The sequence below is a fragment of the Tenrec ecaudatus genome, chromosome 5 (assembly GCF_050624435.1).
Source record: "Tenrec ecaudatus isolate mTenEca1 chromosome 5, mTenEca1.hap1, whole genome shotgun sequence".
Classification (NCBI taxonomy): domain Eukaryota; kingdom Metazoa; phylum Chordata; class Mammalia; order Afrosoricida; family Tenrecidae; genus Tenrec; species Tenrec ecaudatus.
The window spans coordinates 11,231,966-11,304,054 of record NC_134534.1 but is presented as its reverse complement, the minus strand read 5'-3'; positions in this window follow the sequence as shown (position 1 = coordinate 11,304,054).

Here is a 72,089-nt window from a genome sequence, read left to right as displayed (position 1 = left end):
CCACAGGGATTGTTCTACTGTGTCCGGTAGGGCTGTCCTTGGATTTGGGTTAGCATATTGGTGGTGTGGTGGGCTGTGGTGGGCGTCTCACTACAGCAGCGCAAAACTACCAAATGCTCTGCAGGCCACAGACGAGGCTTTCTCCTCCTGAAACGATGTATAGTCTCAGAAACAGGCAGGAGCCATTCTTCCCTGCCCAGCAGGGGTCGCTGTGAGTTGAAATCGACCCAATGACAGCGAGTTTGATTTATAGTCTTCTGAACTGCCTTGGGTTTTTAATCTCACATAGAGCTTTATAAAGGTGATTTTTTTAGAAAACTCAATTTTTACAAGAACTGGCAGCATTTAGGAGCTAGGAGAAAATAATATGCAAAAAGGAAAATCCCAGAACCCCATGTAACATTTGTGTGCATCTATATACAACTATTATTGATCAGGAAATACGAGGTAAGAATTCAAGTTTTAGTTCATTAGCTTGATTGCATCTCTCTCCTTTTTGTGCTTAAAAAGGTGTGATTTCCCTTTAATACTGTAACTCGTCAGATGATATTGAATGGGGAAGAATTACCTCTCTGACAAATACAGTTTTTATTCTCTCATATTCCTTTCCAGCTTGGGTCCAGTTAAATCTGGGCATTTATTTATTTTACGAGGGAAATCATGCTCTTTACACAATGTCATGTAGTATTTTTTCATTGTACTTACTGCTTTACAGTGCTCATATTTCATAACAGTATAATACACTGATAAACTAATATAGCTAGACAGGCTCTTATTGGATATTTGGGGTTTGGGGGAAGTTCTTTATTATCGCTGTCAAACCGATTCCAACTCATGGTGACTCTGGATGTCCTAGAGTAGAACTGCTCCGTAGGATTTTCTTGGCATAATTTTTATGGAAGCAGACCTTTAGATCTTTCTTCCAAGTTACTCGCTCTCAGTTCCTGCCATCAAGTCAGTGCTGACTCATAACACGGTGACCCCTGTGTGTTTCCCAAACTGTAGCTGTTAACAGGTCTTACTCGCAAAGAGCTGCTCTTGGTTTTGAAAGCCAACCATGCAGATTGCAGCTTGGCACAGAAAAACTGCACTGCCAACTTGCTAGTTGGGTTCAAAGTGTCAGCTTTTAAGTTAGTAGTTAGTACCCGTGTGCACTAGCTAGGAGTCATAGCCATTGGGGATCATATTTTGGTTGCTGTAAATAACATTGTATCGAAAATTTCTTATTGCAGGTCATTTAAGAAGCCCTCATTTAAGTAGGCACCTCATTGAACAGCTATCCACAAGGTCAATGGTTCATATCCACAGGAGAAAATGAGATTGTCAGAAACCCAAGGGGCAATGTTCCTATAAGGTTTCTGTGAGTTGTCATTGATGGTAGTGGGTTTGCACTGTTTCATGTTATATAACTTGTCCTTGCTATCATTGATGGGTACAAGCGAGTCTGTTCAGAGTCATTTCAAGCCTGGTCCTGCATCATCCTCACCATTGGTTCATGCTGGAGACCACTGTTCCAGCCACTGTCAATCCACCTCGTCCAGGGCTTTCCTCCTTTCCCCCGATCCTCTACTTTACCGAGTATGATGTTCTTTTCCAGGGACTGTTTTTTCCTGAGAACATGTCCAAAGCGTATGAGACAAAGTCTTATCCTCCTGGCTTCTAAACAGCATTCTGGTTGTTCTTCTTTTGAGACAGATTTGTTTGTGCTTTGGACAGTCCATGTTACTTTCAATAATCACTAGGTTCTGCTGTTTTCTGTAAGAGAAATTCCCTTCCTAAGATTGCAATCTTTGTCATGACTAAACTTTGCATATAGAGCGCATGAAGTTTTAGATATACAGTTGGTGTTCATTGGGATTGGGGGAGAAGACGCCATAGATTCATGATGATTGGGTCAAATGGTATGAATGGGCTTTTAGATTTTGGTACCCATTGCCCTATTGGTCATTTAAAGGTTTCTACAGCTTCAGTGCTATAAGGATGGATAAGATGGATACAACTCATGACAAATAGGGCAGTACTGACTCCTACAACGTGTGAAAATGTGCTGCTGCTGCTACTGAAATACACTTGTTTAATTTAGTTTGATTTCAAATGAATCAATTGTTTACTTACAACGTTAATTTTCCTCCTCTAATTTTTAATTCCTCTTTCTCGACGACAAGCTCCTTAAAATAAACACTGATCTGTACAGACATTGTAGAAAGAAAAAGAAGAGGAGGAGAAAGAGGAGCTTACAGGAAAACCCCTCCACTCCCAGAGCCAGGTGTTCATTGCATCCCATTTAGGACTCCCATCTTAACTCGTCCCAACAGCATAAACATGAAAAGAATATCAAGTTTACCTTTTCAAAGGAGATGCTGCTCAATGAAGTTAGGATATTCATGTATATTCAGAACTTCTGAACATCGCTCCCCATATCAAATGGCAAAATACATTCTAGACAGCACATAAACATCTTTGTTCTGTGGAAAATGATCCTGCTCAGGTCAGGACATCTCTGTGGCCTATTTCTTGCTCAGGAAATTACTCAAGGGGTTATAGTGGACTCTCCCTTCTGAAGTTTCAGAGACGTGAATTTGCAGTAAGATTTTTCAAAATGCAAGTTCCCTTTGTTTATAGAGACTCCCAATTTTAAATTTTACTCTAGTGTCTTATAAGGTACCGTGGATGTAGTATTTAGACAACGAGGTTCTTTCAATGTACAGAGGAGCGCCATTAACATCTCGTGAGCATGGTTCTTGTATTAAACATGAGACACTTCCATTTTGATGTAATCCTCCCAACATTTGGGTTAATATTGCTGTTACTCAGAAAGAGCAAATAAACCACTCAAGGTCATATAACAAATTCACACAGTCGTGGAGTTGGTCTGATTCCTAGTGACCCTGAACTGCCCGTGACTGTAACCCTAATGGGAGTGGAAAGCCCCATCGTTCTACAACCACCATGCCACCAGAGGGCTAGAATTCAACCTTTCAACCCAGTTGTTTCAACTCCATGGGTTATGTTAGACAGATATAAATTTAGTTTGCAATGCAAAAATCTTCTAAAAATTTCAAGAATGATGAGTAGAAAACATTGGGCTGAGATTTGGCCTAGAATGGACTACGGCATTTCTCTCTTTGTCTACAGTGTGAACTTGCATCCTGTCCAAGGAAATTCTATTCCATTCCAACCTTAGGATGCACCTCTGTAATTTGCTTGCTCAGCTTTATGGCAACAGTTTCTTAAGAATCCAATAGCATTGACTGAATGGGAAGGACTTTTATACAGTCATGATGCCAACTTCTTTACTTTTGAAATTGAAAACTCACGGTTTCTAAATTCAGTCACAGTTTTCACGTTCTTGTGATAATTGAATCTGAGACAGGGCAGGATCAGTAGCAACATTGTAGTGGTGTAGTTTAACGACAGATGAAGCTCAGAAATTGTTTTTCTGATGAGCGAATGAATAAATGGAACAACGCTCCCACCTCCCTCCATTCAGATTTGCAATTTTTAGCCAAATGAATATATGGCCATGCCTTATGGTGGGGGCTAAGAGGAGGGTGTGTAGTTGTTTCAAGCAATAGGCCTTGCCCAGTATATTACTTTCGAAGAAATGAACTTTTTGGTATCCTCTTACTGTCTTGAGAGACTACTATAATAGATGGTGTAATATCCTTATTCTATGAAATATAGAGGCATTCTTGGAGCAGCGAACTCAAGTGCACTGTCACCTCATTGACGTCTGGTGGGTGACATTTCTCTCAAGTACTCATCTTGAATACTGTGCTTTTCTGGGGCCCTTAATGACTTTTTTCTGGTAAGGGCCTAATTGACTTTTTTTGCTCCGATCCTATTTGCATTTTTATATTGACTGCTAGAAAACTCAGCCTGAGATACATCCTTTTCTAAAATACTTGGAATTGTATAGCACATATTTTGGAGTTAACTTGGATGTCTGATTATAGGATTTATTGTTTCTGTTTCTATGATCAATTCCTTTGTTCTTCCCTAGGAAGTCTTATATTTATTTACTGATTTGAAGATGAATCCAGTTGTTTCCAGTTTATTGTGACTCATGATACCCCCATGTGTCTGAGAGTACAGCTATGCTCTATCAGGGTTTCAAAGACACACCCCCCCTCCCTGACCCCAGAAATAGCTCACTGGGCCTCTCATCCTTCCAAGGCTTCAATCACTGGTATTATGGTTCAACTCCCTGCCACTGAGTCAATTCTGACTCACAGTGACTGAGACTCTAAATATTTATGAGACTAGAAAGTTTTATCCTTCTGCAGAATGACTGGTGGTTTTGAAATGTGAACTTGGGGTAAGCACGCCAGTATTGTAACCCACTCCACCATCAGGCTTGGTGTTGTGTTAGAGTTTAAATTCTGCGCACCATTTTTGAACTCAACATCCTTTTGAAGGTCCCCATGGGGATTAAGCCTCCACTGAATCTCTTCTGATCATTAACTGGAGATGAGAAAAATCTTGAGCATTAGCAGAGTACATTGGAAAGTGGATTACTTACACCCCTCCCCAGCCAGCCCAAAGAATGCAGCCTCCTGGAGAGGCTTATCTGGGTGAGTCCTTGTAGTCAATCATTGTACTGGGCGGGGGGGGGGGGGGGGGGGGGGCGGCAGAGATCGCATAGCCATGAGTTATGCCCTATAAGTCATGCCCTGGATGTCTTGGTTCAAAAGTATTGGACCAATCTTGTTAGCTCTTCTGTCTAGTATTAATCGAACCTCAACCATGGTTCTGTTCTTGCTTCTATAGTCCCAACTGTAACTGCCTCTGATGGTGAACTCATGACAGCTTCTTTCATTTTCCATGCCTTATTTAAGTAGCCATGTGGCTGTAACTCCTTAGATGTCATTATGACCCCATGCTAATGGTCTCCATCATCAGATGATGTCTCTGTCTTTGACCTATTTAAGGCTTTATAAATGTTCTCTTTAATTTATATTTGAAATTTTGATGCCTATTTTGTATCCTAAGGCAGAACCATCAAGTAGCTTCTGATTCATATTGACTACATGCACTACAGAACAAAGCACTGCCTGGTCCTGTGTCCTCCTCTCAATTGTTATGTTGGAGTCCATGGTCTCAGCCACTGTATCAATCCATCTATGAGTGACTCTGTGTTTCTTTTTTGAATGAGCTTCTACTTTACCAAGCATGATGTCCTTCTACAGGGACTGGTCTTTCCTCCTGATAACTTCTTCAACATACATAAGAGGAAATCTCCCATTGTCATCTCAGGAGCATATTGGCTGTTCTTCTTAGACAGATTTGTTTATTCTTTTGGGAGTCCACAGTATTTTCAATAGTATTCACCAACACCATATTTCAAATGTACCAGATATTCTGCCTTCCTCATTCATTGTCCAATTTCCACATGCATGAGGCAATCAATGTTTAGGAAACAAAGCTTGAGTCAGACACACCTTTGTCTTCAAGGTGTTACCCTTGCTTCTTCAACAAAGAGATTTTGTGCAGCCAATTTACCCAATGCAATGAGTCATTTGATTTATTGACTAGTGTGTCCACAGCATGGACTGTGGATCCAAGCACAACAAAATCCTTGATAACTTCAGTCTTTCCCTCATTTATCACGATGTTGTCTATTGATTCAGTGGCGGAAGGATCCCTAGATGGACTCAAACCTCTAACACTTGGTTAGCACCCAAGTGCATTAATCATGTGTACCACCCAGTGTTCATTACTCATTTATTTTTAATACCACGCTTCTACAGACATTCTGCCTCAAATCCATTTGAAACAAGTTGAGGTTTAAATTAATAATTAATCCGAATCAAGATGAAAAAAATGTTCACGGATAACGGAGAGGTGAGACTCTCTGAAGATATAGGACTTCAGTATTACGTGTGTGTGCTCTCAAAAGTAAAATAAAATTGGTGAGCACAATTAAATGCACACACACACACACACACACACACACACACACACACACACCTCCAACCCCTGTGAGGCCAGAACCTTTCTACTCTTCAGGGTGTAATTTCAGGCCTGCTGTCAAGAGACTAATCTTACTTTATCTTCCATTTAGGGGAAATAATTGTTCCATTCTGAATTGCCACTGCCTAAGAAAGACTACTTTGGGGAGTTAGTTGTAAAGACTCGAATCCATGCAGCTTTATTTTGTTGGGCTAATGATTTGGGAGCCCAATCTGGCACCCGGCAGTGTTTCTTTCTTCTGGGCCTTGGGAGGGACTGACTAGGTCTGCAGGAGGGTATGGGCAGCAACAATGCTGCTTGGGGGGGCTTCTATCAGAGGACAGAGGTCATGAGCACCAAGCATTAGCGGAGCCTGTTTCCTTGTTTGCATCTTGGATGGAAAGACGGTAAAGATGGGACTAGCAATGACATGAAAGGCTTCTCTCCAAAGCCCATTAAACTGTGAGGAAATCACGAGGGTGGAGAATTGTTTCATACTGTGGATGGATGGCTGCTGGGGGCACGGGAAATCATACACGCCCTCAGACTAAGATTATCCAGCCAGATTTGAGGTTTCTTGTAACGGCCAAATAAGCAGAACACTAGTCCCAAAACTGCACTTATCTACGCTTCCTCCCGGTGTTCTTGTGCAGAGAGTCAGCAAGGGGCTTGGAAACTGTACTGATTTGATCAAATACATGTTCTGCACACTCTGTGTGTTTCAGAGATCCGTGTCTGCTTCGTTGCTTTACTTCTTGTGCTTTCCTTATTTTATTCAAATATAAAATACCGTTATACACACAGTCGATCCACATACATGCTACATGGATATAAGTATTACACACAGAGGCACACTTTGCAGTCACGTTGAACTCAATTGTGGCGCCTAGTGTGTGAAATCGGCACAGTACTTCATGGGATTTTCAATAGCAGATCTGTTCCAGAAGTCGGACACCAGACCTTACTTCCAAGATGACTCTACCTAGGTGAGCAGTCAAGTACTGTGTGCACCTCTAGGAGCTCCATCTACATTGTTGACTGCTGTCAAGTCAATCTCAACTCCTAAGGATCCTGTGTTACAGAATAAAACTACTACATAGGGTTGTCTTGCCTACAACCATAATGAGGCTTTCCAGTGCTATGAACCAGTTACATACAGTCTTGGAGACCCACAGAGGCAGTGCTACAGGATAGGTGCCTATAGGATCCTGATGAGCTGGAATCAACTTGAAGGAAATGAGTAAGATATTTTGGTTTGAGGATAGGTGGGAGCCACCAACCATCAGATTAGTGGGATCATGTCTAAAATGTTGGCACCACTGAGACCCAAACCAAATCCATTGCCATTGAGTCAATTTGACTCAGGTATTCCTATAGGGCAGAGTAGAAATGTTCTCTAAGGTTTCCGAAACTCACTCTCACTCTCTCTCTTTCTTTCTCTCTCTTTCTCTCTCTCTCTCTCTCTCTCTCTCTCTCTCTCTCTCTCTCTCTCTCTCTCTCTCTCTGTAGAGTTTGTTTGTTTTATTTTTGAAACTGTATCTTTTTATGGGAGTCGAGAGCATCAATTTTTCTCCAGAGAAATGAATGACTGGTGGGGTCAAAGTGCTGACCTTGTGGTTGGCAGCCCAATAAGTAAGTAGCTACAAGACCAGGGGTAGTGTAATCTGGAGGGTTAAGCACAGTCTGGAGTATTTCATATGTGCACGGCATACAGTCCAAATGGATAACCAAGTCAGTCTTGCCTTCCCTACGGAGCTCTCACTGTGCCAACATAGAAACACAAAGCCAGGAGCCCGATCACACTGTTGTATGGGGAGGTGTGCGTGAGAATGGAAGATTTTAAAGATTAGGAAACATTTCATCAAGCATCCAAGAATGGACAGAAATATGAATCGGTTTTCCAGTTTTAAAAAGAAGGTAGATAAAAAATAAAATTAAATTAAAAATAAAAAGAAGGTGGAAGGTAGATTGGTTTGTAGTTATTAGGCGCTATTGAGTCAGTTCTGCCCTGCCGTGACCTCATGTCCAATAGAACATGCTCTGTTGGCCCCACACCATCCTCACAATTGCTACACTTCAGTGCATTGTTGCAGCCACGGTGTCAATCTACCTCACTGAGAGTCTTCCTCTTCTTCACGAACCCACCACTCTGCCCTACAGGGTCTCCACGAGACAGAACTGACTCGATGGCAGTGGCTCGATTTCGTTTGTCTACTTAAACATTCATGATGTCCTTCTTGGGGGACAAGTGTCCCAGGATCACAGCCCAAGTATGTGAGATACAACCTCTTCCTCTCCACTTAATAAGGAACATTCGGGCTGCGCTTCCTCCAAGAGAGACTTAGTACTCATTCTTGTACAAGGTCACGATATTGTTGATAGTATTCTCCACCGCTACAATCCAAATGCATCAATTCTTTTCCCATCTTCCTTGTGTGTAGCCCTCTATTGCTTTGATAGGAGACCACTGAAAATTGCTTAGCTTGATTTAGCTTTTGCTATGGATTACATCTCAACCAAAAGAAAGTTAAAAACCTCACAACTGGCCCAATAAGTAAGATACATGGAGAAAACTTTGAAGTTGTAAAGGGTTTAATTTCACATGGATCCACAATCAATGTTCATGGAAGCAGCAGCAAAGAAATCAAACCACAGTTCTTTGGGTAGATCTGCAGCCAAAGACCATGCAGAAGTTTTAAAGAGCAAAAAGGTTCCATTGAGTACTAAAGAATGTCTGAGTTTTAATCACCTCATATGCATACACAACTAGATGACTATGATTAAGGAGACTGAAGCAGAATTGATACAAAGAGCATGGACTATACCATGTGCTGTCAGAGGAAAAAACAAATCTATCTTGGAAGCAGTACAATAAGGAGATAGTTTAGAAGTGATGATGAGACTTCATCTCCTGTATTTTGGGCATGATTTTAGGGAGACCAGTCCTAAAGAAGGACATCATACTTGGTAAAGCATACAAAATGAAGACCCTGATCAAGAGAGATAGACCTCATGGCTGCAACACTGGGTACAAATATAGGGGAAATGGTAAGGATGGTGCATGTCAGAGCAGAACATCATTATATTATTCACAGGGCTGTTATGAGTCTGAGGCAACTTGATGGCACCTAATAACCACAATACAATGCTATGAGAAAGGGCTTGGCCAGGCTTTGTTTGCTTGCTTTTCATTGAAAAGGTTTATTTGTTGGAGAAGATCTAAAACAGAATTTTCTAGGCAAAAACACGTGGGTTTGTGCCTGAAACCTAAAAATGGTGTGGTTATTTTTATTTGTCTAAGACAAAGATAAAAATGAAGATGAGAAAAAGATAAAAATAAGATAAAGTATTATTCTGTTTTTAAAAAATAAAGATAAAGTACCATGAACTGACAAAGAACAAACAAACCCATTTTGGAAGTACAATGAGACAGCTCCTTAAAAGCAAAGACGGTGAGGCTTTGTTGCCTCACATACTTCGTACAAGGTGTAGGTAGAGACCAGCCCCATTGAGAAGGTCATCACATTTGGTAAAGTGGAAGGAAGGGCAGACCAGAAGAGGAAGGTCTTCAACCAGATGCATGGACATGGTAGCTATAGGAATGGCTGGGACATGACAATTGTGAGAATGGAACCAGACTGAGCAGTGTTTTTGCTCTGTTGTATATAGGATCACTATGAGTCAGAACGGACTTGGTGGCACCTAAAAACAATGAGAACAACAGGATAAAGCTTACATAAATGAACTATGTCTTGAAGCAGAATGATAAACTATTTTCCAAAAGTGCTGTAATAATTTACAGTGTGAGAGTTCTACTTGCACTGGAGACTGGGGTATCTTTATGGGCACTCTTACTATTGTGGTTATTCTGTTATGAAAAGATGTGACTACTGTGGTAGTTATATAATTGTCAATTTAAGGATTAAGCGTGTAGGGGTGGAGTCGAGCCTGTCAATCAGGTCATAGCCAATGAGTCTTCTGTGAGGGCATAGCCTTCCCCTAAGGATTCTGGCACTTCCTCCTTGGAGGCGAGAGACTCTGCTCACACCCTGGGAGACACAGCAGCTGACAAGACACATGGACCTACCCTGATGCAGCCCTGGGTGCTGGAAAAGCCATGCAGAGACCACTGCCAGCGATGAGGTGTTTCCAATGATACTGGATCCAAAAACTTTCTACCCACTGGCCTGTGGTCTTCTACATTTGGCATCATTGTATGTGTTTTGTGAATCTTAACAGGGCTTTATAGATTGGTATTGGACATATGGGCTAATATCGGAGTTATGAACTTGCTCTCGACTGGGCTGGGATGTTTTCTCAATGTTCAATTGCTCTTGTATATAAATCAATTGTACACATATGTGTGTCCATGGATTTGTTTCTCTACTCTACCCAGACTAACACAAATGCTATTTATATGGAATTTCTTTCAGTGTCAAGATAACCAACTGAAGACAGATATCCCATCAACAAATATTTCACGAGGACTTCTGCGCCAGGCCAGGCTCCAAAGCCTGTCCTCAGTTCGACAGCCTGGATATCATTGAAAACCACATCCAGTTCAGAACGTGTGCATTTGATGTATTCATCCCCGCCGTCAACAGGACCTTACCAGAAGTTTTGCAAGTAACACGAATTGTGTCAAGAACCAGGGTTAAGAAGCTGTTCCATTTGGATTCAGTACGATTCATAGTTTGAAACTATTTCCTTTTTAGGTCTCCTGCTTGGTTTCTTTTTTCTTTTCCAATCATTTTAAATGTAAAAATAGTTAAACCTAGGTGGGCCTTTCTCCACACGTTTCCGTATTTAATTGATTACAATGGATAAACGGCCGGCACGGCAGCATAATTAGCACACAGTTTGGAGCCAAAGCACCCATTTCCTCTTTCACCTGTGTTGCCGTTGACCTTAGGAAGGCACTGCCCTCTCCGCTCAGCTTGTGCATCTAAAGTACGGGACGTGCACATCTGCCTCTGAAGGCGCAGAGAAAATAGCACGCCGGGTGTTACAATCCCTTCCAACGTGGAAAGCTCCTGAGGAAGCCACTATCACGATTCTGACTGTTTGTGTATATGTTTGTGATAGATGGTCAGATGATGTTTCCATCCTAACGCAGGACAGATTTCACGTCTGTGAAACTGGTACTCAGGTTTCCAATTCCAGTATGAAGCAACTTCTGTTCTGAATCCCAGACTGACCTAAGGCCTGGCCTCTACTAATTGCAAGGTGGTTTTGGGGGTCACTGACTTGGTAAAGTCAAAGGATAAAGTCCCTCTGATAACATCAACATTAGTGTACTTGGTTGTGGCTAAACATTTTGTTTTGTTTTATTTTTGAGTTATCGAGTAGGTGGGTACTTTGGTCACATGACACAACGTAGATTAATTATAATCTTGTTCCTAGAAGAGGAATGGCTGGCATGCACATATTTCTGTGTTTAGTTAACAGCTGCAGCATCACAAAGCACCGCAGCCAGAGCTTTGCAGACCAGGCATCCTGGATGGAGCAGCTAGATTCTCTGATTGGGTCTCGCAAGGCTGCAATCAATGTGTCATCAGTCGGCTGTATGAGCATCTGAATCCTGGAGTCCTCTTACAATCACATTCCTGATCCGGGAAGAATTCAATTCCTTGGGTTGCAGGTTTGAACTTCTTGTTTCTTTGTTGGACACTCTGAGCTCCTTGTACCATTCTCTGGTCCTTGTGCATGGTCATAACATGCAGAATCCTTCTCTGCTTTTAATGTGTCTGAGTTCCCCTTCTGCCACAAGAGAAAACTAGGGCTCTCATAATTGGGTCGGGACCATTCATATACTCTCCATATCTTATGCTCAATTGGTTTGAGGCTGGAAAGGCATCTACTGTATCTCTCTACTAGAGAGACGAAATCAATGCTTGACTAAATCATCCAGGGGATGAGCATCTTGAGGACACCATTTTTAGAACTCTGTCTGCCATAGCCAGACCTGGTAATGCATTGGTTACCTGCACCACTCAATTGGGTTCTCACACAATGCTCCCCCAAATTATACCAGATGTTGGAGTTGTTATTCTTGCATTTAGATAAAGCAACCTTGGGGAAGAATTGTTGAATAAATTGTCATAGTCACATAGCTTGCACCTTGCAGGGAAGGGATGCACAAGGGATGGTTCTCAGGCTCCAAAGTCCTGTCTACATTGCATTGTCTTTTATCCCAAAGTAGGGAAACAGAGTGAAGAAAAACAAAATAAGTGAAGTTTATAAACGTGATACTTCCATAAAGATCAATGCCCAGAGATAGTGAGGCTTATTCAGATCTGTACAGCAGAAACCCTAGAGAAACATCCAGAATTATCTTTCACAACCAGTAAAGGTAGTAAACATCTACTACAGAGTAATGGGCAGGTTTGCTTATGATCTGGTGAAATTCCTTCTCCCTCCAGGACAAAGTCTGACTGAGAGGGTTTGTTTACAGTCCTTCGGGTATAATGTGTGTTCTCTAACCTCAGGAGTCTCCTTAGCTGCAATGCACAAGCCCTGCACAAACAATATGCAGCCAAGTCTGCCGACACTGCCCCTGTGGGACTGAGAACAAGGGGAACCACATGGAACCAATGAAGCTCAGACCATATGATGTGCCAGGTATGGAAAAAATTAATTTTTCTGCCCCGGAGAGGAGAGTAGAACCTAATGTCTTCTGCCACCCCTATGAAACTGTGTCAGACAAGTTCATGTAGGGTGAAACGTCAAACCTTTCCCAGTTCTTAGAAAATGAAACAATGACTGATACATATATATTTCTCTCATTTTAATGGGGCTCATACAACTCATCACAATCCATGCATCCATCCATTGTGTCAAGGTCATTTGTATGTTTGCTGCCATCATCATGCTTAAAACATTTGCTTTCTTCTTGAGCCCTTGGTATCAGCTCATCATTTTCCCCTTCTTTCCCCGCGCCGCCTTCCCTCATGAACCCTTGATAATTTATAAATTATTATTTTTTTCATATCGTACCCTGTCTGACGTCTCATTTCATGCACTTTTCTGTTGTTCATCCCCTAGGGAAGACGTTATACGTAGATCCTTATAATCGGTTCCCCCTTTCCACACCACCCTCCCTCTACCCTCCCATTATCACCACTCTTAGTACTCGTCCTGAAGGAATCATGTGTGCTGAATTCCCTGTGTTTCCAGTTCCTATCTGTACCAGTGTACATTCTCTGATCTAGCCAGATTTGTAAGGTAGAATTGAGATCATGATAGTGGGGGGGGGGAGGGAGCGGAGGGCAGGGGAGGGAGCAGAGGGCAGGGAGAGAAAGCATTTAGGAACTAGAGGAAAGTTGTATGTTTCATCATTGCTACACTGCACCCTGACTGGCTCATCTCCTAGCCATGACCTTTCTGTAAGGGGATGTCCTCTGACCTACAGATTGGTCTTGGATCCCTACTCTGCACTCCTCATCATTCACAATGATTTGAATTTTTGATTTTGATGCCTGATACCTGATCCCTTCGACACCTCGTGATCACACAGGCTGGTGTGCTTCCTTGATGTGGGCTTTGTTGCTTCTGAGCTAGATGGCTGCTTGTTTACCTTCAAGCCTTTAAGACCCCAGACGTTATATCTTTTGATAGCCGGGCACCACCAATTTTCTTCCCCACATTTGCTTATGCACCCATTTGTTTTCAGCGATCATATTGGGGAGGTGAGCATACAATGATATGATTTTTTGTTCTTTGATGTCTGATAACTGATCCCTCTTACTGATATTTTTAACAACAATTTTCCATATCCTATATGCTCTCCATCAGCCCTAATTTCTTTTGCAGGAGTAACCAAAGTTACGGCCAGGTTTATGCATTCACATTTCCCCCAATGTTCATAAAAATAACATACACCATCTATCTATAAAGTAGGTGGATGGCTATTTGTTTTATAACAATGGCACCAGAATAAACAGCCCTCCTGAAAGTTTTCTCCCCAACTTTATCATGGGTCTCTTTCCCACTTCACAGGGGAAATCCAATATCTTTGGTTTAGTCCGTTCCACTAATGCATCAACTTTATGAGAGTATAGTGAACGAGTCAATCATACAATCACTCACCAGTATGAGTGGTCACAGGGACTCTTGCCCTTTTCCTCCTCCTTGGAATTTGCCTCGAGGCTGGGCTATGAGAAAAGCATACAAAAGGGGGTTGAATCAGAAGCAATATCAGCTGGTCCAGGAGAGAGAGGGTGGTGCCTGAGCCAAGACTGTAAAGGTCAAATTGGAAAGGAGAGGAAGACTCGATCTCGATAAAAGAGGTAGAAACTCACCTCAAGGGGAAGAATCATCCGTGATGGCAGTAAACGTTGATTCTTCCCACTGAAGTCAGTCTCTGCCTCCAAATCCCACATTCCCCTTTCTCCTCCTTTCCATTTTGATGCTTACTTTCATGACCTTCTCTCCATCATCTCTTCCTTAAATACCTTAAAGTACATTGAATCCCAGAGTTACCTCAAGTTTAATTTCAATCAAGAAGCCCCGGTGATACAATGGTCAAGCACTAACCTAAAAGTTGGTTTGATCCCTTGAGGAGCTCCCTGGGAAAAGGACTGAGTGATGTGCTGCCGAGCAATGTTACCCAGAGAGACTGTCTGGAGCAGGAGGAGGCACTGTCTTTTGGAGTCATTATGGGCCAGAATTGACCTGACAGCACACAGCAACTATAATAACCTGTTCTTCTTATCAAAGAAGCCCAGTCAATAGATTAAGGATATGAAGGATTTGAGAATTGAATGGGAAAGACATCTGGCATAGCCTGGTTATCGAAAATGGTAGGCAATTGGATTCTCTAAATAGAATATCTCTATGCAGAGGATCATAATTCACTGTGTCAATTTCTCTATTCCTGACCATATTTCAAGAAGAATCATAGGGTCTCAACCCTTCTTGTGTACATTTGAAAATCTGATCGGGCTTGTCAGTCTAACATTGGAAAATATTATCAGAGTTTGAATTTCTATTGTGTATTTTTCTCTTTTTTGCAATAAATAATCCCAGGTTTGATGAACCTATAGAGATCTCAAGCAGAATAAGGGCTTCTGGGGCATACAGTGGGGCAGGAGTTAGGAAGGGGAGCTTATATCAGGGAGTTCAAGAAGGAATAAAATGTTTTAAACCTGATTGTGATAGCTATTATATAATACTGCTTGATGTGATTGCTCTATGGAATCATATGATATCTGTATTAGCTCCCAATAAAATAGCTTTAAAAAACCCCAACTGTGAGTGATTTGATAATATAATAGACTAGAGTAATACTATATTCTAATAGACTACAGTAATACTAATAGACAGTAGGAGATGCCTTAAAGATAAACTTTCATTTCTAGAAAAGTCCCTACCATCAGTAGGAATGACTTCCTCCTGTATAATTTGTCAGTCACTGAGGCTGGGAAGGCTGAGGTTCCCAAAGCTTGGGTTGGTTGACAGTGATTCCAAATTAAGAACTCCTTGTCCCTGGTTCCGTTTACAAATGAGCATGGGGTGGGGGTGGGAGGGCATGGAGTTTTTATGATCCCAGGGGTTTCTGGCTCTCTCTGCTCTGCTGCAGCTTCCTCTTCATGAGAACGAAGCCTCGGGACTCCGTGACTTCCTCTTCTCCTCTGCTGAAGCGTGTGAAAACCCACGGCAATAAAATAACATGAACCACCAAAACAGTGCAATGGAGCCCTGCCTAGCCTCAGGAGGCAATGTCTGGCCTGGTTTTAAATGCTGGCGGCAGGACAGTTCAGGAAGAGGGGGGTAGTAGGTTCTCATGCATTTCTCCTCTAATGTTCTGTCCCCTGGCTAATGGCTCAAGCGTCTTTCCTTTGAATATAACTAATTTCACCCAGCTATTAATTATTAGCTTTTGACAACTTGGCATCCTGTGGCTGGATAAATTTAGATTCTCTTTATATATCCAAAAAATGTGCATTGCATATTCTTTGCACAGAAGCTTACATTACATACATTCGTATAAGTTGTTGTCAAGGCGTTTCTGATGCATGGTGATTCCAAGTGTGCAGAGTAGACCTGCTCCTTAGGGATTTCAAGGAAGTGGCCTTTCAGAAAGCGCTTGGGCCCACCAGTGGCTCCATGGGAGAAAGATGTGCCAGACTGCTTCTGGAAGGACTCGCAGCCTATGCAACCTCATGAGGCTGTTCCATTCCATCCGACCAGGGAGCTGTGAGCTGGAATCCACTGGGCAGCAATGGGTTCAACTCTACAGATACCGCTGACCAGTCTGTCTCACGAGGTGATTCAGATTGTGTTTCAAGCACTGACCTTTTAGCTAATAGTCCACCATCAAACCACTTGCACCGCCCTGGGATTCCATGTTCCATCATTAATTCTGAGTGCTTCTTGTCACCAGCCGTGGCAGCTATATAATCAGTTGTCAATTTGAGAGGATTAAGAATGAAAGGGTGGCGTCTAGCCTGTCAATCAGGTCATAGCCCATGAGGCCTCTGTGTGGGCATGACCTTCTCATGAGGATTCTTGGAACTCCTGTATTTCACCTGCTCACTCCCAGGGAGACACAACAGGTGACAAGAGACATGGAATTAAGCTAGTGCCCTAGCTGTAGAAGCCCCTGGGAGACACCGGCCAGCGCTGAGATGCCTACAAATGCCACTCGATCCATAAGACTTCCCACCCACTGCCTTGTGATCTTCCTGCTTTCACCATCATTGCATGTGTTTTGTGATTTTAAAGAGGACTTTATAGGTTGGTATCAGACATATGGGCTAATATCAGACTAGAGACCTCATTCTTATACATGTATAAGTGTCTATAAATTTGTTTCTCTAGTCCACCCAGACTAACACCCCATTCTATCAGAATTCACCAGATTGCTCTTCTCTCGTGTCTTCTCTGTCCTTCTTCAGCCTCTCTTTGTTGGAGGCGGAACTGGGTCTTAGCCCAGGCTATCAAAAAGAACAATCCAGAAGATGCAAAAATTGGAACAATCATGTCTTAATAGCCTAGTTTTCAATTCCATTTAATTCAGAATCATAAGTATGCATTGGGTATCCATTTTTTCTCAGCCCCCACAGGAGGCATGGGGAGGTGGGGCACAGGAGGAAGGAGGCCACGTATAAATGGAGGGGAATTCACTGTGCTGTTTGATTAGGACTGTAACAAAGGAGTGCATGAGGTGCTGAAGGAGCTTTAGTTGGGGACCATTCACTCCTGGGAAGCTCAGTGCTAAGTGACTGGACTAGTCCAGGCAAAAAACAGAGGGCTCGTTCTCAAATCTTTTTCCAGTTGAGACCTACACTACAAAATATTTTTCACATTACCCCCCCGAATATCGGCAAGCATCCATATGTAAATCAGTTGTTGTTGTTAGGTGCCAGGGAATCAGCTCTCACCCATAGTGATCTCATGCACCACTGAATGAAACACTGTCTGGCCCCGGGCCATCCTCACAACTGTCCCTATGCTTGAGTCCATTGTTGAGATGGTGTCAATCTGTCTCCTTGACAGCCGTCTCCTCTTATTTTTGCTGCCCCTCTACTTTACCAAACATGATGTCTTTCTCTCCTGTTTTACAAAACATTTACCCTTATTGGACACAATGAAAGAGTACTGGTGGCATAGTGGGCTATGAGTTGGGTTGCCAACCACAAGGTCAGGAGTGAGAAAGCAGTGGCCACTCTGCAGTAGAAAGATGAGGCTTTCTGCTCCCATAAAGAGTTGTAGTTTCAGAAAGCCCCAGGGCAGTTCTACTCGGTCCTATGGGGTCACCATGAACTCGAACCAACTTAGTGAGTACGTTATGCATTTACAGTTTTACCTTCTTTTCTGCTTCAATTTTTTAGATTCTTATGGAAACCCATTCATTCCAGGACATGATCACCTAATGATTAGACACCCACACCTGGGGAGGATCTGAAATAAAGCAAGGGTTTTGAAGTGACCCAGAACTGATTTTGAACCTCAGCCCAGGGCTCTCTCCTTCTACTACCTCTCACAGATTCAGCCCTTTGTGAAAATTGAAGGTTTCTGGCCAACCTGCTTCAAGTCATTCTTAACACCATTTGCTGTCTCTGGGGCACACGTTAGCCTCACAGTGTTTCAGACTTTTCATATTGCTATTGTGCACTTAATAGACTGCAATACAGTGAAAATAGAACCTTTATGTAAACTGGGATACCCCCAAACCTTCTGATTCACTTTACTGTGCTACTCTCTGACATCCGTGGTTTGGAACCGAGCCTGCACTATCTCCGAGGTCTGCCCATACTGCCAGTGTGCAGGCCTAAGAGTTCTGGGATTTCCCCAGCTTCTATGAGTCTGAGTTTCCAGGTCTGGGGGAAAGGTAAAGGTGGTACCATCTACTGGACTATGTAGCTGTGAAGATTGAGGGGAACAATATGTGTCAACAGTTTAACATGCTCATAGTACTCAATACATTGAAAGGCTCATTGAGTGGGTGGAGCATAGAGGAGAGCAAGGGGAATTCCAGACACATTGCCTCATTCAGGGAACTGCTCTGCTACTCAAAACAAGACAAGCCCCAACAACTGGGAAATAGCTGGATTTTATAGAGTGCCAAGTGGGAGTGGAAAATACAAGTTTACCAGGACTCTGTTGGTAGGTGCGTGTGTGGGAATATGTGAATGTTTATGTGTGAGTGGACACATGAACCCTGGTGGCAAAGTGGTTATGTGTTGGACTGCTAACTGCCAACTCAGCGGTTCAAAACTATCAGCTGCTCCAAGGGAGATGCTCTTTCTACTGCCTTTCTATGTCCACAACTCCCACAGGAGCTGCTCTACTCTATCCTATAGAGCTGCTATGAGCCTGAATCCATCCAATGGCAGTGAGCTTTTTTTTTGGCTTGTTTTGTATGAGAATAAGTCAAAAAGTATTGCTGTGAAATCATAGAAACATTTCTTAAACAGAAGTATCAAAATATGAAGCCACAGTTTCTCTACGTAGCCTGTGTTTCAGTCTATGCACTTCAGAAGGCAGTGTTTCCATCTTGCTAACCCAGCTCTGCACCCAGCATTCTGTACTGTGATTTACACCATGTCAAAATGATCGTTTCTCCTGCTAGAGAGACTCGAATCATATTGCTTTGAAATGTTCTTAGACTTTTGTGAATAAAAAGAAGTCTGAAGAGGCAAGATCATGGCTGTAGGGTGAGTGGGGTAAGATTAGCTAATGACTTTCTCATAGGACAGCCCTTGCTACTTTGGAAGAATCGGCAGGTGCTTTGTTGCGATGGGGGGGGGGAATTCCTTGGTGAAATCTCATGAACTTTTTCTCACCAATGCAGCTTTAATTCTCTTAAAACTTCTCCCTAATTAGCCTCCATGCTGGTCCTGTGTTCTTCATGAAAATCTATCACGGTGACCCGGTGGAACTGCAGAAAGACTAGGCAGAGCCTCTTGAGAGGGCCGTTCTGCCTTGAATGGAACTACTCAGCACATCTCCTGTTGGCAACCACTGCTTAAATTGGACCTTGCTTTGGAAATTATCTCAACAAGTGGGAGACAAGTGGATTAATGAGAGAACATGTCTGCAGCCATGTCACTGGCTTCAGAGACATGTTGAAACATGTTTTATTTGTAATACACCTGTGTGTGCATGAACAAGGACCCTAGGGGCAATGTTTTTTAACTGACTACAATGTGTGGTGTGGAACAGTTCATGTGTGAGTGAGTATAGGTATGCTTGTGTGTATGTGTGTGTGTGGGGGGACTGGGAGCTGAGTGTGTGTGTGTCTCTGTGTCTGTCTATACTTCCATGTGAGTATTGGACAGGTATTGAGATACCGGAGTCACTACCTGATTAGTCTTCTCCACTCACTTTATTAAATAACCTCTTCTCCCAGAAGCACACAAGCCTGTGTGAACATGAGGTGTTGAAGGGATCAGGTAGCAGACACCAAAGGACAAAACCCATCATTGTGTGACCACCTTCTCCACATAAACGCAGAAGACGAATGTATGCATAAGTAAGTGTGGTGAAGAAGGCTGATGGTGCCCGGCTATCAAGAGATATAGCATCTGGGGTCTTAAAGGCTTGAAGGCAAACAAGCGGCCATCTAGCTCAGAAGCAACAAAGCCCACATGGAAGCAGCAAACCAACATATGTGATTATGAAGGGCCGAGGGGACCAGGTTTCAAGCACCAAAAACAGGGGGAAAATCATATCATCATGAATGAGGGGTGCGCATGATGTGGACCCAATGTCCATCTGTAGACAACTGGACATCCCTTGCAGAGGGGTAGTGGGGAGGAAATGAGTCACTTAGGGTTCAGTGAAGCAATAATGAAACTCACAACCTTCCTCTAGTTCTTAAACACTTCCTGCCCCCAACTATCATGGTCCCAATTCTACCTTGCAAACCTGGTTAGACCAGAGAATGCACAGACGTACACATGGGAACTGGAAACACAGGGAATCCAGGACAGGTGAACCCCTCAGGACCAGCAGTGAGAGTGGCAATACCAGGAGGGAAGGGGGAGGTAGAAAGGGGGAACCGATCACAAGGATCTACATATAACCTCCTCTCTGGGGGATGGGCAACAGAAAAGTGGGTGAAGGGAGATGCCAGGCCATGTGAGATAAGATAAAATAATAATTTATAAGTCATTAAGGGTTCATGAGGAAGGGGGAGCATGGAGGGAGGGGGAGGTGAAAAAGGAAAATGAGGAGCTGAATCCAGGAATCCAAGTGGAAAGCAAATTTAGAGAATGATGAGGGCAGCGAATGTATAAGTGTGCTTTACAGAATTGATGTATGCATGGATTGTGATAAGAGTTGTATGAGCCCCAATGAAATGATTTTTTAAAAAAATAGCCTCTTCTCCCTTCCCACTCCGCACTTCTTACACCAACTAGCCCCAATCTTTCCTGCTCCTTCTGTGGCACTGACACACAGGCACACCTTGCAGATCCGATCTTCCTGCCCTGGGAGGGGGACCTAAAGGGGAAGAACCTTCTTCTGAGCATCATCTTTAGCGGATCCTCGTGGCTCGTTACAGCCAAGCAGAAAGGAAGAAAGGTATCAATACAGAACGAGGGAGAGCGTCTTGTAAGGACTTACAATACCTGCAGCTCTCTACTAAATACATGGTCTGTTTCAACTCAGCTAAGACAGATGGCAGCCTTAGACTAGAGTGGCCGTGATGAGCAGGCTTCAGAAAGTTTGTGGAAGATGCTCGTTATCATTTCATTCCATTTTCAATAAACATTTGTAGCCTCCACTCCATTGTTATTCCCATTTGACAGATGCACATAATATGAGAAAGAGAAGCTTAATATCTTGTTCAAGGTCACCAAGCTGTTGTGCGCCAGGCCTGAGACTGAAACTTGAGGGCAAATGTAACTGAATAGTCTCAATCCCTCTGTGGCCACTCAGCAGGACCCCTGGTCACAGGGGATTTTCTTGGCCACCTCTCTGGACATAGAGAACCCATGTTTAAGCCTGCTTTTTTTTGCTTTCGGAAACAGTGATCCCAGAAGGCAACAAAAAAACCCCACCAACATAACCTCTACACCCTCCCAGCGTTCCTATATCCTACACAAGCAAGTGCACACAGACAGTAAACAAAATAAACTAAACAAATATTGCCCTGATACAAATGCCACGAGCCCACCAGGATGTTAATCACGGTCTTTCCCTGTCTGCCTTTGAGGACCACGCGCCGTTCCTGTTGCCTGCTGCCCCAACGCTGGAAACCAGCCAGACTTCCGGAATGCTCTTCACACCTAATCAAGCTTCCATTTACAATCAAAGATGAATTATGATCCCTTGATAACACATCGACCCCCTAGCCCTCTTTATGGATTGCCGTTATTGACATTGGGGTGGAGGCCTCGGGCGGATGTTGGTTTGTGATCCCAGAGTAGTGTTCTCAGACACATTCGAAACATTTATTTTCCCCGAAACCCATGCTCAGCTCCAGAGGAACGTGATTGTTAAGCAGAAGGCATCTTAGCTAGTGTGCCTTGAAAGGGGATCAGTGCAGAAGGACGAGCATGTTTTCCATGTGGTTCTGGACGCTGGTGGGCCATTTCTTCTCAGTGCTTCAACACGATGTGGTGTTGAAGAATTAAAAGGCTACTTAGGCTCCTGGTCAAAAGCAACAGAACCCTGGCGTCGGTGGATTCTCTCTCACGCAGATACCTTCTCACTTCTGCCTCCTGTACAGACCAGTCTCCAGCCTCGGGATGAACTTCACCCAGTGACATCATCCTGGAAGGGCCCCATCTCCCAAGCCTGCTGGAATCTGGGGGTGGACACGGAGGCCCCACAGCTTTGCATGGAAAGGCACTGTGTGGATGCCTATGGCAGACACTGGGTTGGGAGGGAGATTTGGCAGATCCTCAGGAGTCAAGGTCAGCCTGTGTTAAGAGGAACACTGAGTGATCACAGGGGGCCACGACTCATTAGCCTCCCTCATGCATGCGGAGCGCAGGAAGTGAAGGAGAGGACCAGCTTTTTGCTGGTTAAGGATTAAAAACCGGAGGGAAAACAGTCTGCCTCGGATGGCCTGCTGCAAGTGGGAGCACAATTAGTCAGGAGGGCAATGCAGGGTGCTACCAAGGAGGGCAATGCAGGCGCTACCAAGGAGGACTTTTCCGCTTAGACAGAACATTGCCTCAATCCGTTCCCTTCCTTTCGTGGCAGCTTTAGTTTCTGAAGTGTCGTCTCCAAAAACAGACACACAAAAACAAAACCCCAAAGTGTCCCCGGTGACACAACAGTTGAGCTCTCGGCTGTTAACTGGAGCTGGCAATTTGAACCTACCCAGCACCTCTCCTGAACAACATAAACAACAAGATCACAGAAAGATCTGATGATCTTATCCCATGAAAATGCTCCTCTTCTCTCCACCCCTCCCCCGCCTCCAGCAAAACCTGAGGGGGGTGTTTCTACCCTGCCATATGGGGTCGCAAGGGGCTGGCAGGGATGGAATGGACCCCACCTAACAACAACCCCATCATTCAACAAGCGTCTCGGGGTGCAACAAATGGTTAAGACACTTGGCTGCTATCTGAGAGGTTGGAAGTTCAAGTCTACCCAGAAGCATTTCAGAAGAAATGCCGGTGAGCTACTTCCAAGAAAGCAGGCATTGAAAACCTCTTGCAGCACAGTTAGTTCCCCTTGATTAACACGAGTATTACCTTCCGTGTCCTCCCGAAGACCACCTGAAAGGTAAGGGCTTGCAGACAAACACTGATAAGGAACATTACCTGAGGGCTCCTCCTTTCAGTCCCTCCATACAGTAAGACTTCCTTGCGGTCCATCAGCTGTGCATCATCCTTCCAGCAGACCACGGGGTTCTCCCGCAGGAGTTGGGAACAATTCTGCCTGAGGGCTTTCGCTCACATCCGTGGGAGGAGCGGGGCTGAGGCTCACAGGTGAAACATTGAAGGCTTTTGTATCCCAGGGCAAGACCATTGGCCAGTGAGGCAGTAGTCGGTGGAGAGAAAGCTTACTTCCCTCCTCACTCTCTGATGGGTCTGCAGCATATGGTACAGCCCCCCTCTGGACCAGCCCAGCAGTGGGCCTCAGCCCTGTAAGGCATTCAGGGCTCCATCCCTCTTTGTTTTTTTGAAATAGTTTTATTGAGCTATAAATTAAATATCATACAATTAGTTCAATCACATTAAGAAGAGTTGTGTCATCCCACTATCCTTCTTGTCCCCATGGCTGCTCACTCCCTAGCTCCCTTCAAGCTCCCCTCCCATGACCCCAAGTAATCATTCCTCCAGTTCTGTCTTCATATCATCTTTCTTCACTCTTTGGCTTGAGCTTGTTGGAAGCCTCTCTCATATAAACCAAATTCCTTCCATTGCTGTAGGTCTACTGTGGGGAGAGCTTAATCGAAAACAGGTAGTGGTACCTTAATTAGCTGTAATCAGTTCCTGGGTGGGGCTAACAGTTAATGTGATCAGCCTCATTAGCTTCCATGCCTTCTTAGCTGGATTCAGACACTATATTAACACATTTAATTTTATCACTTAACTCAATCCTTAGGTGCTAGTTGCCTGAGAATTGTATTCTTCACAAAGCCAGAGGCTGCTCTGCCCTGGCGTATAGGAGTACTACTGACCACTGGCAGTGAGTTGATTCTGTTTGTTTGCTAGTGTACTTGTCTTTTCTTTGCATCCCAGTGATTGGCACAAGGTGCGGGTGGGGGGTGAGAAACGGATCCGAGGTAAGAGCATGGATGGAAGTGGATGACCAGGTAACCTGTTTGAAGGGACCAGGTGGACTAAAAGGGAGGACTTTTCATTTCTTTTGTGGATGACTGGAGGACAAAAATGAACCTGCCTTATCCCCGATCCAGCGTCTTTGTCTTCTGCCACATAACTCCTTATTCAGACGCTGGGAATGGGCATTTGACTTGTTTGGTCCACTGGGGCATTAGCATTCACGAGGCCAGCCCACGGGTCTCGGCTGCTCCTGGGTGCAGCTCAGCTATTGCCATGAGGACACCCCTTGAGCCAAGGACACGTGGAATGGGAACCTGCTGCACCGGGATCAGCTGAAAGCCTGTGGAAGCTGTCCCAGATGAGTTTCCAGGCAACCTGGAGCCAAACACAGGTCGATGGCAACCCCCTGGAACCATCTGAAGCTCACCCCCCATTCTCAGAACCCCACAGGTACAACAGCAACAGTAGTAGGCCACTGAGGCATGTGGTAGTCATGGTACAGAATGTTTATGACAATAAATAACTGGTAAACCATCTATACACACACCTGGAGGAATAAACAGAAAAGCCGTAAACACAATTGAAAAGCAGATGCAAGGCACCTGGCTTAGTTTTGCTGAGCACCTAATGCTCTTACAGGCTTACCAGCCTCAAGAGAGAATACGCAAAACCAGATATAAATTTACCAATGGTAGTAGGAAAGGGCTTCCACAAGGTCATGGGAAAATTGCCTATTTTTCATTTCATTTCCCCACCATCTTTTTGATGATCCCTTGTAGGATATCAACAGTTGGGAACCACTTGTCTGCTTTAGAAGCTGAAAGCCGTCAAAGTGCGCATGACTGCTGGGGGTTAGCCTTTGAAGGGCTGGGCAGTGGGTAAGATCTGGCTAGCCACACAAGCAGGAGCCAGACAGATTTGCCTGGAAGCACTCCTGGCATTCCTGGTGCTCAGGGGATGAATGCCTGTCAGCCGAATGAGTGAGATATTCTGGGAATGATGGACATTTCCCGGGCAGCGCTCAGTGGGGGCGGATCCCTCCGTGACCTCCGTGGAAAGCGGTTGCTAGGAGCTGGTGAAATGCTATCCGATCCTGCACATTTTACCGGCCTCCTGGGCTTGTGGTTGAGGAATATTTGCCAGGTGATGTAGCGTACAATCAAAGGCATAGGGCACCTTAAGTAGGGCAATGTTTCAAGGCAGGAAAGCCTTCCGTTAAAAAGGAACCCGGGAAGAAGACCGAATTAAATAACCAACATGAATAATGCCCTACTCGGCCCATAACAAAAGGCTCTGGTTAGAATATGTCCTGCCGAAGACCATGTGTAATATCGTTCCTTGTTAGTCATTCCCAACCACTGTGAAAGCCACACAACCTCTCCCAGCTGCTGAAGATGTAAGCCTCTGTCCTTTTTCATTCTGGGACATAGCCGTAAGACTCAGGAAAAATGACTTCGGTTTCCCCACATGAATGACAGGAATAGGAATTGTCTAGCTCTTTGGAGGAATGCATGCCTGCTTAAAAGCAGCTCGGCTGAAGGGTTTGCAGAGTTTCGTGGACATGAAAGTACCACAGACTACTGAGAGGACCAACCAAACAGTCTTGGAAGAACTATGGCCAGGCGGCAAGGATGGGGAGACTTTGTCTCCCACACTTTAGAGACCAGTCCCTGGAGAAGGACAACATTTTTGGTAGAGTAGAGGGGCAGCCATAAAGCCGAAGGCCCTCAAGGAGATGGATTGATGCTGTGGCTGCAGCAATGGGCTCAAGCATCGAACCCTTTTGAGGATGGTCTAGAACTGGCAGGGTGTTCTTCTGCTGGGCACTAGGTCGCTATGGGCTGGAACCAACTCGATGACACCTCACAAGAACAATGGGTTCCAAAGGTGGGGGGAGGGGGACCCAGGGAGACACAATTAGTTAAAAAGCTAGCTCACAGCCACCTCGGTGAGGGTTGAACTCCCATTAATAATCAACATGATGGCAACAGGATTTTGGAGTGGGATAAATGGTTAGTGCACGGAGCGGTTCTAGTACATCCAGGGACACCTCAAAGTAAAAACCCTCCCAAATAGCCATCACAAGCCTCGTGGAGCACGGTTCTACTCTGACACACTTGGGGATTCCAGGAGTCAGAGGCAACCCTTTGGCACCTATTTTTGTTTTGTAATATATTAAAGCCAGATCTTCTAAGAACCTGCTCGTTCCAGTTTCATCTACTGCTGAGAATTTGCCTTTCTTAGCTCACAGATAAGAGTCTATCCGACTCACCTGGGGATCTTGTTAAAAGTAGGTTCTACTTTAGGCTCTCTGGGGTTGGAATGCAAATTCACAGCAGGAGGTGGAACCAGAATAAAGTGATTCCAAACCAGGACTAAACCACATGAAAGTGTGAGTTTCAGAAGTGATGCAATAAGAAAGAATCGAGTTGCTAGGCCAACAGAGTCTTATTTTAAGGACAGGTTTTGAGATGTCTCAGGCTGTCACACAAGAGGCCTTTGTTCATCTTTGATTTGAATCAAATCTCTCTTGAGTTGGCCACAGAAAGATAGAGTTTCTCCTACACAGAATAAAACACCAAACGGGGAAATGTCACTGGAAAGCAGTTGAGGAATTGCATGTATTTAAACTTACTGAATTCTGACAACAATGCTTGGAAGTCAGTCGTATTTTTATCCCCATTTCACAGATCAAGAGCTGGAGTGAAATCAGCCAACCAAGATCACAGGTAGGAAGCAGCAGGGCTAGGATGCAAACTCATCCTTGGTGCAGCCAAAGTCCACCAGTATCTAGTGTTACAGATTCCTCGCAGCTGGATCATTTGGCAGCATCATGATCAATGGAGAGAAGATTAAACTTGTCGGGATTTTGTCTTGCTTGGATCAGCAATCAATGCTCAGCGAAGCAGCAGCTGAGAGGTCAAAGGACGCATTAGTAAATCTGCTGCACAAGACGGCTTTCAAGTGTTGAAAAGCAAGGAGGTTACTGCGAGGACTCAGGTGTGCCTGACTCCAGCCATGGTATGGTGTTCAATGGCGTCATATGGGTGTGAGAGTTGGACATTGGATAAGGAAGTGCCGAAGAAAAATCGATGTATTTGCATGATGGTTGTGGCAAGAAATATCGCAAGTATGGATTTCCAAAAGAACAAATAAATCTGTCTTGGAAGAAGTACAGCCAGAATTCTCCTTAGAGGCAAAGATGGAGAAACTTCTTTTCACAGTCTTTGGACATGTCAGGAGAATCCAGTCCCTGGAGAAGGACATCATGTTTGGTAAAGAAGAGGGACAGGAGCAAGAGGACGGCCCTCGATGAGATGGATGGACACGGTAGCTGTAACAATGGGCTCAAACCGAAGAGCAGTTGTGTGGATGGAGTAGAACCAGTGTTTTGTTAGAAAGAGAACAACAACAATTACAGCAACACTATAATGTTAATGTCTTTATACACGCCTCTGTTTAGAAAGCAACATTCTAGTAGCCATCTAATTCCAACCAACAGGGTCAGGGCTGTTTTCTATTTATTCCTGGAAACATTTTAGTTAGATGAAGCAGTTATTGACAACAATTGAATAGCAGTCAAGAAGCCTTTTAATTTGTATCTAGGTATTGGTATTTCTTTAGAATCAGCTATAAATACTTAGCTATTCATGGCTAGTTAAATTAAATTGTTCCCTAAATTGGCAAAGCATTATCTCTAATAGCAAAAACATAATGACCAGGAAGGCTTATGATGGTCCTCATTCCTGAGGAAAACTCAGCCAGCTAGCTGAAGCCATGGAGCAAAGAATTAGAGGGCACCATCCAAAGCTTTGGAAGCCTCAATCAACCACGAGTCCAGGCTGCCCCAGATTTCCAAGGACTGTGCATTCACAAGACCTTCCCATTCAGGCTCTTAAGGAACCCTGGTGATGCAGTGGTTAAAGTGATTGAAAGATATGGCAATCTGCCTCCAGGGAGATTTATAGCCTTGACCCTCTATGGGACAGTGCCAGAGGGTGGTTATGAGTCCATATCAACACCACAGCCACGGGCGTTTTGGTGGCTCCCATCCTCAGGCCACCATGGAGGGTGGGCTTCGGCATTGGTGCACCTTGTCCTTCCTTTTGTGCAAGTGGCAGCCAACACGTGTCTCCTTCTCTCATCCGACCATCCCTAGCTAAGGGTTAGTGTCCGCCCTTAGCTTTGCGAAATTCGTACCCACCTCGGGAGCTTTATGTTTTGCTGATGCTGTCGGCTGTGTATTCTTCCTGGGAAAATAAAATGATCCAAAGTGAAATACCCAGAAGAAAGCTGTGAAGAGTTCATCTACGTGGCTGGAAATGTGACTGTGTGTGCATGTCTATCTGGACTGCACCGTTTCACAGCATCACCCGCAGTGATTCAATAAGCATTTCTATGGACAAAGGCTTCCACATGGACTATGTCATAAATAGCATGCGTCCCTCCACCCATCTCTCATTGGCTGGGCCTGACTGTGAGGAGGCTCGATGAGAGCACACAGATCACTTTATGCCCCGTTCCCTCCCCTCCTTTTCTAGGAAGTCAATGGTTCTGGGTGGAGTTTCGGCCATGGAGGTCATTGTTCTCGTCTCCTTTTCCAACTGGCTCCAGCTCAACTGGGGAATATTGTCGTAATTGAAGATGGACACTAACAATAAAAAGAGAGGAGAGAGAGAAGAAAAACCTATCATTAAACAGGAGCAAGGAGGAAGGCTCTGTTTCCCTTCGAGTGAGAGAAATTGTTCTAAAACGCAGACCATCCAATTAACCCATATCTTCCTTCCTTCTTTCTTTAGAAATATTTATTGACTCCTACTAAGGAGCCCCACTGGAGCCCTAGGGGGATGGTGCTTACACTATGGGCTGCTAACATTTCAGCAGTTCAAAACCACCAGTCACTCCGTGGGAGACAGATGAGGCTTTCTATTCCGCTAATGAGCTACAGTCTTGGAAACCCCCTGGGACATTTCTTAAGTGTCCCACAGGGTCCTTATAAGTTGAAATTGACTCGATGGCAGTGAGTTTGGTTTTCAGTTACTAAGGAGTCCTGGTGATACTGAGGGCTAGATGTTGTCAGACTGCTAGGGATTGGCAGTTCAAACCCACCAGACATTTGGGAGGAGAAAGATGAGGTTGTTTGCTTCCATAAATATTTATAGACTCCCAAATTCTGTGTAGAGTGCCCCTGAGTTGAAATCGATCCTATGGCAATAGGATATTCAAGTACTAATTTAGGCACTTTGGGCTATAAAATTACAATGCAAACATGGTCTCTGGGTACTTTATAATCTTGCAAAGCTTCAACAATAATCTTATAAGAGCTCCCTGCAAGCAAAAGGAGAGCCCTCGTGGTGTAGTGAGTGTCCTCTGGGCTGCTAACTGAAAGGTTGGCTGTTCAAAATGACCAGCTACTCCATGGGAGAAAGAGGATGCTTTTTACTCCCGTAAAGAGTTACAGTCAGAGAAACACACCGAGGCAGAGACAGTTCTAGCCTGTCATACAAAGTTACTGAGTCAGAACTGACTTGATGGTGGTGTTTTTGTTTGTTTTTTTCTGTTTTGGTTTTGACGGCAAAAACCATACTTATTCATTGGTATGGCATTTGGTAAAGCCGCCTCCTGTTGGATCCTAAATATCGTCTGTTTGCTATGCCCTGTTAGAAACTACATCCAGGTTTATCCCTAGAAAGAGGATCCGCACCAGGAGATGAAGTAGACTAACATATAAGAGGAGATGAGAGTAGAGAGCTAGGATCTAACTAGATAGCAAGTATCTGATTCCAAATCCCACATCTGTCTCACTAGTTCTGGGGCCCTGGACAAGTTGCTTTCCATATCAAAGAATTGGCTCCAGCTACTTTTTAAGAAAGGAAAATACAATGGTAATGGAAGAAAGCGTCCATACGATTAGGATGGTTGTTAGGATAACTGGAATATTTGTGGACATTGCGTAACATTGTGTCTAACATAGGAAGTACTCACAAATAGGTGTTCTCACTCAGAACATTATTGTGGAGAGTGATGTGTTCAACAGGAAGATCATACTCATTGGCACCAGGCATATCCAGGTCTCCATGGAGTCTCTTACTTATCATTGTGTACCTAGTCTAACTCGCAGGGACCTTGTAGGACACCACAAAATGGCCCCATCGTGTCCCAGAGGTTGTAATGTTTAAGGAAGTAGACTGCCCCATTCTCCCATGAAGCAGCTGGTGGATTCAGATTTTCCAGATTTGGGTAAGCAGCTGAGTACTTAATTATGGGACCGCCAGGGCTACTTTGCTAATGTGTAAACCTGGGCATATTCCTTACCAACATTGAATCAGAAAGAACTCAAATTGCCTTTCAAACGTTTCCTGAAGCTGGAAGATCAGGTGTGTAGAGTCCATCGGACTTAGTCGCTGGCTTCTAGTGTTACTGCCAGATTATGAATCTTACACTTCCGTGAGATCAGCAATGCATGGTAGAGGGCGAAGAGGAGAGGGCAGGGATGCACAAGGAGGATTCTGTGTTGTTATGGTGTTCTCCTTTCCTTTTATATAAGCTTTAACAATATTGTTGATATATAATTTACATATCATATAATTTAATGGTTGGTTTAAATATATTTAAAAGAATTGTGCAATCATCATCATCACATTCAATTTTGGAACACTTCCTTCATTCTTGCATTTATTATTTTCCCATGCTAGAACCCTAAGACATTATCAGTCCAGTTACTGTCCCTATAGATATACTTATTCTGGATTTCATGTAAAGAAAAAAAAACAAAACAAAAAACCACCTCAAAACCCAACAAAAATTACCAAATAAAACACAGAGACACTTAAATCTTTAAGAGATCAGGAAATAATAAGAACTAGAACAAATTGAAAATGAGCCAAATGGGCAAACAAATGATGTTAAATTTTAATCTAACTACATCAGCATCAAGCCATTTGACAACACACTCTGTCTAGTAGCAAATCCATTCACATCCCTGGTCCATGGTCAGAGGGGATTCTCCAGAGCCTTAATCCATGTGGGGATGTTTGCAATGGGTTTGAGCTTTCCCTGTCATCCACGATGCTCTGCTTTTCTTGGCATGGCTGGAGCAGAGGTCACTGTCTGTGTGTCTATACAGGATGCTTGCGGTTCCACCCAGCCGAACACGCCATGCCTTTGGTCCAGCCTGCAAGACCTGCAGCTGTCTCTGTGGCTACCTATGACCACAATTGGAGAAAGTACAGCTGCCTGGGGGAGACTTGTGTGTGACTGTGCGTTCTCGGGTGCCTGCCAGGGGACTCATTTTGCTGGGAGATTGTGTAATGTGTGCTGAGATCCTGTGGGCTTCAGGGTGGGTGGGCACTCAGAACAAAGGGCCAGCAGACTGTGGAAAGTGGACAGGCAGCAGGCATCGGGGACACATACCTCAGCCAACTCTGCGAGGGTTTATTCTGCTCTGTGTGAGAGGTGCCAAGAAGGACCTGGGAAGAGCGCTGCTGAGTGGAGATAGATGAGACACTCGAGGGATGAGGAATGAAGTTAGCATTCGACAATCTGAATGAAAGGAGACTTCGACTACTTCCTAGCTGTGCCCCCTTTTGAAGTATCTTGGCCCCTCTGACTCACTGCCATCGAGGCAATTCTGATTCATTGTGATCTTATAGGACAGAATAGAACTGCTCTCAGGGGCTTCCCAGATTGTAAATCTTTATGGAGTAGAAATCCTCATCATTTTGGAAATCTCACCGTTTTCGAACTGGTGAGACGTTTATGCCACCATGGCTGCTGAGCCTCCACGTAGAATGTAGAGTGGAGATCATGAAAGAGTGACCTGGGAGGCTTACTTGGAGTAAGTTCCCTTAATCAAGGACATGTTTCATTTGCCAGCAGAGATTCCAGCAAAAAGTTCTACTCAGACGTTGTTGGTTGAAATGAAATGACGCGGCAATTTCAACCTGGGTCATTCAAGTATTATTAATAGAACATTAGAGCAGTATAGACCATTAGAGTTGACATGGATTAAGTGGAAAATAGTTCAGTGATAATCCATTTAGTCAGATTATCTTCCTGTTAATCTAGTCTATAGAAATTATAAAATATATGTATGATATTAGAATAGCTAGGTGGAAGGAAAATATAATCCATATTCTATAAATAGCATGCACAAACATCCTAATCGTAGCATTGCTTATAGTGCCCCAAACTTATAAACTAAGTAATGGCTATCAACAGAGGGGTGAGCAAGCGAACTCTGGGTCCAGTCCAGAGCAATCCCTCTAAGCAGACATAAAGTTTCAATGGCAAAGAGCAACTAAAAGTAACTCTGGCTAACCCTTAAGATAACAAGGCAGCAGTGTAGATGCCCACCTACACTATCAATAGCTATCCATAGCTGTGGACAGACTAGATGGCCACACACCCATACAGGTAGCTCTGCCAAACGACTGGTAGGCTAGACAACGAGGAAGGAGGATTACAGTGTAACATCATTTATATAAATTAAAACACAATACACAAAACAACAGGCATTCTATAAGAACATCTTAACATTTGAGGGCATGTATTGGATCTTTATACTGGGGACCCATGAAGTACGGCATAGGACCAGGAATGAGGAGAAAAGGTGAATTGAACTCCACGTGACTTTAATGGATAAGTGATACCGATGTACCTGCGTATCAACTCAGTGGCAGTGAGTATTTTTGAGCTTACAGCGCAGAGAAACAACAACAATAACAGGTAGACATCTGGTCTCATTTATTTACACCAAAATGAGCCAGTATTGCTCATGCCAACTAGTAAACAATTTTTCCTTTTCCCATTAACTGGTTGTGTCAAATTTTATCATATATTAAGATCTCATATACTAATGAGTCTACTTCAAAGCCATTTATTATATTCTGCTAGTCAATGGGCCTGTGATTTCCCCAATAAAACTGTTTTTATGACTTGAGGCTTGGTGTATCTGTTAATACGTGGTAAAAGCAACTTCCCTCCTTTACTATGTTTAAGTATAATTTAGCTCTTTTTAGTTCATATAGATTTACTATGTATATAAAAACCATGTCATTGGATTTTTTTATTGGGCTTGAATTAAATCTGTAGATTAATCTGGGGAGAATTGATATCTTTAAAACAGTAAAGTATCTTGTCTAATAGCATAGAAATCTCTTCACTTATTCAGACCACAGTTATGTCTTTTATTGCTGTTTTAAGATTTTCTTCATCTGACTTTACCTCATTCCTAGATATGGCTGAATGTTTTACTTAAAAAAAATTTTTTTTAGCTGGTTCCGGACCAGCGGTGTGAGTGGAGATACTGGGAGGGTACAGGGAGGGTGGGTTGGAAAGGGGGAACCAATTACAAGAATGTACATGTGATCTCCTCCCTGGGGGATGGACAACAGAAAAGTGGGTGAAGGGAGATGTCAGACAGGGAAAGATATGACAAAATAATAATTTATAGATTATCAAGGGTTCATGAGGGAGTGGAGAGCAGGAAGGGAGAGGAAAAATGAGGCACAGATGCCAGGGGCTTAAGTGGAGAGCAAATGTTTTGAGAATGATGAGGGCAATGAATGTACAAATATGCTTTGCACAATTGATGTATGTATGGATTGTGATAACAGTTGTATGAGGCCCTAATAAAGTGATTTAAAAATTTTAGCTGGTTATTACCGGTGTGAAGAAAAATTACGCTAGGTAATCTAGAAGAGCTCTTGTTAAGTCTATTGGCCTGTCTGTCGATTCTATTCCTCTATCTAGTTAGAGGAAGCTATCATCTTTAATGGTTTGCATCATCCCTTCCACCTATTAAACCATTTCTTTGCCTCATAATATCAATGGTGCTGAGAGGAGGGTAGAAGGCATCTACATCTTTGCTTTGATATCCAAGGAACTGTGGCCACAGTTTACCTTCCACTTATTTCAATTCTTCTTTGGTGTAGTGCTTCAGTAGGTGATGCATGTCGAGGTAAGGAAGTTGCCCTTTACCCCTATTTTTTTAAAGAGATTATTTTAGTTTCTTTATTTTTCAACCATCCATGGTGTTGAAAGTTACCATCTATTTTGCACATAAATTGTATCAAATTATTTTTCTTCTTACTCCTTACAAACTTAACGAATAGGTAATCATTTCCATGAATAGATTTTCTGATCATCGATGGAACAATCCTAGCAGATCATGATAGATCGCATTGGCATGTATATCTATGCATATGTGTATGTGTGTGTATGTATGTCTGTATAAAAATGTATATGTCAAAAAGTATTGTCACTAGAGGTGCTGTGCACACATGCACAGGTTGATTCCAAACAAAAGTGTTTCAATATTTCTCTGTGATCAGCGGATGACTATAGACAAGCTCTTTCAGGAATATACTTGTCTGAGTCTCTAAAAAACAGTCCACTCAGAACAGAATCATCTGATGAGATCTTCTGGACCAGCTAAATTCAAGGCAGAGGCCAACTCAGCAGATTACGGTACCTGTCTTCTTGGTTTTCTTACTCCAAAGGTGTGATTTTGATAGAATGTTTTCAAAAATACAGAACGATCACAGGACGGTCTTATTATGAACAAATTTTCTGAAAACTTGAAACTGCAATGGTGAGTAAAAGGCCGGGAGAGCGGTATCAAGCAGTCTTCTCTCCCAACAAAGCACCTGCTCATTCCTCCAGGGAAGCAAAGGCTTCCCTATGAGAATTTCCTCAGGATACAAGAGCTTAGTTATCCTACAAGCCTGCTCTGAGCCTTTTGGTCATTTTGGTTCCTCTTCTAACAGCTATCTGTAATTTTAGGCCGAGAAAGAGAAGATAGTGTTTCCAACAGTGGCCAGCTGTCTAAACATAAGATCTGATCTGGCAGTTCCATGTCTAGTATCAGCACGTTGTGCTGTAACACCATGTTCAGCTTCATGGTCTGCTCCTAGTCCAATCTCTCCGCAAATCCTCTTCACCGCAGACACGCCTATGCCTTTAAGTCCAATCAAAACTGAAAAGTACTTCCATAAATATGTCCTGTCCATCCATTATCCACTTTGCTCATACTATGCATTCATTCCTTGCTGGTCATCTCAAGCTTTGGCCCTGAGGGGAAACATTTCCCTATTCATCCTAGTCTAGATTCAGACCATGTATCTAGATCCACTGCGCTGTTGTTTGTTGTTAGTTTCCATTGAGTTGGTTATAACCAACAGAAGAATGAGCCACTGCCTGGTCCTGCACCATGCTCACAATTGTCCCTATGCCAGAGCCCATTGTTGCAGCCACCACGTCAATCTGTCTTCTTAAGGGCCTTCCTTTTCACTGACCATCCACTTTAGCAAGCATGATGTTCTCTCCAAAGACGATCCGTCCTGACACTATGTCCAAAGTATGTAAGACAAAGTCCTACCATCCGTGCCTCTAAGGAACACTCTGGCCTTACTTATTCCAACACAGATCTGTCTGTCCTTTCAGCAGGCCATGGCACAGTCAGTGTTCCTCTTCTGCACCACAACTCCAATGAACTGATTCATCTGTGACCCCCTCTATTCAGTGTCCATTTTTTGCTTGCATATGAGGCAATGGAAAACCCCATATCTTGGTTTAGGTGTCCCTAGCTCCCCTAAGTGACATCCTTGCTTTTCAATCCTCTAAAGAGGTCTTGTGAAGCAGATTCACTGAGAAGTCACATATTATTCATCATGTTGCTGTAGTTAGTTTCCAAAGAGCTGGCTCCAATCCATGGTGACATAAGTACACTAGAAGGAAATGCTACTCAATCCTGTACCTTCTTCATGATGGCTGGCATGTTTAAGCCCATTGTTGTGGCTCCTGTGCCAGTGGATTTTATTATTATTATTTTTTTACATTTTATTAGGGGCTCATACAACTCTTATTACAATCCATACATATACATACATCAATTGTATAAAGCTCATCCATACATTCTTTCCCCTAATCATTTTCAAAGCATTTGCTCTCCACTTAAGTCCTTTGCATCAGGTCCTCCTTTTTTCCCCCTCCCTCCCTGCTCCCCCCTCCCTCATGAGCCCTTGATAATCCACAGATTGTTATTTTGTCATATCTTGCCCTATCCGGAGTCTCCTCCCCCCCCTTCTCTGCCGTCCGTCCCCCAGGGAGGAGGTCACATGTGGAACTTTGTAATCGGTTCCCCCTTTCCAACCCACTCACCCTCTACTCTCCCAGTATCGCCCCTCACACCCCTGGTCCTGAAGGTATCATCCACCCTGGATTCCCTGTGCCTCCAGCTCCCATATGCACCAGTGTACAACCTCTGCCCTATCCAGTCCTGCAAGGTAGAATTCGGATCATGGTAGTTGGGGGGAGAAAGCATCCAGAATCTGGGGAAAGCTGTGTTCTTCATCGGTACTATATTGCACCCTGACTGACCCATCTCCTCTCCTAAGCCCCTCTGTGAGGGGATCTCCAGTGGCCGACAAATGGGCATTGGGTCTCCACTCTGCACTTCGCCCTTCATTCACTATGGTATATATGTGTGTGTGTGTGTGTGTGTGTGTGTGTGTGTGTGTTTTGTTGTTGTTGTTGTTGTTGCATGATGCCTTATACCTGGTCCCTCTGGCACCTCGTGATCACACAGGCTGGTGTGCTTCTTCCATGTGGGTTTTGTTGCTTCTGAGCTAGATGGCCGCTTGTTCACCTTCAAGTCTTTAAGACCCCAGACACTATCTCTTTTGATAGCTGTGCACCATCAGCTTTCTTCGCCACATTTGCTTATGCACCCATTTGTCTTCGGCGATCGTATCATGGAGGTGTGCAGCCAATGATATGATTTTTTGTTCTTTGATGCCTGATAACTGATCCCTTCGGGACCATGTGATCACACAGACTGGTGTGTTCTTCCATGTGGGCTTTCTTGCTTCTGAGCTAGATGGCCGCTTGTTTATCTTCAAGCCTTTAAGACCCCAGACACTATCTCTTTTGATAGCCAGGCACCATCAGCTTTCTTCACCACATTTACTTGTTCACCCGCTTTGGCTTCAGCAATTGTGTCGGGAGGGTGAGCATCGTAGAGTGCCAATTTAATAGAAGAAAGTATTCATGCATTGAGGAAGTGCTTGAGTAGAGGCCCAAGGTCCTTCTGCCACCTTAATACTAAACCTATAAATATAGACACATAGATCTATTTCCCCATCCTCATATATATATTTGCATGTACATGTCTTTGTCTAGAACTCTATAAATATCCTTTGACTCCTAGCTCTTTCCTCCATCTCCCTTGACTTTCCTCCTGCCCTACTACCATGCTCCGTCCCCACCTGCGTTACAGCTATACCTCTTCTTTATGTAACCTTACCCTTGATCATTCCCTACCAGGCCTGCCACTCCTACCTCACCACCACTTTGGGTCCCATGTTGTTCCCTTGTCCCTGTGTTTGTTAACACCACTTCCTTAGCCCCCCACCTCCCCCTATCCCAAGTTCCCCTGGAACTGTCGGTCCCATTGTTTTTCCTCCAGATAGTTCATCCAGCCTGTTTTATTTAGACAGACCTGTGGAGACAATAACATGCACAAAAACAAGACAGAGGAAAACAAAGCAACAGTATACAACCAGACAACAAAACAACAACAACAAACCACTGACAAAGAACAAAACAAAACACACCACGAAAGAAAAGCTTGTAGTTAGTTCAAGAATCATTTCTTGGCCCTTAGGAGTGTTTTCCACTCCAGTCTGTTAGGGCACCAAGCCCTGGCCCCAAAGTCCACTTTCAGCATTCCCTGGGGACCTTGCCACTTCATTCCCTTGCTGTTCCGCTGCACTCCCCCAGTGATTTGCCTCGGTGTGGTGGGATCAGGTCAGGTGCAAATCCCACACTGTGTCTCCGGTGCTGTCCCCTGTATCGCCCTTGGTCACTGAGGGGTATCATGTCTCATAGTGGGGCCAGCCATGTTGTTCTCTCTGTGGACTGGCTGCTCTACTCAGGAACATCATCCTCACGGCCTGGTGGGCCAGGCTGTGCTCCACTCTCTCCTCCTCCCCCTTCATCTGCTCCCATGTGCTCTGATCAGATATGTCCATCTCCCGGAGCTGCAGAATCAATGTCGTCCTTTGAAACAAATTCTTCTCAGGGGAGGAAATGCTACACAATCCTGTACATTCTTCATGATGGCTGGCATGTTTAAGCCCGTTGCTGTGGCTCCTGTGCCAGTGGATTTTATTATTACCGACTCTCTCTACTTTATCAAACATGGTTTCCTTTTCCAGTGTTTGGGCTTTCCTGAGGAAGTATGCAAAGCAAGAGAGCTCAGTGCAATGCAGGGTTTGAATTCGTGAACTGAAGGAATCATCCAGAAATCAGTGATTAGTCACTGAATTGTGAGATCACGAAAATCTCTCTTCCTAAATAGACAAAAGGATCCTTGAAGGTATCATCCACCCTGGATTCCCTGTACCTCCAGCCCTCATATGCACCAGTGTACAGCCTCTGTCCTATCCAGCCCTGCAAGGTAGAATTCGGATCATGGTAGTTTGGGGGAGGAAGCATCCAGGATCTGGGGGAAAGCTGTGTTCTTCATCGGTACTACCTCGCACCCTAATTAACCCATCTCCTCTCCTAAATGCCTCTATGAGGGGATCTCCATTGGCCGACACTTGGGCCTTGGGTCTCCACTCTGCACTTCCCCCTTCATTTAATATGGTATATATATATACATATACATATAAACATATATACACATACATACACACACTTATATCTTTTTTTTTTTGCATGAGTGGGTTGGAAAGGGGGAACTGATTACAAGGATCCGCATGTGACCTCTTCCCTGGGAGAGGGACAGCAGAGAAGGTGGAAAGGGAGACTCCGGATAGGGCAAGATATGACAAAATAACGATGTATAAATTACCAAGGGCATATGAGGGAGGGGGGAAAGGGGAGGGAGGGAAAAAAAAAAGAGGACCTGATGCAAGGGGCTTAAGTGGAGAGCAAATGCCTTGAGAATGATTGGGGCAGGGAATGTATGGATGTGATTTACACAATTGATGTATGTATATGTATGGATGGTGATAAGAGTTGTATGAGTCCCTAATAAAATGTAAAAAAAGAAAAGAAAAAAAATTGTATGAGCCCCCAATAAAGTGATTTTTAAAAAGAAAAAAAAGGATCCTTGAAGGTGAGTCATTGCCCCTGACGCCTTTGTGTTTGGTGCCTCAGACACTATACTCACACCTAAGATTACTGATGGAAATGAAACATTCACCGTATAACAAAAATGGTATACCTGTTTTTGTTTATTTGTATAAGCTCATTACCCCTAAAGGAACCTGGTGGGGCAGTGGTTATGCATTCAACTATTAAATGAAAGTCATTGGTTCAAACCAAACAGATCTTTCACAAAAGGAAGATATAGTTATAAGCTACAAACATTTACAGCCTGGGAGACTCTTACGATGGCTTATAGTCTATCCTATAGGATTGCTATGACCCAGAATCAACTCAACGTAGAGGGTTTAGCTGTTTGGTTTTCATGACCCTTGTGTTCATGTAAAAGGAAGCTTAGTGGTTCTGTGGAGAAGGCATTAGCCTGTTAACCCAAGGTTGGTGGCTTATAACCACCAGCTGCCCTTAGGGATGGATTGACACTGTAGCTGCAATAATGGGCTCAAACATAAGAACATTTATGAGGATGGTGCAGGGCAAGCAATAGTTCACTCTGTTGTACATCAGGTTACTAGGAGTCAGATCCAACTTGATGGCAATGAATGACAACAATATGAGTTACATTAGACTAAATGGCAATGGGTTGGGTTTGGTTTTTATTGTTAGTGTTTTCTTTTTAATTTGTTCACATATCATTTTTTATTATTTCCAAGTGACTTGAAATAATATGCACAAAGGGAAAATAACATAAAATGAATGTGGAAAGGTGAGTCCTTGTTATTGATCCTTTGGCAGTAGTGGTGAGGGATCGAGGAGTTGAGAATGGTAAATGACCAAGGACAGGGTAGGTGCAAAGATGTCTGAGGCTGGGGAGGTTTTCTGATCAGTTAAGGATGGGACCAACTGCTCATTTGAAAACCATAGGCTTGGACTGGAAGTTATACTGTCTTCTTTTTCCCTGGCACCTGTCTACCAAGGCGTGAAACCAAGGGGAATCTCTGACTCTGGCAACAGATTCAGTGGATAGAAATTTTCATTACACACAGAGTGATTTCATACATTTTTTAAAAAATAAGCAGAACCCTTCTGAAGTGAAAGAGTGGGGGTGGGGGTGGGGGAGACGCTTGGTCAGGACACCAGGAGAGCAGGCATGACTGCGGACTGGCCTGGGAAAACGAAGATCAATAATGACCCTGAGCACTCTGTTGGGAGGAGGAGGGAGGAGAGAATGACAACTCTGTTCGAAGCACATTACACTTCCGCTCCACAAAGGACTCTTTTACTTCTCTTGTGATGTTCAGTTTTGGATTTGGTCGCAATGTATACCCTCTCACGAGGCAGTATGTCCTCTGAGGGACTGCTGAAATCATTCCAGGCTTAAGAAAACAGGAAATGCGAAGATCCAGTGGTGGGAATGAGCTCCATGTTCCAGGAGGGGATGAGACAGCAACATGGCAGAGTGCAGTACATGGGGGACGAGAGTGGTCCTGCTTCTTCTCCTCCTTCAGAAAGTGATACCTAGTCTCCTGGCTTGAGGGTGCTTGCCCTGCCTTTCTTATCTAGTCAGACACCAAAGGTGGGGCGGGGGGGGGGGGCGGAGAGAAAGACTGTACAACTAGTTCCAAGTCTAACTATTATCCTGACCCAGTGGAGATGAGTTTCCCTCTGTTAAATAGTGAGCAGCCCCATCGGTCCAATCCTCCCCCCTTTTTCAGGGTTCCATATCCTGCCACCCACTTACCTAATGGCACTGATACCCTTAGTCCTCAGGGTTTGTGACAGAAAGGCACCCCTCCTACAAGTCCCCTTTGCTCTTCTTGCAGTCAGGAATGGAATGGTCTAGTGCCCCCCCAGCCCCATTATACCTTTAGACTCTCCGTGTGACCCCTGTGAGTAACCCCCAACCAGTTCCAATGAGGCACCAAATGCTGCCCCCTGAGTCAGACGTTGACATTCAGGATTCCTCAGGCACTTGGTGTCTTTGTTCCCATTACAGGTCTACTGCACTGCACTCCCTCCTTGGTTTGCCCCCATGGGGGTGGGTCAGTCCAGTAACGGGAACAACTGTGGGGTAGGGGAGAATGGGAGAGGAAGAGATGCGGGAGATGGCCTGTGAGCCAATAATGACAGGGACAGGGTAAATGCAAGGAGGGTGTAGCAGTCCTGGTCCTGTTTGATCAATTCAAATGTATCTGACAAGAATTGCTTGGAGGTGAACGATGGGCAAACATGATAGTGGGGCAGGAGGAAAGAAAAAGGGAAAAGAGCTAAGAAGAAAGTAAAAACTATATATGTATATGTATAAGTTTAAATGTAGATATATATGTAAATATACACAGATAGGCATAATCATCAATGTATGTGTATACATGTAAATACAACTAGGAAGCAGATGGATTTTGGGCCTCTACTTAAATCTTACCTCACTACAAAAGCAGTTTGTTATAAAAATGTGGCATTGTATGATACTCATCTTCTCTACATGATCATTGAAAACAAAAAGGGTGTATAAGCAACTGATGGTGCCTGGCTTAAAAGATACAGTATCTGGGGTCTTACAGGCTTGAAGATAAGCAAACAGCCATCTAGCTGAGAAGTTACAAAGCCCACATGAAAGAAGCTCACCAGCCTGTGTGATCCTGAGGTGCTGATGGGATAAGGTATCAGGCATCAAAGGTCCAAAACAAAATAAGCAAATCATATCAATGGAATGAGGGGGAGGATAAAGTGGAGACTCAAAACCCATCAGTAGTCAAATGGACACCCCCTGTCAAAAGGGCCAGAAGTTAGAGATGAGCCAGTCAGGGTACAGTATAGCAGTGATGAAACACACAATCTTCCTTTAGTTCTTTAATGCTGTCCCCACCCCAACTATCATGACCCCAATTCTACCGTGGCTGGATGAGAACATGTGTACTGGTACACATAAGAGCTCATAACACAGAGAATCCAAAACAGATAACCCCCTCAGAAGTAATAAGGGGAGCAGCACTAGGAGGGTGAGGGTGAGGAGGTAGAAAGTGGGGACTGATCGCAATGATCAACATATGACCCACCTTTCTGGGGGAAGACAGCAGAAAAGTACGTGAAAGGAGACAGCAATCTGTGTAAGACATGAAAAAAAATTGAAGAATTTATAAATTATCATGTGGACATTGGGGGGGAGCAGGAGGGAGGGGAATAATGGGGAGCTGATGCCAGGGGCTCAAGTAGAAAGAACATGTTTTGAAAAAGATCATGATAACATATATAAGATGTGTTTCATACAATGGATATATGTATAGATTGTGATAAGAGCTGTAAGAGTCCCCAATAAAATAAAATAAAGAGATAGAGTATCTGGGGTCTTAAAAGTTTGAAGATAAACAAGAAGCCATCTAGCAGGGAAGCAACAAAGCCCACATGGAAGAAACATACCAGCCTGTGTAATTATGAGGTGTCTACGGGAATAGGTATCAGAAGTTCAAAAACAATCAAACTAATGTGAAGGAGCATGGACAAAGTGGAGACCCAAAACCCACCTGTAAGATAATTGGACAGTCCCTCACAGAAGGGCCACAGAAAGGGATGTTAAACCCTGGGTGCAGTATAGCGCTGATGAAACACATAACTAACTTCTAGTTTCCTCCCCTGACCATTATGGTTTTTGTTTTATCTCATTAATCTTGTTAGCCCTACATATGTTCATTTGTATCATTAAAATCATTCAATGCATGAAAGCCAAGATAGATAGCCCTTCAGAAACAGTAATGGGAGTAATGGTTCCCTGAGGGTATGAGAAGAGGGGTGGGTAAGGGGAGCTGATAGCTATGGAGATTCTATAATCCTACTTGAGGAGAATGAATAACAGTATTACAGGTATAATAGATAATATAATAATAACTGTTCCCTGGGGAGTAGGGTGGGCATGGGAGGGGGAAAGGGGGAGCTGATATCAAAGAGTTCAAGAAGAAAGAAAATATTCTGAAACTGTGGTGGTAGCGATTGTACAATTATGCTTGATCTAATTTAATTTTGGACTGTTATAATATCTGCAACCCCTTCCAATAAAATGATAAAAAGCCAAAGAAATAAGCAAATGAGAGAGATGGCGTTCAATCTCCCCACCTAAGTTCTCAGCTCAGTTTTGCCCTTTCAATATTTGTAACCTTGGACCAACCCTTCAATTCTGCTCTATCTCTGTCTCTGTAGCTTTAACGGGGGAGGATGGTGGAACCTACTCAAGGACCTGAGCAATGTAGATGAGCAAATGCATGTAGTTTGAGCCTTTGGAAGAGCACAGAGCCAGAGTGGAAGTGCCTCCCCAACCTCTCCCAATGTTATTGGTCCCTGCTGCCTTTCATCTCAGGGGTAGTCATTTTATCCAAGGAAAAAATTGGACAGATCCACCATCTGATGTACAAGACTGAGCATCTAGGAGTGGCCCTGAGAGGTATTCCCATCCAGATTCATCCCACAGTGGAGATCCATTTCATTTTTTTTTGTTTTAACCTTTCTCATTTTGATCTAGTAGTATAGAGACCCACCGATGGCTCTGGCAGTGTCCACAAACTGATTCTCAGCTCCAGCTTTCATTCACAACTAGCTGGTTCAGACTCCCCACGGTCTCAAGTTCGTCTTGGAGAAATCATGGATCTTTCTCGGCTTCTGTTCTCTGAGGGACGTTCTGTGCTCCAAATGATGGGAAGCGGAAGGCCTGACTCTAAAATGATGCTAGTGTAACCTCTATTAAGAGCAAGAACAGTGACAGCAGTCATAACAACGGATCCCAACATTTACTGACTTCCTCCGCGTCAGCTGTCCTCCAGCAGTCATGTGAGCTGAGTGAGTTTAGGTCACACAGCTGGCCTGGTGGGGGTGGAGGCCAGGGAAAATGGAATCTAGACCCAAGTTGCCCTGCCCTTCCTCCTGTGCGCTGCTGCCCCCCACGGGCAGAGATGGTGTCAGGGCAACACTAGATCTTTTAGGCAGAGTCAGCGATGTCTCTGGTAACCTTTTAACCTACAAATCCTGCAGGAATAGCTCAGCGGATGGTCCTGTCTTTGCCCAAGAGGCAATGGCTCCATCTTAGAGTGATTTGGCTTTTCCTAGGGCTTCTGCCACTTGTGAGTTGTCAGATGAAACAACTTTGGAAAGGCCATGCTCCGCCCCCCCGCCCCCCCCGCCCCGAGGTCACTGACCTGCTACTGTTGATGCTAATCCAGCTGCCTGTGCAATATTCTTGTGACCTGATATGTGGAAATCTCTGTTGAGAAGACCTAACCTATTTCCAGAGAATGACTTTCTGCTCGGAGAATCTGTGCCTCACTCAGCAGTGTCAGGGGCAGGGCTCTTACTTCGGATGCCAGCCTAGTTCAGTGGCCTCAGATGGCCACCTCATTAGATGTTCCCTACATCCAGCAAATTCATGGAAAGCCATTCCAAGAAAAGAACTGGCTCTGGACTTGCCTCTGTGTCATGCTAGGCTGTCCTCTATTTCAAGGCGACCAGCACATCTCAGCTATTGCGTTTCAAGGAGGGCGGAGGGGGGGGGGGGGAGAGTGAACCCAACCCAGAGAGGTAACCTTGAATAGCAACTGGGAAGCATGGAAGTAAAGTTTCTGAGGCCTGCGTAGTTGGCCTCACATCTCCACTTCAGACATTAGTAGAGAATGAGCCTTGACTCGAATGTTCTGTTCCTCAATGTCAAGCATACAGGGTTGTTGACGAATGCAGTAGCATGGATGTGAAGAGCTTCATCTACCTGATACAACCTATTCTTTGATTGGCCCTACCCCCTTCCATAATTCTCTTTCCCTTGGCCCCCTGCTAGCTAAGGAGGGCGATATGACATACTTTTGTCCAGTGGGACAAAAGCAGACTTATTTTACGTGGGCTTCTGGGCACGTTTACATTGTATCGACATCAAGGACTAATAGTAAAGGTGACAAAACAATGCCCTGATAACTGAATAAATCTACGCAACCTGTCCATTTACAAACCACAGAGTTGGCATATAATTTAAGGGAATGAAGAGACCTGTTCGATATTGGAGTCCTAGGCTGGATCGCTAGAAGTCATTTTCGGGCACGGCTTTATGCTGATACTCATGTTTACACCGCAGGCCTCTCCTGGATTGGAATCTACCATTATTCCTCTCGAGAGACCTTTTTACAAGAAGTAGGTGATCCCACCAGTCTAAAATCCTTCTGCACTCCACATCATTGCATGTGGCTGCGTGAGTCTTAAAAGGGGGTTATGGACTAATATCAGACTTATAGGCTAGTATCACAATTATGGACTTGAAATGGATGGGGACTGGGCTGGGATGTTTGCTTGCTACACAATTACTTCTTGATGTAAAGCTCTCTACTACACATAAACCAGGGGGGAAATAGGTCATGCCCCCACACAGTCGGCTCTCCCCATTTGTGGCTATTGTTATTAAGTGCTGCAGAGTCAGTTTTGACTCAGTGACCCCCTCCCTGTATAACAGAAGGAAACCTTGTCCAGTCCCGTGCCATCCTCACAAAGGTTGGCAGGTTTGAGACCATTGCCAAAGCCATCGCATCCATCAATCCATATCATTGAGGGTCTTCTGATGTTGGGGGGGTGGGTGGGTTATTTGGTGGTGGCTGTTGAGAGCCCTCAGCTTTCCCAAACTGGATGTCCTTCCCCAGAGATAGGGCCCCCCTGATAACATGTCCAAAGTAAGTTAGATCAAGTCTTGTGTATAAGGCACATTCTGGTAAGCAATGTTCTGGCTGTGCTTATTCCAAGACAGATTTTTTTTTCATTCTTCTGGCATAGTGCATTCAATAGTAAGACATTCAGGACACCGAATTAGTGAAAATGAAATGAACCTTTTTAAGCCATTAGCTCGAAAGCTCCTCCCATTGGATGATTCCAGGCTTTTGCTACTCTGAACATGCATGTGTCTGCAAAGTACCTTAAAAGCACAGAGAAGATGGATTAAGGATTTGGGGGTAGCGATCTTTAGCTAGTGGGTGAATCCACAAATATGGTACTCTTATACAAAAAGGGTCAACTTGATGTGTCCAACCAGTAAGCTCCGATGTCCATATGGCTTTGGTGGTGCCCGGAAAATGACAGGCATGAGGCCAGGAGGTGGGAGCATGGTTGGCTCCTTCCCTAAAATGTGCTGAGCCGGGAGGATGGGAAAGTGTGCTGTGGAGATGGTAAGAACAGACTCTACCAAGCTGCATCCAATCTGATACGTTGGACTTGTCCAGCCTCTTTCTCCTTGTCAGCTGTGCTTGGACCCCTTTGCAGCTGGTGTTTCTGAGCTATTTTCTAGACACGTCTTTACCATCTACAGGGAAGGAATGGGCCAAGGTCTCCACAAGTCCTGGAAGAAGTGAGGAGCAAATAATCGGAGTTATTCTATTCAGTAACATTACTTCTTTGACCCCAATTTCCTCCCTGACAAATGCCGTACAAGAAGTTGGATTTTTCTTTGGGGTCCATGTTCAGGAACGTGACAGGGCTCTTTGTGGAGTGCCCAGAATGGCTGAGCAAAGGGTGCACTGGCCTTGCCTTGGTGACTCTTTGTTCTTCACAGAAATCATCAGACCAGAAATGGAATTCTTACCTTGATGACTCTAGATATCGAAGCCCTAGCCTCTGGGATCCAGAGAGATCAAAAGAGCTTATGCCCAAGGCAGGCAGACAGTGGGGCCCGGACTGGACTGTGCTTCTTTCCACCTGTAGCACAGCAGCCTCAGGTGGCAGACAGAGAGTGGCTGCTGCTGCTGCTCTGTATGTTCTGCATCGCTGTCTGAGGCTTTTAGTACTTTCTCCAGAGGTAGTGGCTGGGTTGACCAGAGGCAGCTGTGCAAACACAGAAGAGGTTGGCAGCAAGAATTCCTTACATCTTCAAAGTGCTTCAGAGTTCCGATGTTCATTTTTCATAGTTAAGAGTCCATGAAATCTATCACTCCAATATATTTAAATATAGTATTCAATATACTCAATGATAAATCTGTATCAATGTGACACATATATTGAAGTTGATTGGCAGAAAGGGGGGCAGAGAGAGAGAGAGAGAGAGAGAGAGAGAGAGAGACAGCAACAGTAATGAATATGGGATGGGGATGGAACACCAAAGGTGCAGTCCACCTCTGTCACTACTGATATGTGATGACTGTAGAACGATATTGGTGCCCATTAGATGTCTCTGCCATCTAAGGATTGGGAGCTAGATGATCTTGAAGTGACTTTTCTCTTCGCGTGCTCTGATTCCATCTTCCAGGTCCAAGGATGAGGGAGCGGAGGTATAGAGATACCCAGGAATTTTCCACCCACCCAGAGTTCATCAATGAGCATGGACTCATCGGGCAGGAGTTGTTTCCCATCTCCCTTGGCAGTTGAAAAGGGGTCTACTCTGACTGTCAAAGAAAGGAGGATGCAGCATGACAAAGACGTGGGCCTTGTATGTTTTAAGGGAAGGATTTCAATCCTTTCCTCAGTCCCCATCCCTGCATCCCCATTTGAGTTAACCAGGGTGATGAAGAGCTTGCTCTAAAATTAGCTAGTGGGGTCCCTTTCATCTGGAGTTCTTTTGAAATGAGAATTTCAACCGAAGCCTCAAGTAACTGAAAATCTAGTTTTTCTTCCCCAGGCTTCTGGAATGTCTGGACATTTGCCCTTCCCAGACTAGCACAAGGTTTTCTCAAGTGGGTTACCATTTTTATCTCAAACCAGCTCTTTGGAGGGAGGTTACTGAAAACACATTGGCCTAAGTTCTATACTTCAAACCATGTCACGTTTCACTCTGGGGTTTCATGTATCAAGTCCCCTGGCCCAGGACATCCAAGGAGCCCTACGCTGCCCTCGTTGTGGGCTCAAGCTGGAAGAACATGAAGTACGAAGCCGACGGAGCTATGCATGCCTCGGCCAGGGCATGTGGGACTCTAATGTGCACTTTCCAGTCGAAATGCTGAGGCAGTCGGTTCTTGGGCCACCACAGAAGAGCTAACAATCAGGACAGTGGAAAGGGAGCCAGCTCATGGCTCTGCTGCACACCCACACAGAAGCTGTGGTTACTTGAACATGGGGCAGTCACAAAGCCAATGCTGTGGCCCATGGCTTTCAGAGACCCACTGGTCCTGCTCAAAGTGAGCTATGTGGGAGTCCTCCCTCTTGCAAGTGTAAACTTGTCTTTGACTAGGCGTTCACCATTAAGTTACCTTTGTCATACCTTCAGTAGCCCCAGAGGCCGGGCTGACCACCATGAAGAGATCAAATCAGCTGGTCTACAGAGCATCATGAACCTCACTGAGTCCTGTGACCCCATCTGTGAGGATGAGCAAAGCCTTTCAGATCCAATCATCAGAATCAGATGGGCTTTGGTTCAGAGTTCACCACTTGATGAGTGGCCCAGACAAACTACACTACACCATCTTTCACAGTATCAGTGTTCACATCTATAAAAATGAGGGTTGGTACAGTCCTTTGTTGCTATTGGGTCAATTCCAAGTGATGCTGACCCCACGCACAGCGGAACAAAGCACAGCCTGGTCCAGCACCATCCTTGTTGGACCGTTGTTGCTTTCAAACCAAGGGAAGTCATTTTCCGGCATTATAATGGAAAATATTTTCTTGGACCTAAAGGGTTACCATTGGATAAGTTTTTTATAGATCACCAGGCCTTTCTTACTAGTTTCTCTTTTCTCAGGACTTCTGAGTAACCCTGTTCACCATAGATGATCTCAGTCGCATCCGGCCTAGCTGTCTGTATCCTGACAGACATACAATCAAACCCTGAAGCTGACAGACAGAACTAGAAAAAAGTTAAACACAGACACACACATATTGGAATTTGTCTGTGAATTTTTGGCACTGCCTTATGTGTACGTGTGTGTGCGCATAGTAAATGTTTGCTAATAGTAAGTGATAATAACAATAATCATATTGATGAAATATTTATATGTTTTAATCCTTTCCATTAGGTAAGTAGGCCTGAGCTTTATGGTTGAGTCCGATGACTATTTACTTTCTTTTGTCGTCTGAGCTTGCCTTTTGTTTGCTTGCTCGCTGTAAAATGCAGTTAGGGGAGGATTTCTTTGATGGTTAGAAATCTTTCCTGAAAAGCACTGAGCACACTAGCTGGCGTCTAACCTGCCCTGCCTCCATGGGATCACTATTGATAACTCAGGTGGTTCTTTGGTACCACAAGCTAGATGATCCAGAGAAACTGAATTCTATTTTTCCGTGACTTTGTGACACTGAAGTACATCAGCCAGGGATCTAAGGAACACGTGGCAGCAGCCGAAGCTGCTTCGCATCAGACATTTCTACAGGGGGCGGGGCTCCCTGGCGAGGACCTGCTTGTAGTTCCTGCATGTGCTCCTGTCCCAGTTCCCCACTTCCACCCCAACTCCCTATGTGGATCAACTTGCAGCCTTTCCTGGGTCATCAGAATGACTCATACGCGAGGGCACCGAGAAAACGCCCAAGACAGAGAGAGCTCTTAGAGCTCTGAAACTGGGCTCCGTTTCACCCCCCTGTTCACTCAGGCCCAGGGGCCTGCCCAGCACCCCAAGGGGGTTTTTCTCATCTTCCCTTGTGTGGAGACAAAGATGTACAGCACAGAACTCCTTCATTAATATTCACTCCCCACCCAATCTTGGCATTCTGTGGGATGTTTTAAATTATGGGGGAGGATGGAATAAAACCGAACACATTTATGTTATGTAATTTCTCCCCCCGCCCCCCACCCCTAGAAGGATTAGCTGTACTGGGGGTGCACAGCTGTTCTTTGCACAAGTTTCTTCAGAGCAAGCTACAGACAATAGTAGGGACAGAAAGTTTAAGGCCAACTCCTGCATGCCTTTCTTCCTGGCTGAATATTGCTCTGCATATCCTGCATTGAGCAGAAAGCAGTGTTCAGATGAAGGGAGACAGGCCATCTAAGTCCCTACCTTGAATCAAGGCCTTCCCTCCATGCTCCTCTGGGATTCATCCACACTTCTCCCTCTCAATCCCCGGGTAAGAGCAGCTGCTTCCCGTCTCCCTCCTTTTCTTCCCAGAGCCAGGCCTGCCACCGCACAAGGACTCGGAGGCTTCGGAGCTCTTCCGGCGTGGAATACTGCATATCGTATGAACCGTTTTGTATGTCTCTTTCCCCCGAGATGGCCAGCACAATGTCCACGTCCACATTGGCTGAATCTCCTCGTGGCACAATGCCTCCATTGTTAACCCCGGTGGGTGGCCTGGGGGGTTCATCAATCACAGCATCAGTGATGGAAGCAAGGCCTGGCTTCACCTTTTAGTTGACATTTCTGGCCACAAGGGTAACTGGAAAACTGCTCTGATGCTCAAGTAGAGGACTTCCATTGAAAAATGACCTTGTTTGCCATTGACTGAGACTATCACGTTTCTGGTGCTGCAAAGGGGGAACGCTAAGAGTGGCAGTTCCAACCCGCCCAACTGGGCCTTGTCATCTGCTTCTGGGGGAGCACTGGAGTCCAGAAAATGCTATTATTAATTGGTTCTACTCTGCACACTCTGGGTCCCCAGGAGTTGGAATGGACTGAAAGATAACAACAGCCAAAAGCTGGAGGCATGGTAAGGAGGGAGCACTGTGGATCAGAGTGGACTGACTCTGACTTCTTTCCCTAGTCCCTTGAGGTATCTCCAACATTTGGAACCATGTTTGCTTCCTGGCTCTGTCTCTTTTACTGCCTACGTTTACTACACACGACTACTTGTCCTCTGTGACTTCTCAAGCTGTCCCTACTAAATCTGCCTTGCTGCCTCCTCTCCCTTTGCTCACTGCTAAGCTTCTCCTCCAGAGTTCTTACCTATGTGTCCCTTGGTAAGAAGTCATCCCAAGCCTCCATTTATTGGGTGTGACAGGCAGTCCCCTCCTGATGCTGCACATTTTTGTATCGAGGTCCGGTGCCCTGGCCATCTAGTCCCAGAAACACCACAGTGAAGCTCTTACCTAACCACATGTATTATGTAAATCTGCTTCGCTCCTTGTTTTTATCCCTTTTTGTAAAATGCCGGATGGCTCACCTAATTGTTCTACTAGGAGCGTAGGATTCATCTCCGACTTCTTTCTGTCCACACACAAACAGCACATCCTACTGCTTTTACCTCCTTCATATATTGAAGGAGCCCTGGGGGTTCACTGCGAACACAAAGGTTGGCAGTTTGGATCCATTCAGCCATCGGTGTGAGAAAGACCTGGTAGTCTGCTCCTGTAGGGAGCATAGCCCAGAAACCACGATGGGGCAGTTCTATAGCTTTACATGAGTTGAACATCAGCTGGTTGGTATCCAACAACATTAGATGGAAAATCCCTCTGATGTCTTTCTTTACATTCTGTCTGTCTCCCTGGAGTCTTCAATGATTGCCCGGCACTGTTGTCCAAAGACTCAAACTGAGCACGGCGCTCTCCTGCTCCGAACAACGGAATGACTCTTCATGGCTTTGGGGAGCAAGTTAGAGCTCAAGGTGCCTCCTGCTCTCCTGTTCATGATTTAAAATATCTTGGCACAATTTCTACCTGGAGGCAAAGAGATTGAATCTTGGTCTTCATATTTTAACTCTTTCTTTCACCTACAGAATTTTCTTGCCTCTGAAAAGGAGTTATGAAAGGGAAACCGATGCTGGTATTGCTGTGGATGAAGTGAAAGTTGGCTTCTTAAGCCCTAACCTAAAGTTTCTCAACCAGTTTCTTTCTTTGGTCAGTTTACCTCCTCTGCAGTATGGCTGGCTATCGCCTGAGATAGTCGTTGGTCAGCCCACACTGTTGCCATAATCACTCTTTCAATGACTGTTTGTAAAAAAAGAGACGGTGCAATCAGATTTTAGTGTTAGAGAAAGTTCACTAGTAGCTACCATGCCTCTTATGACACTGATCTTTGTCATAGTTAAGTATAAAAAAATAGCAAATTAAATTACATCTATCAGCCAACACATACGAGCACAAACTTTTCTTTTATCTATTGTTGAGGTTTTCTATTTTTATGAACATTAAAATTTTCTTATTATTAAAATTACCCTTACTAGGCCAAACAAATTCTGATCAATCAATGACTGCAAAGACAAATGATAAGATTTTGAATGTTGTTTTTGTGGACTGGTATTTGGGAAAATTTTGCAGATAACTCTCTCTGGGTGTACATGTCTGTGGGTGGGTGTGCACAGGTGATGGGAAAGCTTTGTTCATCAAGGATGAAATCAGAGGAACTTGAAATTGCCTCTTGATCCTATGTTTCTATTATTTAGTGGTCCTGGATGTCATTTCATATCCCAATCAACTAATGAAGGCCTGGGGAAAATCCATCCTGCTGAATGCTGTTTACCTCCACCGTTACAGGGTCAAGATACTGTGCTATTTTGAATGGATATTACAAGGATGAATGTCAATGCCTGTGACAGAGGAATTGCAGTGGCCTTTCCAGATGCCAAATGTCACAGTGTCCTTTAGGCTCTGCCTAACATCTGTGGGAGAAAACGACCATGTTATTTGAAGGAGTTGAGCCAGATCAGGGCCATGCTGAAAAACGGCTGCAGTCAGATGAACAACCTGGTGATCCCAGAAAAGTAAGGCACTAAAGTTCCAAGGATAAACTGGGCATAATGGACAACAGAAAATAGACTATAAGGACCTGGACAAGAAATTACTCAACGTGAAGGGAGTACTCAAAGATGTGGTACAGCTATCAAATCGGCTGGGCTTTATCAGTGGCGTGTCTAAGGTCTGACTGGCATGGCATGTGATCACGGAAGGAGGTATCACAATTTTTATCCCCAGCTGTGAAATATTATGCAGCAAGTTAAAACTAATTATTTTTGTACTTGAGAACGTCCCTGGGTCAAGGCAGACTGTTGTTCTTGCTCTGCTGAGTAGAGAACAAGAGCCTGAAAAAGAATAATGATTTGGAGCACCTCATCGATCAATTGTCATCACCGAAAGCAAGGAAGATGCAGCTGCAATCTTCAGGCAGTGCCACAATGTATGAGGTAAAAGATGAATGAGATTGACTTATTCTTTTAAGCTGAAATTGTGTAAAGTTATCTAAAAGATGGTGTCAAATATTTGGGCCAGGGTACAATTTCTGGCTTTGCCCATTGGACCATTTTCTGTAGCTAGGCCCTAGGGATTCATCAAACTTCACTACTCATCACTTGCTGATCTGGTTTCTTCATACATCAAATAGGATATGAATTGTTTATTCCATATTAAGCTTTGATTGACTAATGTAGATCAGAAACTATATTCATTTCAGGACATAAATGATAGAGCAGAAGAGTAATCTACAGAGGGACTTCAAAAAGTTTGTGGAAAAATCCCCTTACCTTCTAATTCTATTTTCCCCCTATGAGCTTTGTGAAGCCCCCTCATTTGCATAGAGCACTGTATTCATATATCATATATATATATATATATATTTGTATATCATGCTATAGTCCAAGAGCATTGACCACCTTATTTGTGTATAGACAGGTTTTATTACTTAAAATGTCTCTTTAGTACAAAAGATGTGGTCTTATTACCTTGTCACTTCCAGCTCCTAGTTTGGTTCTTTGTTCCCTGACATCAATTCCGTTCCAGCAACAGTCCTGGGTGATACAAATCACGAAGAGGCTCTAACTACTAGTAGAACTTGGCTGCTTGAGCCCATCCTGAGGCATGTTGAAGACGCTTGGAGATCTGCTTCTAGAAGAGAACTCTAGGAAGCACTTCTTCCTGGCACGTACGGGGTTACCATGAGTTTGAATCAACTCAACAAGAACAATATTCAGCTTCCACATTACTAGTATGTTCACCACAATTTACTCACTGCTACTAGGAACATGAAGCGCTAGCATAATTATGCACTGAGCTGCTAAACAAAGGTTGGTGGTTCAAACCCACTGTGGTTTCATGGGAGAAAGAAGAGGCTGTTTGGGCCTGTAAAGGCTTACAGCCATGGGAAGCCTAGGAAGCAGTTGGGAATTCCCCATAAGGTTGTTGTGAGTCAGGATGAACTACTGGTTGTGGGGGGTTGGTTCCTTTAAGTACACTTTGTAACTCCCTATTCTGAAGATACTTGCCATAATCTCCTTCATATGAATGGTACTGATATTTTGTTGCTACTTACTGAAAGCCTTCCTCTCTCTCAAAGTCAGGTTCAAATCTATCTCCAGCAGTTCACTTCACAGTAATGTACCTGTTGTCGTATCAATTACCATGTATAATAGAAACAAAGGTAAGTCAAGTAAAAAAAATGAAACAAAACCACACAAAGCTTTATGAAACAAAAATAGCCAAACATAAAACTATTGTTTTTTTTAACATATCTTTCACCTTCATCTATACACTTCTGAAGATGTTTCAAACTCTCGAGTTTGCCCCCCACCATCCAAATATTCTACACTCTTTAATTGCACATCATGTTAGAATGGAAAGCTTGGGCAACTTTGAAGGACTCAAATACTGTTCCTTTTCAATACTCTTTTTGGTTGGAGAACAAAACTAAGTTTGAAGAAGCAAGATGAGGTACAGGGTAGTTGGGATACGGTTTTCCAATGAAATTCTCATACGGAAGCCCCTGCTGCCCTCAAGAAAATAAGCAGATGGATTGTCAGGATGGGATGGGGGAGGAGGGGAGGGGTATATGGGATCGATAATCTTGGTCTTTTATCACCAGTGCATAAAACGTTTCCAGTTTCTTAAACCTTCTTAATAAGCTCCATGCTTACCCTGCATTCTTCAAGAAAATCTCTCCAGGTGACACCTTTTGGTATTCCAAAAGCAGTCACAATAATTTTTTGACCTGACCTCTCTGCCTGGATTTTAACTGACCAAGCAGATCCCCTTAGAAACCACAGTTCCTATTGGATCTTATTTTGGAAGCCATCCCTAATAATACTAAGTCAAGTATATTACTGAGAGAACTTGTCTGTAGTCATTCACAGAGTGGAGACATATTCAAACTCTTTTTGTTTGGACTCAAGCTGTGCATCTATGAACTGGAATCCTATGCAACGTCCTCTGACCTCCCTTGTATATTTGACTTGTCTCCTTGTATATTTTGTGTTTTTATAATAACAACAACAATAAAAAGAAAGCAAACACAGTATTGTTACGTTGTCAGGATTACTCATGTAGAATTGTAAACCTAAATATTATTATCTCCATTCTTTAAGTGAAGAAATGGATAGAGAAAGGACACAATAAGGACCCACCGCCAGTTGTTTGTGTTCCCAAGCAAAATGAAGGTTGACGAGGGGGAAGAGCTATAAGGTCCGTGCATTTGTTTTTTGTTAGTCTTGCTTTGCTGCCATAATTGATGTTCCCCATTTCACCTCTCTGGGTTCTAATGTTCTAATATCCCTCCCAAGGGCTACATAGAGCTCACAGGCAATATTCGTAGTGACAAGGTTTACTAACAGCTGTAATGCCAGTGAGAAGTGCTCAGGGTAGCTGTGTTTATCAGGACATGTTGCCAACTTCTAGCAGGGCAGTGAACAGATGCCCCAAGGGGTATATCCCTCCCTTGGAAGTCGCAACCCAAAGGCATTCAGCTCAAGCTCCATGAACCAGCAAACTTAGCTCCCTAAGTTAAGTGCCCCCAAGGAATCCCACTCTAGTCAGCCTCAGCCTGAAGGCAGTGGGCTCCATTCCCATTGAACAGCAGGCCAAATTTCCCCAATTAAGTGCCTAGCAGCACCCCACTCTACAAGCCAGCCTCTTTCACAAGAGACTCCACTTTATTTAGTCCCTGGGTTGGGAAGCACACACTCTGTTTTGTGCTCAGGCTCTGGGTTCTGCTCCTGCTCCTCTGATGGTATAACTGTCTTCTGGATCCAGAGGTTCATTCCACAGGGATCACACGTCCAGAGGAAATGTACCACTCTTGGGTCTTTCTGGTAATGAGATCCCGGGTGCTGCTTCTCAGAGGGCTCATTTTATACACAGTGGTATGGTATTCCAGGAAATCCTGTTTGAAATTACTTACTGTTGAATCCAATCAATACCCTCCCAACCACAATTTCATACCAGACTCCTGCAAGAAGAGGCCGTTTGATGGCAGTTAGAAACTGGCTATCTGCATCACATTAAACATTTTGTTGCCCTAGCTCTTGCTATAGCCCCTACTGGACTTTCTTCTCAAGAAGACCTAATTTGCTAGAGCACCTTCCAGCTAATGGCAAACACCATATTTAAAACCAATTTAAAACTCTACAGCATTTTGTGTGATGGGCTCTTCTCAAGTTCAAGGATATGTGCAGAAGTCCAGAGTCATCAAAACACAGCCCACTCCAATGCCTAGCATAATGCCTGGCAAAGTATCAGCGATTGGTAAATGCCCATGGAAAGCATATGCTTAATATTGCTCTGTTTCCACCCTTCAGCTCTGCTCTTGGCCAGTCTCCTTCTGGCTAGCACAGGAGACGTCTCATAGTAGAAAACTCAGGAATAATTCCATATAAGGAAGCTGAGACAGACAAGAAGAACAGAGGGATTTTTAATCCTCAAGAAAGACTAATGGCTAGAAAAGAGCGTCATGGCTGGCACAGTTGAGGGCAAAATAGTTGGTAAACTCTCAGGGAGATGGACTGACACACTAGCCAAAAGAATGGGCTGCAACACAGCAACCATCATGAAGATGTCACAGGAGGGGGTAACATTTCGTTCCATTATCCATAAGGCTGCTATGAGTCAGCAATGACTCAGTGGCTTCTAACCACAACAACTGAGAAAAATATTCCACGTGCTTGCTCAGTTCAAGGCTGGAAAACATACCAGTGCAGAAGACAATAGAAGAGACAGAGTCCATACCCATGGGGGACTCTGCCTCCCCACAGAGCCCCACCAGGCCTTGGAGAGAGTACCAAGGAAGTGAGAGGAAAGTGTGGTTTCCCTCCTCCCCCCCCCAGTGTGAAAAGATTCTTGACGTTCTAGAATTTTTCACAGCCTCTCCTGCTCCCTCCCCTATGACAGAGCAGATGTGAAAGGATTAGGGCACAAACAACTTTGTTGGCACATATCACACAAGACACCTGCTATTAGCAATCTCACGGATGATTCAATGTGTTCTCCCCAGTTGGAAGCAGCAAAGATTGAAGTTAATCTCTTGCCCTCTTGCTCTCATTTTTAAAGTGTCATAACTTTATCCAGAGAATAGCTGGGGTTTTAGCAAGATGTCCTCAGTTTTATTCTCACCTTCCGAATCATCAGCTGCTCCCAGCCCACCCCTTGGCCTAAGCAAAATCAAATGGCAACAAATGCTTAAGAACAATATGTTTGGTCGCTCTTCCGGAGTCAGGCCAATCCGTATCTTTTGCTTTGTACGTCCTATACATCTTCAAAAACTGCTGAAAGCTTGGTTTGGAGCAGTTCCCAGCACATGCTGATATCAATCTACACATTTGTGGTGTGCTCCCGGCAAGCCCGGGTGGAGGGACATTAACATGAGCAGAGTGTTTGGCTGGCTGCCTGGAAGGACATGAACTTCACCCTAGATCCACCACATCAAACCTTGGTTTGTCATGCTGCACCCTAATGACATTCAAAGGCAAGTTCTTGATTCTTTCCAATAGAAACCACCAACTGACTCCTCAATCAGGAAGAGCTATGAAATGAAGGAGTCTATTTTGGATGATGGTCTTGGTCAAATACTTCCAGTCAACAACCACATTTGGCATGTGCTTCTGCTTTGAAACCAACCCCCTCCTTGATCCTTCAAACTCTATTTGGTCACAACATCCTCGGAGAAGGTTCTCGTTATCCGTTGCCAGAGTCCTTCCTATTGTGAAGCCCTGCTCCTGTGCTGGCTTCTACCCATTCCACTGATTTCAATTACCTACAGGTTTGCATACTTTTGCATTATGGCACTGGTCAAGAATACCAAAAATGCCAAAAGAGCAAACAAATCTCTCTTGAAAGAAGGACATTCCGAAAGGTCCCGAGAGGCAAGGATGGTGAGATTTTGTCTCTTGTCCTCCAGACATCCTCTCAGGAGAGACCAGTCCCTGGAGAAGGACATCATGATTGGGAAAGTTGAGGGCCAGCAGAACAGAGGAAGCCCTTAAGAAGAATGGACCGAGTGGCCGCCACAACGGGTTCAAGCACACGAACAATTGTGACGCTCATGCAGGACCTGGGGGTGTGTCATTCTGTTGGATATGGGGCTGCTACGAATCAGAACTGACTAGACAGCACGTGACAATTACAACAACAACATGCCTCTTTTCATTGTGTTATCTGTATTGTTGTGCTTCTCAGATGGTATGTGTTTTACAAATTGAATATTTGCGGCATCCCCCTTGGTGCCCTCCCCCACCAGCCCCCCAACAGTATGTGTTCACTCAAAGTCGTGTCTCTAGGACACATGCTGGTAATTTTCAGGCTATTCCAAACTTCTTCCTATTGTTATTGCGCACTGAAGAGACTACCCAAACCCAGTGCACACGGAGTTGTGTCCATTTCAATTCGTAGTGACCCTGTATGTTTTGCAGAGACTGTAAATCTTTACAGGAGCAGATAGTCTCAATTATCTCCCATATAGTAACTGGTGCGTTTGAACCTCCGACCTTCCAGTTCATAGTTTACCCAGTGCTTACCCAACGGCACCACTAGGACAATCATGTGGCTCATTTATTGTGATGTCTGGTTTATCATGGTGGTCTGGTACTGAAATTGCAGTATCTTCAAGGTCTGCCTATATTTCTTTCTTTCCCTTCTAAGGTCATTATCACAGATGATGCTCATGCACCATCAATCTCTTGGAATTCCTTAACCTACTGAAGTGTTATACTTATTGTTTCAGTGCTGTGAATGCTTCAGCTGCTGGCTTTCACCTGCCTCTTTCTTCATATTTCCTTTGGGCTATTAAGACCATTTCTCTCTGCATTGAGGGGTGATGATGCACCACATTTTCCACGTCTCACTCTATCCTCTAGGACAGATGCAGTGGTGCAATATAGTCTCTGTCATTCCTCAGAGGAACTGACGTCAGACCTCTCTGAAAGTGCCTTCCCATGGACTCCTGTATCTTTCCCTCACCTTCTCCATACGTTATTCTGGGAGTAGCCCCCTCAATTGATCATGTGCTCAAGAACCTCTGTCTCAGGTTAAGCTTCCAGGCAAGGCAAACTAAGAAAACTACATAATCTCATTTAATTCTTAAATGACCCAAGCAGCAGGCTTTATTATTTCAGCTGGAGAAAGTGAAGTTCAAGACAAGTAAATAACTTCAACAGCATGTTAAACACACATGCCTGTCACACAGCAAGTGCTCAATAAATTAAAGTCAAATGAAATAATAACCAAACCGTGTTAATCCACCCAGTGAGCTAGAACCCCAACAATAGGTATGTACCGGTCCATCCCTAATAGAATGGGACAAGGTGAAACAAATCGTGGCTTAAAGCTTCTTAGGTTCTCAAGAACAGATGGGATAAGGGAAATTTCACAAAGGTTATCAAGGAGCCCTGGTAGTGTAGTGGTTGCACATTGGGCAGCGAAATACATGGTTCTCAGTTTGAAACCACCAGCCATCCTTCGGAGACAGATGAGTATTTTTATTCCCATAAAGGTTTATAGGCTTGGAAACCCACAGGAACAAGTCTACTTTGTCCTGTGAGTTGAATACAAGATGATGGCAATAAGAAATGATCCACCCACCCATGGCCATCAAGTCAATTCTGATTCAAAGTGACCCTATTTCAGGTTTCTGAGACTTTCTACCTTTTTATGGGAGCAGATAGCCTTATCATTCTCTACAAGATTGGGTAGTGGGGTTGAACCCCGCTGACCTTGTGGCTAGCATCTCACCCCTTACTGGACAGCATCACCAGGAAAATGCATGCAATTCTGATGGCAATGGCCTGGAGAGAAGCCCACCACACACTAGTAAGTCCAACATTCTTGGAAGTCCAAAACTGATAGGTCTCCTAGAAGAAAATTCAAATGGATGAGTTGGTAATTATTTCAATATTTCTTCTTTTTTTTCAGTACATTCTCTTGCAGATGTTTTGGAGTTGGAGGAAGCTTTCCAAAGACAATGGAGCTATAGAAGAAGGTCATAGGGGAGAACTCAGGATGGGTGAGGGTGGAGAGGTAGTTAATGACCAAACCATCAGTAACCATACAACCCCACTGCTATTGAGTTGACTCCAACTTACAGCAATTCTACATAGGACTTCTGAGACTGCAAATCTTTACAGGGGCACATGGGCTTCTCTTTCCCTACAGATGGTGGGCTGGAACTTTGGACTTGGTGATTAGCAGCCCAATGTCTAACCTCTAGTGCCACCAGGGAACCTTGTCATTGTTAGGTGCTGTCAAGTCATCTCTGACTCACATCTCCCCTACGTACAACAGAAGGAAACACATCCCGGTCCCACACCGTCTTCATAATTGTTCTTCTGTTTGAGTCCCTTGTTGGAGCCTCTGGGTCAATGCATCAGGTTGAGGCCTTCCTGTTTTCGCTGGCTCTCTACTTTACAAGCATGGTGTCCTTTTACAGCAGTGGTTCTCAACCTTCCTAATGCCGTGATCCTTCAATACAGTTCCTCATAAAATTATTTTTGTTGCTACTTCATAATTGTAATTTTACTGCTGTTATGAATCGGGCAACCCCTGTGAAAGGGTCATTTGACCCCCCCAAAGGGGTCACAACCCACAGGTTGAGAACCACTGTTTTAAAGGTCTCCCCGACACCATGTCCAAAGTACATGAGACAAAGTCTCATCATCCTTACCTATCAGGAGCATTGTGAATGTACTTCTTCCCAGACAGATTTGTTTGCTCTTTTGGCAGTCCACGGAACTATCAATATTCTTCATGAACACCACAGTTCATTTTTTCTTCAGTTTTCTTTATTTGTTGCCTGTCACATGCACAGGGGGTGATTGAAGATATCATGGCTTTTGTCGGATCCACGTTAGTCCTCAAAGTAACATCATTACTTTCCCAGGGAACCGTAGTCCCTAGAAAATGTCAGATGTTATTTACCCCCCAACTATACAAACTCAATTAATATTCAGGTATTAGCCTTAGTATCATGGAGAAATATGCTCATTTCATAATGTGGTTATTAGCTAGTGAGTTGATTCCCAGTCTTGGTGACTTCATGCATACATCTTCAAACTACTCCCTGAGGATTTTAAGGTGGAGGCCTTCCATAAGCAGAGTGACAGTCATGTCTGGGTGCCTCTCAATCATCAACTTTTGTGTCTGCAGACCTCCCACTTCGGTGGGAAACAGGCCTGAGAGGAGGCTTATCAAGCTGTTCCTAATCCTATGTGAACTGGGACTGAAATGGGCAATGCTGGCAAAGGTCGCAATGGTAAAAGTTAACAGGGGAAGAAGGTCTATTACTTACATTCGCCATGCCATTTACGGTGTACTGGGCACTGTTCTAAGCCCCTTCCATAAGTAGGATATTTGATCATCATAATCATCTTATCGTGTGACTGTTGTCATTAACTTCTCCATTTTGCACAGAAAGGGTAAAGGTCACACAGCTACTGAGCAGCAGAACCATGATTAAGGCCTGAGCATACGGCCACAGGGGCTGTGGGATACTGACATCAGAGACGGAGTTGGTGGTGGTTGCCAGGCACCAGGGAATGGAGTTTAACTCAGCAGTCTTGTGATTGCACATGTAACCTTCACAGAAACAAACTTCCAGTTCTCCCACCACAGAGCAGCTCGGTGGCCATTTTGAAGCTGAAAGAGAGCACTTCACTGTGGTGCCACTAGCCCTCCTTCAAGAGAACTCAGTGAACTGGTCGTTTTATTAGCACAGTGGTTTTCAATCTCTCCCAATGCAGTGTCATGACCCTCCTTCTTAGATGGCTCACTGCAAGCGCGGCTGGGAGGCAGAGTTGGCATGAGGAAAAGCATTCCTTTCTGCATGCACGACTGCACTGGAGTCCACATCAATCAAGACATGGACATCACACAGTCTAGAAGCCCTCTTCAAGTAGAAGTCAGAGATGTGGGTGTGTTACACAACCATATATATATATATACATACATACACATATATATATGTATCCGTTATTAAACAGAAAGAAAGACAAGGGACAGCAGGCTTCCTCCCCAAAGCTAAAACGAATGGACTGGTATGTTCGTCAAAGTAGTCTTCAAATGAATTGTTCCCACCTTTCGACAGTGCCATGGCAATGAGCACACCTCACACTGGGGGATGAGAATGTTTTGAGTGTCTTCTGTGTATCATCTACACACACACAATCCGCATGGAAAAGTGACATCATTGTGGAAATCAGTTTCGACTCAGAGTGACCCCATGCCCTGCAGGAGGGAACAGACACGATACTGCTGTGAGGCCAGTGAATGGGTACCAACTCGTAGCCACCTTACGTGCAGCAGAAGCAAACCCCGCGCGGTCCTCTGCCATCCTCGCAATCAAGCAATCATTCTTATGTTTGAGTCCTCTGTGGGCAGTTCTAACTCACCCCACAGAAAAGGCTGTAGATGTAGTCCCATATGGATGACAGTATAGGAAACTAGGGGGTAGGGGGCACCTAATCAGAACTATGTATATGTAACAGTATACCAAGTGTCTGCTACAACTAGTTTTTCTCCCACTGTGTTATATTTGTGAGGTTGAGTCCTGCTAATCCTTATATAGTAATTCATTGTGTAGATATATAACTATTTTTTCCTTTCTACTAGCATCAATGGATATTTTGGTTGTTTGGAGATAGTCCACCACCACCTCCATGAACAACCTGATATGTCCCTGTCATTGGGAAGGTAGTCTAAGGCAGTGCTTCCTGATGCACACAATGGTGCAGATAAGTTTGCTTGAGGCTGCAGATTGACCACACCTGTCTGTCTCAAGGAAAGATGAGAGGAATGAGAACCTTAACCACAAGGCACATGCTATGAGCATATTTTTCTCTGCTTGATTGATCAATTACTGCGAGAGCTACAAAAAAAACCTCCATTTACGTCGGCAGAGTAATCAAATCTGTTTTGTTGGGTTTTGCTTTTCTTATTTTGTCATTTTGATATTAGGATTGTTGAACATTTAGAATTTTAAAAAATCTTTCTGGCAAATTGCTCCTGTATATCATTAGGTTGGTTTCCTCCTTTGTCATTGGAAGTTTTATAGGCAGGGGTGGGTGGGGAATTGGATCTGAATTAGGTTTTTAAATGATTATTCTGACTTCTGTGTGGAGCATGGATTCTAAGAACAGAAGAAGGGAAGGTGTTGACCAATTCGGAGACCATAGAACAATGAGGAGACGGTGGACTTAGAGGAATGGCAGCTTAGACTAGGATGGTTGTACTAACGAAAAGATATTCTTTGGCTCTGATCAAGATTTTTCTGTATAATGTAGTATGAATGCGAAGTAAACATAAACCTAGGGTAATATTCTGATTTCTAGCTTGAACTATGTACTTGGCTGATATGTACACGTGTGAAACACTGCATTTTCCCAAAAATGGCTGCAATGATATTCCAAGTCCCACATACTCTTCCCGAAAGCTGCCAGTCATGTCTCATGAGAGAGAGAGTCTATTTTCTTTCCCCTTGGAGCTGTCTGGAAGTTTCCGGCTACCTTAACTAATAGAGAGTTGAATGGTGATATAGAAGTGGCAAGAGATGATTTCTGAGGCTGATGGTAAAGAGTGATTCAACTTCCCTCTGGCTCTCTGTGGGGAAGATCTCCCTTGGAACCCAGGCCCATGGAGGAACCCACTTGGAGAGGAACCCAAGTCCCACAGTAACAACTAGGCTTAACAGCCAGTACCAAAGCACCTGCCAAGTGAATGCTCCATCCTGGAACCAGATCTTCATCTAGCCTCTAGGGGAACTTCCCACCTGATGCTGCAGGAAGCAGAGACAAGCCTTTCTTGCCCGTTTCTTCCCACATGGAATCTCTGTGAGGAAAAGAATTTCTTATCATCTTATATCATCAACTCTTGATATTGATTTGTATGCAGCAACAGGCAACTGGAGTAGACAGATGAGGGCAGATCAGACAGGAAGAGGGAACCCTACTGCCATCCTGTTGCTTCCAATTGATACCAAACTTAGAGGAAGAGTGTAGGACACAGAAAATAGTTCTACTTTCACTACTTTGATGCTGAAAGCATGGAGCGCACAGACTATTAATTTACAGGTGTGAATGCAAGTCCCTTTTTCAGGGGAGAGTTTTTGACAGCAGGACGACATAAGATCCCGCCGTAAGAATTGATTAGGAACCCCAATTGCACAATGACCAAGTGACCAAAAGGCCAGCATTCTAAACCCCCAGCAGCTCTGCATAGTAAAGACTGGTGATCTGCCCCCATAAAACTATAGTCTGGGAAACTGCCAGGGCGCTCCTACACGATCCTTTACGGTTGCTAAGGTTGCTCTGTTTCTGAATGGACTCCTAGACATGCAAAGCCATGGTTTTATGATTCTGATCATCTCCAGATATTATTATTTTATTATATTTATTTTTTCCAGAAAATACCTCTTGACTTTACATCCTACTCACATATTTCACACAGTAATTCCATTTCTCTTCCGATAGTCTTGGTGCTATTTTGGAAGTCCTAGGGCGGTGTAAACAGCTAATGTACTCAGGGCTCTCTGAAAGGCTAGAGGTTCAAAGTACACCCAAGGGCATCATGATGAAAGGCCTGGTAATCCTACTTCCTAAAATTAGTTATTATGAACTCTATGAAGCACATTTCTATTTGGACATACTTGGGGTTTCCATGAGTAAGAGTCAACTTCATGACAACTGTGTGTGTCCATGTGAGTTACTTTGGCTGGTAAATGTTTAAGGTGATAGGTAAGCATAGGGATGGTTAGAGTTAAAACCCTATAAAATATTAGACAAACAACCCCCTTTTAATTTTTTCCCAGTACTTACCACAACACAATAAAAGCTTCTGGGCACCATCATTTGACAATGATTTAATAAAATTAAACAGCACTACTTTGTTTTTAATGACAATTGTTTAGCTAGCATGTAGCATGTGTCAGATGCTTCAAACACATCTCTTTATTAACTACCCAAAAGAGCTTTGAAAAGTAGACCATATTAATCCTTCTTTACAAATATAAAACCTGAGCTTTGGAAACATTGCAGTCCAGATTCAATGAACCAAATTTCCTCTACAAAATATACTCTCCAGATTTAGAGTATACATAATGACCTGGACTTTTATTTGAGTGACTGTGCTAGACTAGCTGAGTGTGCTGGAAGAACATGTCAGGGACCCGAAGAAGCATGGTCTCAATGCCACCACTATTTATGTTCATTTTTCATGAAATAGTTGATTACCTTCAAGCTCAACATAATTCCTCCTAAGGCTCCTGAGCCTGAACGAATGTGCATGACTGTTGTACTGTGAACATCCATCTGTCAAAAGAGAAGATGAGGAGCAAGTGAAATTAGACCATGCCTCTCTGGTTTCCCCCCAAAGCTGCCAGTGAATGAGGGCATCAGCTGCACCAGATTGGGCCCGCCAGACCTCTCATCCTTAACTGAACACTCTACACTCGCGCTGTGAGGCACATCCTGTGAATAGAGATGACTCAGCCTCAACAGGTGTCTGATGGCTGTGCCAACCAACCGCCTGTTCCAATGGATTGGAGCAACAGCACATTTTTGATGGCATGCAAACACTATGATGAACAGGGACCCTGTGTCTTTTTTTTCAGAAGGGCAAGGACTGGGTTTAGAGCAGGTGTGAAGGGCAGATCTAAGGGCAGAAATGTTCCCTCTCCACACGCGTGAGATATACTGCCACCTGGCACATCAGTAACCTTTTAGTTTCTGAAACATTCATTGGTGGGTCTCTTCCCTGGGACTTCTGGGCCAACAAGGACCACCAGTGAGACTAGCAGTAATAAAGCTTTTTCATTGTTCTAGATTTTAGAATTTCAAACTACTTCTATGTTTATTATTCCATTTAATAGACACGGGCTACATAAAGATTAATGATATAGCTCATGCAGTGACGTAAATGAAAAGAAAACATAAAGTAAATGCTCAGATTCACATTACTCATGCAAAATGGGGCAGGCCAGGCTTCAGTCTTTTGGTTATCATTGCTGTATGTTTTTTAGTACTCCGTATTGCTGGAACAGACACGACTAGTACTGAACTCCCAGAGGCTCCTGGAAAACAAGATAAATGACCTAGTTCTGAAATAGACTGAGCTGGAGGACCATTCATTCACTTATTCTTTTGCATCTTGTTTTCCTGCCAACGATGTTAAAGAAAGAAAGACAAGGTTGATCTTGTGCCCTTGAGAATGGCTAGTGCCCTGCACCATGGGAGTTCATTCTGTCAGTGTTGTGAAATTCATTTGATTCCATGAGGACAAGGGCATCCCCATTTGTAAGATCGCGTGATTGTTCTTCAATTCCAGTTAGCAGTAAATTCAACAAGAAATGATTTCCTTTCCTTTTTTATTCAGCTATAAATCTTCATAGAAGATCCAGGCCTGTTTTGGTGAGACCAAAATCATCAGAGTCCTCAACTCCTTTTCTTCTTGGTCTGTCATCCTGCATGCACATCTTCCAATGCATGGCTCAAGCTGATGATTTCAATTCCAGCCCAAATTTTCACACTGTATCTATCAGGATGGAGCAGACCAAAAAAATACATAAAAAGAACCTTCTTAAGGACATTACTGGAACTTCTTACATTCTATTGGCTAGTATTTACCCAACATGACCACAACTACCTACGAGAAAGGCTTGGAAATGTAGTCTATTGTTTGGGAAGTCATATGCCCAGTGTGACAGTTACATAATCTCCTGTCAACTTGAGTAAAGGGATAGACTCTAGCCAGTCAATCAGGTCACAGCTTGATGACCTCATTTGAAGGTAAAGCGAAGATAAATAGCTCACGGGAGGCCAGACCCAATCTCTCTGCCATCCCTTTCCTGCACTTGAGACACTCAGAAAGATGGAGGAGACACATGGAGATGTATGCAGTCAGTCAGATGCTTCCACTGACACTGATTCCACAAGACCTTCTACCTACTAGCCTGTGAGTTTCCTGCATTCAGTTTCATTGCATGCGCTGTGTGAGTCTAAAGAGGAATTTATGGACTAGTATCAGACATATAGGTTAATATCGGACTTATGGACTTGATCTAGACTGGGCTGGGATGTTTTCTCAATCTACAATTGCTCTTTTATATAAAGCTTGTTCTTATACACATAAGAGTGTCTATGAGTTTGTTTCTCTAGTCTACCCAGACGAACGCACCCAGCTATCATTTAGGGGTTACAGGATAGGGGAAATAGGCAGCTTTGATATTGGTGAACCAACAGCAATGTCTGGCATGTTCAATGGGTTGGTATTTGACATGTATGAAAATACACATAAGAGATATTATTGGAACACATAGGCAGACCATGAATCCAAAGTAGTAAGGCTACAGCTCTCCAAGTACTGTCTCTCTTGTTATTGGGTGCCTTCAAGTTGATTTTTGACTGAGAGTGACTTCATGGGACAGAATAGAATTTCTCCTATAGGCTTCTCTAGGTTGTAAGCATTAGGACAAATATACCATGCAAGAGCTCTTTAAAATATTGAAAAGCAAGGATGTCACTCTGAGGACTAAAGTGCCCCTGACCTGATCCATGTTTTTTTTCCCAATCACCTCATCTGCATGTGAAAGTTAGACATTGATTAAGGAAGACCGCAGTGGATCTGATGCATTTTGTATTAAGACGTTGGCAAAGAATAGTGAATGTACCACGGACAGCCAAAAGAACAAACAAGTTTGTCTTGGAAGAAGTACAGCCAGAATGCTTCTAGGAAAATGAGCATGGGGAAACTTCATCTCAGTTACTTTGGATAAAGTACTGAGAGAGACCAGTTCCTGGAAAAGGAGATCATGGTTGGTAAGGCAGAAGAGTCTGTGAAAATGAAGGAAAACCATCAAGGTGATGGATTGACACAGTGTAACATGGGTTACACAATGTGGCAATGACTGTGAAGATGGGGCAGACGCAAGTGATGCTTTGTTATGTTGTTAAGTGGATAAGTGATGCTTTGTTCTGTTGTTAAGTGGATCTGTGTGGGTCACAACCAGCTCAGCAGCACCTGACAACAAGAAAACTTTAGAAGCAGGTTGGCAGATCTTTCTTCCGTGGAGTTGCTGGGTGGATTTGAACTATCAATCTTTCAGTTGGCAGCCCAGTGCTTAACTGTTGGGCTATCAGGACCTCTTTTTTTATCCTATCACTCACATTAATACAATAGTTTCTAGTTTTGTACCAGTTTTACATGTCAGGAAATGGAGATATAGCAAGTTCAGTTAATTGTCAAGTTCTCAAAGCAAACAGACTGCAGAGCAAAGTTTCAAACCAGTGTCATATAACTCTACAGCCATTCCATGAACTGTACACTTACACTGTCTCCCCGATGACTTACAGCGAGATTCACAGTGGGTATATGAAATAGGAGTCCTATTTTATGGATGACAGCATTTGGGGTGAAGAGGTATGCTCATATAAGCAACAAGTGCTCAGGAGGATTTTTTTTTAACCCTAATTTGTCCATGGTGGTATGGTGCCTACAGACTTAAGTGTTAACAGCCTGAAAATCAATTTACAAAACAACAGCCATGATTAAGAAAGAGAGAAAGGAAAGGATGACTGAGGGTCCTTCGTTTGTCCATTTCTCAATTGCAGTGAGATGGCTTTCATCACCTTCATTGTGTTTGAGCAGATGGATCAATAGGCTGTGGACATGCTGGGGTAGATCAATTGTCTTTGATTTGATTGATTATTCAAGAATGGAATGATGAAGGGTTCCTTTGATCGACTTTGTGAAACCAGGCAAAAAGATTCCTTGGGACCACCTAAGCATTGGGGCATTATTTTAAGTGTGGTTCTCAGTGAGGCCTGGGGGAAAAACTGCATTCTAAACCAGAAAATCCCTGGGGGGTGGAGAGGGAGATTCTGAAAGACAAATTATAAAAGACCTTCCATTCAACATGAAATTGGCTCTTTCATTTTTTCAAATAACTTTTAATGTGGTTTTGAGAGTATCTTTGGCTTTCAAATGGAATGAAAAACTCTACACAAGCAAAGAAGAAAAAACAAAAAACACAAAGCCATCAGGTTGAATCTTGCACTCACACAAAACAGGATCAAACTACCCCTTTTGTATTTGCATAGCTGTCAATCTTTCCAGAAGCAGACAGCCTCATCTTTCTCCTAAGTCAATGGAAATTAGGGATATTAAAAACCTGAGAAACACTGACTGATAGCATTGATCAATTTTGGCTTGGCGATTTGATGATGATATGATGGAGTGTCTAAAATGAGGTCAGGCTTGTGTTCACAGTGCCTTTCTCAGTACAGGACCTCAAGCACAGTACAGGATGCTCAAGGAAAGTAGAGCAACCTTGCCATATGGTCATCTTTTTGGAAGACCCAAATTATAGCAACTGGTACTGCTCGTTATGTCCCAACTCCATGCTCTTCACCTTCTAGAACATTAAGTCAAGTTCTATGACATAAGTGTCATTCTCCTATTTTAACAGACATATATATGGAGATATAGTGGCACTGTCCAATCTCACATAATTTTTCAGTATTAATATCCCTTCTCAAGGACTTAGGATAAGGGCAAGAGAGACTCTTCTGATATCCCAAGATAGATAAGTCAACCATGAAAATGAAGGGCAGCATTAAGTATTAAATACTAGACAGTAATACAAACTGTGGAATACAGGTTAAAGAACAAGGAGACTATGCATTTAAAGCCTTTGTTATAGGGAGGCATTTTAACTTTCATAGACTTTGTAAATTCTATGTGTGATTATTTGGTACATGGATGTGGCAGTGGTTGAGATCACGCCATGGAAGACAAATGTTTAGCTGACAGAGAGGACGTTTGCAATGTAATTTACATATTTATAATGCACTGATTACACATTATTCTTTCCACTTTGTTAGAGTACTAGCAACCCGCCTAGCTTCCTCTCCCATTCTTAGCATCACTGCTGTGTACATGTCAGCTCAATTTTGCAGGCACTGCTGAGCACCCAGGACCTCGCCCTGTATAGAAAAGATTTCATCTCTTTAAAACCCAAAATACCCAGACTCATGTCATTAAGTTCACTCTGACTCATAGCGACCCTACAGGACAGAGAAGAACTGCCCCTGTGGGTTTCTGAGACTGTTTGGGAGTAGAAAATCTCATCTTTTTCCCAAGGAGCAGCTGGTGGTTTCCAACTGCTGACCTAGAAGTTAGCAGTCCAACTTGTCAACACTATGCCACCAGGACTCCTCATTTCTTCAAGGAACTGCCAATTAAATTAGGCATTGCTGCGACTGCTAGGCACCTCATAAATGGAAAAGTTATCAGTTCGAACCCCTAAAGGCTCTGAGGGAAACAAGACCTGGCAATCTGTTCCAAGAAAAAAATTTATAAATCTTAAACCCATTACCAACAAGTTGATTCCAATTCAGAAGACAGAGTAGCATGGCCCACAGAGCTTCCAAGGCTGCAATTTGTGTAGAAGTGGGTTGCCACATCTTTCTCCTGACAAGTGGCTGGTGAATTAAAACAATCCACTGGACAGCAGACAACAAATGCTGGTGTTGAAAATATTCACCTTATTTATTCCTCAAGCTATCCATGTTCACTATAGACAATAGTACAAAATAAAAACAAGATCAATGATAACACAGACACAGGCATGCACAACACACACACACACACACACAGAATGCCACTGTCCAAAGACTATCATGGATAGCTTGTCACAGAGAAATGATATCCGTCTGCATTTATTGAGTGTTTATTATGGGCTGACGCTAATTAGGCTAAGGCAAGTTTTTTCAACCTGATTTGAATTTTTATATTTGGGGCCGGATAATTTTTCTTATGGGGCAGTCATGTACATTATGAGTTATTGTGACCCTTGACAAAGTGGATTCATACAGTGGCTACAACTATGAGCTCAAACATAAGAACACTTGTGAGGGCTGGAGAAGACTGGACAGTATTTTGCTCTGTTGTAGGGGGGTCACTCTGAGTTTGAAACGACTCAATGACACCTCATAACAACATGAAGCAACATCCCAAACTCTATCAGCATGATGTCAATGGCAATCCCCTCATCCTCAAGAGGGTAACAACCAAATATCTCTAGACATTGCCAAATACCAAGAAGATCCCTCAGATGAGAACCGCTGATCAATATGCATTTAATACACCATTTCACTAAGCAGCACACACCAAGTACGCCATAGCATCAAACAGTGACTCTTGCTTTCACCTCCTATGGTAGCCAAGGAAACTAAAGTTCTGAGAGACTCACTTGCTTGGTCTGGATCCTTCAGCTAGTAATGAAGCAGAGATTTAAGCACAGCAAGAGTGCTGTGTTAGGTAGGCTCATCCAGAGAAACGAAACCAGAATATATATATATATATAGTGAGAAGACATGTAGCAGCTAATTAGTCCACACAGCAGTACAGAGATCTCAGTTCAACTCACTTTTGTGGAGTAGTTACTGAAGGTCCTTCAATTCACTTGGGCTGCAGGTTCATGGTCACAGAAGCAGATAGCAGAGTCTGCCCTCAGGCAAGACAAGCAGGGTGGGGCAGCAACAGCAGGAAGATGAGAAGCTGAGGCGTGCAGAGGCCAGTCTTGCGGAAGCTTAACGTAGTTGTTCCATGATCCTCAAGAAGAGTGGCAAATCAGGTTTCGATGGACCTCAAGCTCTAGCAATGTACTGATGGCAAGGCCATAAGATCCATGGGTTGGCTCGGCCCGCCCCCGAGCAGCACACACTTGAGGCAAAGGTCTAGATCAGACAGCAGAGCTGGTCTGAGCACCAGGGGGAAACAGAGAAAGGGGCCGGCCTGAA